General features: G+C 50.7%; 1 protein-coding gene across 2 annotated transcripts; it reads left to right on the top strand.

Moving 5' to 3' along the window:
- The first annotated feature begins 5,180 nt into the window (after positions 1-5,180).
- On the top strand, positions 5,181-43,843 carry SS18 (SS18 subunit of BAF chromatin remodeling complex). Of its 2 annotated transcripts, XM_080683684.1 has the most exons (11): positions 5,181-5,351; positions 8,502-8,578; positions 11,748-11,832; positions 26,752-26,905; positions 30,568-30,789; positions 33,422-33,589; positions 34,544-34,648; positions 37,547-37,639; positions 38,311-38,433; positions 41,118-41,251; positions 43,160-43,843. In XM_080683684.1, the coding sequence occupies exons 1-11, from the start codon at positions 5,283-5,285 to the stop codon at positions 43,184-43,186; spliced, it is 1,257 nt and encodes a 418-aa protein (XP_080539810.1). In that variant the 5' UTR covers positions 5,181-5,282; the 3' UTR covers positions 43,187-43,843. The 2 variants fall into 2 exon arrangements, with proteins under 2 accessions (XP_080539810.1, XP_080539811.1); XM_080683685.1 differs by lacking the exon at positions 37,547-37,639.
- The last annotated feature ends 21,749 nt before the right edge of the window (positions 43,844-65,592 follow it).

Below are 65,592 nucleotides of genomic sequence, written 5' to 3'. Positions count from 1 at the left end.
AAGAAGAGACAGAGAGGCCCTAAAGAGGCTTTGCTATCGTCCACTTTGAGTGACATCTTCTGGAGTATTGGAAATAAAGCATTTTATGGAGAATCGGGAAAGGTGAGTTGTTCTTCCCTAGAATAATGACTATATACATAGATGTACGCTGTTCTCCTTATAGTCTTGACGTCTGTGGAAACCACAACTCAAAATGACTCAGCAAATGCCATGGAGACAGCAGAAATATTTTGAAAGATATTACCTGAGGGGTTTCGCTCTGAGACCAATTACGCCCCGACAGGCTTGGTCTGTGCCTCCCGATGTGTTCCAAGAATTTATGGCAATGCAGGGGCTTGAAATACCGGAAAAGGCAATGGTCTGTAGATTCCATTATTCTAAAGCGGTAAGGGTTAAATGCTTGTCGCTGCACATGCATCTTCCTGTGCGTGTGTCAGACAACGTTAATGCCGTCATCATGTAGTTTCAGTAAACATTGCGCAGAGTCCCGGAGCAGGCAGCAGTTCGGCGAAATGCATCTAAAGAATACAAACAAGTTCACGTAAAACAAGTTAAAAATGGAAACATTTGAAAGTCAAACATGGAATTTCTGATTTCCTTTTTTGGGTTAAGTGCATCTGCATTCATTGATGTCAATAACCGGGATTGAATTGTTCGTGCGGGAATTTTACTTAGTCTGAGCCATTGTATGTTCTCTGCTAGGTTATTCTGGAAACCCTTTCACCTCTTCTGTGTGACCGCAACTCCTTCTTCAGGGGTCGCGTTCCAGAGCAGCCGAAATAATGGGGCTGCCTGATCTGATGGGGGGGATGGTTGCCTGGGAAGCTCATTTTTTTAATCCTCACCAGAGGATGGTTTCTCCACTGCTTTTCAGAGAGCCTGGAAGGGAGGGAGGGAAGGGGGAAAGAGAGAGAAACATCGATGCTAGAGAGACCCGTGGATTTGGTTGCTTCCTGCATGTGCCCTGACCTGGGGTGGGGAGGGAACCCCCAACCCAGGTGCGTGCCCACATCCTGAAATCAAACCTGGGAGCCGTCAGTGCCCGGGCTGGCGCTCTAACTGCTGAACTCGCTGCCCAGGGCCGGGTAGCTGATTTTTAAGTTCTGAGTAATTTCCCATCTTTGTTCGCCATTTTCTCTTTTACTGAATGCTGGGGTTTCCTTATTCCCTTCCCCTCCCAACTCTACTGCCACTCGGTCTGCACTTGAGATTCCTCTCTCTCCAAAACGAATGGTGAAGCGAGCGAGGCAGGTTGACCTGGAATCAGGTACCCCTGACTATTTTCCTTACCGCGGGGCTCTTACAGGTAACGGAGGCTCCAAATTCTAAGGACGTTCCTTCCTGTAGGTTGCAGTCTTCCCTCTTCGGATTTGCTGCTTTTCCAAGTTAAGCTGACTGTTCACCAAGGAAGCTTGAGAGTAGGACAGGGTCCCTTTAAAGGGTCTTCTCTTAGGGAGATGGTTTGTGTTTGCGGCTGGACCTTTACTCCAATGCTTCCCGCCATATTTCATGTGATGGGCCCATCCTATCTAATAAAGAGGGAATATGCTAATTGACCATCACTCTGTCACAAAGATGGCCGCACCCACAGCTGAGGCCAAGTTCCCATAAGGAGCCTTAACGAGCAATCAGCAGGAACCTGAGGCTACACCCTCCCCCGCCCCTGTGGGGCTTGACAGGGGACCTCAGGCTGCTCCCCCCACCCCGGCACTAGGCCGGGGGACCTCAGACCGCACCCCCGGCCCCAGCACCATGCCAGGGGACCTGAGGCTGCACACCCCTTCCTGGCTGGGCTTGACAGGGGACCTCAGGCCATGCCCCCCACCCAGCGGGACTTGACAGGGGACCTCAAGGTGCACCCCCAGTGCTGGGTCAGGGGAACTCAGGCCGTGCCCCTGCCCAGCAGGGCTTGACGGGGGACCTGAGGTTGTGCTCCTCTCCTGGTGCTGGGCCGGGGCACCAGAGGCTGTGCCCGCCTGCCATGGCGGGGCTTGATGGGGTACCTCAGGCCATGCCCCCCACCTGGCAGGGCTTGACAGAGGACCTCAAGGCACGCCTCCCGCCCGGGTCTGGGCTGGGGGACCTCAGGCCACACCCCCCATCCTGGCACCTGGCCAGGGTACCTGAGGCTACGCCCCTTGCCCGGCAGGGCTTCACAAGGGTGGGACTGGCTGGGTCTGTATCGATCCCAATGGGGGGGAGGGGCGGCCGGGTCTGGGTCTCACGCAATTTTGAGGTGCATGTGGGTGGGCAGGGACTTGACTCTGGGTCCCGTGGTGAGCCCCAAACTCTGACAGGAGGAAGGTTTTCATATACATTTTACTAATTTTCTTATATCTCTGACACTTCTATTATAGAGAAAGGGCAAATAGTAATACTAAATTATTTCCTCTAATTAATCCCCTTTTAATGTGCACGAATTTCATGCACCGGGCCACTAGTAGGAAATAATGATGGTAATTTTATGGCACACTGTTAAAGAGTGGGAATTTTTGAGCACTCCAGAGAGGCCGTGGACCATGCCCCAGATAGAGTTGTCAGTGCTGACACCAGGCCAGGCCTTGAGATATGGTCTCATGGCCCCTTCCCAGCTGCACCTCACAAAATAGCCTCGCAAGAGAGAACACTGTCAGCTTTCTGAAGAACAGGATGACCCTGTGAATAACATGGTCGTCAATGGCATGACCTGACATTACTTGGGAAAAACTGTTTTGTCCTTGGGTTGCTTGCTCTGCAAAAACAGGATGTGGTAAATGTGCTTAAAAGTGGTCCCGCACAAAGGGTCGGGCTGCTCTCTGGACTCCCTGCGCGGAGAAAGGCAGAGCAGTCGCTGGCTGGCTATTAAAGGCTCCCCACATTTTAATTTGGTCTGGACTCCGGTGGTCGTTCACTCGCATTCGCTCCACAACACCACCTGGTGTCACAGGCCTCTGGGCTGCCAGTGCCGAGGCCCTGCCCTGCTGCTCGGACCCTTCACGCCAGGGGCTGGCTGGTGCTGCCTGCTTTCAGGTGCTGTCCCTTCCTGTTGTGGGGGGCAGTCATTTAAACCGAGAAGGTGCCTCCTGGGAAAACACATCCCTTTGGCACTTCTTAAAAACGGGGATATAGACATTCAGACTATTCTTACTAGGTCACGTCGCTCTTTAAGATTTCGTTGCTGTCTGCTCGGCTGTCGTTTTCTCCACTGAAGTACTGTCCTAACTACTTAGGCACTTAGATGATAAATAGGATGATCTATAATAATAAAAGCGTAATATGCTAATTAGACCGGACCCCCTTCCAGACGACCTTCCGGACGAAGCGGGGCTGCGAGGGAAGCCCGGGTCCCGGGTGCCAGAGGGAAGCCGGTGCCCGCAGCCGGGGGAAGGAAGGCCTGCTCTTGCACGAATTTCGTGCACTGGGCCTCTGGTAAGATGATAACAAGCCAGGGGTTGGACACATGTTAGTGGTGGACAAGACTGTTTCGGTTCTGAGTTCAATACAAGTTCTTCCAAGGTGATCTCATCACGTTAAATCCAGATATACCAGAGTGTTCTTCTTCAAGGGTAGGACAGTGAAAGACAACAGTTAAATTCCTAAGAATAACGATTAGTTGGAGTATAAATTGCCTTCCCTTTCTTCCTAAGGATGGCTTGAGTGTTTTCATCCTTTAGGTTTTGGTTTAAATAGAACGAAGCCTTCCCATCCTGACTCATGGGCCCGTCCCTCTCTGTCCCGTTGCCTAGCCTGTCTTTGCTCTTTAGCTTGTACTTCCTGTTTCTGCCCTGTGGTCCTGGGATGTCAGCTCCCTGAGCAGGCGCGTCCAGCTGGCTCCGCGGTGCCCTCTGTGCTGCCAGAGAACACACCCAGACTTGCTGAACGAATGAAACGCATGACTGTTTTGGGGCGAAGATTTATTTTAAAAAAATCATATCATTTTATTATTTTTTAAAATATATTTTTATTGATTTCAGATAGGATAGGAGAGGGAGAGCCAGAAACACAGATGAGAAAGAATCATTGATTGGCTGCCTCCTGCACACCCCCCGCCCCCCATTGGGGGATCGCGCCCACAACCCTGGCATGTGCCCTTGACCGGAATCGAACCCAGGACCCTTCAGTCCGCAGGCTGACGCTCTACCCACTGAACCGTACCAGTTAGGGCATGAAGACTTATTTGAAACAAAAAACTTTACACATTCTTCCCCTCCCCCCCATTTATTTTGTATATAAACTGAGACATTGATTTTGAGCCTCATTAATGTTGGGTGACATTTTCTATAAACGTTTCGTGTTCTATAGAAATTAAAATTTTAGAATTAAAAACCAAACCCCACCCCAACACATTGATTTTACCACGTTCCTTCTGTAAGTTGAGAATTTGGGTTTTCGCCTCATTTTGACTTGCAGCCTGACAGCTTGGCCTAATGACAAGGCAGGGAAGAGGTCACTTAAACGGGGAAAGCGTGGGGGCGCCCTGGTTCAAAACTCAAGTCCCCGGCGCCCAGTGGCTGCCCTGGACCTCGGTCCCCATTGGGGTCACGCTCGGTGGCCATGTGCCCGGCGCGACGGTGCGCGGGAGGCGCCGACCAGGTGCGCGTTCGGGGCGGGGCCGAGCCGTTTGAACCGGCGAATCCGCGCTCGCCCGGCGCCTCCCCCGGCTCCCGGGCAGGTGCCCCCGGTGGGCACGGATGCCCGGTGCCACCTCCTCCCTCCGGCTCCCGGGACGGACAGGCCCGGCGGCCCCCCCCCGCGGGAGGCGAGGCTGAAGTTGGGGAACTGCGCCAGACCCGAGCCGGCGCCGCGCGGAGGGAGGGCGCCCCGCGGGGGGCAGCGGGCAGCACGCGCGTGGAGGGAGGAGGCCGCCGGGCGTGGAGGGCGGGGCGCCCGCGAGGAGGGAGGAGGCCGCGCCGCGCCGAGGGCGGGCCGGGCCGCTCGCATTTCCTGCGCCGCGCGCCCTGCCTCCTCCCGCGGCGGCGGGACCATTTCCTGGACTGGAGGGGGGGCGGGGAGGGCGGCGCGGCCGCACCACGCGCGCCACGGGGCGGGGGGGGGCGCGGGAGAGCCATGGCCCAGGGACGGCCGGCGGGCCCGGGCAGGGACGCGCCGCGGGGTTCAGGGCGACCGGACACCTGCCCAGGAGGCCGTCTGCGGGCTGAGCCTCCGGGGCTGAGCCGGGCCGGCGCCCGTGGACTCGCCCCCCGCGCCAGCGCCCCCCGCGCCCCGCGGTGGTTCGGCCCGGAGGCCGCGCCTCCCCGCCTGCCGCTGCCCTGAGCTCGGCCGGGCCGGGAGCGGCGGGCAGCATGTCGGTGGCGTTCGCGGCTCCGCGGCAGCGCGGCAAGGGCGAGATCACGCCCGCCGCCATCCAGAAGGTGACCGCCGGCCAGGCCGGGCCTCCGCCGCGGAGACGGGCCGGGGCAGAGGGGGTCTGGGGCGGCGGGCGGGCGGGAGGCGGGACGGGTCCTCCGAGACCTAGCGTCGGGCTCCTCCTTGGGGGCCAGAGCCCATGACCGGCCCCTCGGGGCCGGGGCGGCGGGGCGCGGGGAGGCTGGCCCGGAGGCCGGGGCTGGCGGGGCGCGGGGAGGCTGGACTGTCGCCCCGAGTTACTTTGGAGTCGCCCCGCCCATCGCGCCGCGGCCGCTCCGCGCAGACCCGACCGATGTCGCGGGAGGTCGAGGGGAGGCCGCGCTGCACTCTCTGGCGGAGTTGGGGAGTTCCCAGGAGAACTTGGGGAGTTCCTTAAGGGGCTTGGGGAACGCTGCAGGAGAACTTGGGGAGTTTCTAGATAATTGGGGAACGCTGCAGGAGAACTTGGGGAGTTTTCTAGATAATTGGGGGACACTGCACGAGAACTTGGGGAGTTCCCTGGAGAACTTGGGGGACACTGCAGGAAAACTTGGGGAGTCCTTAGGGGGTTTGGGGGACGCTGCAGGAGAACTTGGGGAGTTCCCAGGAGAACTTAGGGACGCTGCAGGAGAACTTGGGGAGCTCCCTGGAGAACTTGGGGGACACTGCAGGAAAACTTGGGGAGTCCTTAGGGGGCTTGGGGGACGCTGCAGGAGAACTTGGGGACGCTGCAGGAGAACTTGGGGAGCTCCCTGGAGACTTTGGGGGGCACTGCAGAACTTGGGGAGCACCTTGGAGAACTTGGGGAGCTCCCAGGAGGACGTGAGGACGCGGCAGGAGTCCTAGTAAAGTGAGAGGGGCGGTGAGGAAGAGCCTCAGGGACTTCGGGGGTTCCCGAGTCCCCTTCTCCATTCCGGATTCACCCCTTACCCAGTGCATCTGCAGCAGATCTGCATGGAGCGCCCCGTCCAGGCTCTGGGCACAGGGGGGGCCTGGGCCCTGCCTCATGGAGCTGACAGCTGGGGTGGGGGCCTGATGGATGCTGGGGTGGGGGGCTGATGGATGCTGGTGTCCGTTGGAGTCACACCCACACTGGGAGCTGCGTCCCTTGGGGCAGCGCTGCCTCTGTCGCCGCCGCTCCCGCAGCGAGGGACGCGGAGGTCCTGTACGGCCTGCCCTTGGCCTGTGCGCAGGGCAGGGTCTGCCTTTTCCTGGCCGCCCTTGGCAAAGCCCCTGGCTGAACCTCTCCCGTCACCTTAAATATTTCGGTTTTGTTTTATGCACCGGAGCAAGGATGGAAATGGAAGAAAAGTCCGCTTTCAGTACTAGGGGCGCCATCCTCCGCTAAATAGATTTACGAAATTTTTTTATTGAATTTATTGGGTGACATTGGTTAATAAAATTATAGAGATTTCAGGGGTACAGTTCTATAACGCATCGTCTGTATTTGGATTGAGTGCTCACCACCCAAAGTCAAGTCTCCTGGGGTCACCCTTTGTCCCGCACCCCCTCTCCCTCTACTGTTGTCTGTATGAGTTTGTTCGTAGTTTTTGCTTAATCCCTTCACCTTTTTCTCCAAGTCCCACACCTCCCTCTCCTCTGACAGTTGGCGGCCTCTGTTTACTGCCAGGTTCTTTGTAGGGGGGCCCCTGATATTTTCCTAACTGTTGCTTTATTTTACGGACCCACGGGCCTGGCGATGTCTATACAGGCAGTGTTGTCAGAGAGTGAATTGGGCTAAGTTTGCAGCCTGGCCAACCGCTCTAAGAACCACGCGCACACTACATATTTGGGGGCGGGGTGGAAATTTTTATTTTTGGACTGTACCAAAGTCCTGCGTAAGACAGGACTCGCTTTTTCCTACAGTTACGCTTACACACTAGTACGTCTGAAGGTATTTCTCTTGGGTGATTAATGCAGGAGATGCTGGTCAATGAGTTTTCATTCTCAGATGAGAAGGAGAAATGGATTCCAGATTAAGTGCCCCAATTCTGTAGTGTAAGAGATTGATTTTAAATAGGAGACAGATATTCCAACGAATAGGTTGAGGAATCTGCTGAGAAGATACGTTGTGAAATTGTTAGGTTGGACTAATGCATTTTAAGGGTATGTTTTTTGGCACTCAGTGGTTCTATTTAAGAAATAACCACTTTTTAGAGAGGAATGTTAAAAAAAATATATATATATATATATAAATAAATAAATATATTTTCCAGCAAGTGCAGATTATGATTCACATTCAGAAAGAAAAGTCACAGTTAATGTTAAATGGATCTTCGTTTTTTTCACGAAAAGGGTTGTACTAACTAAATTATGGCATTTTCTACTTCGAGCTTTCGTGGAAGGCGGGGGCAGCTACCGGAGAATCAGTTACTGCTGCCTCTCCATCTTACAGATAAATCTGAAGCCCTGACATCTCCAGTGGTTTGCACAGGACAGCAAGGGGACTTGCCTTGGGTGGGGACACACAGTACAGTGTCCGCACGATGAATGACAGAACTGTGTGCGCTGAACGGAACTGGCCTCTTGCTGCATCCGACCCTTTCCTCAGGCCAGTTTGCTGGGCTGAATTACTTAACCCTTAAAGCCAGAGTTGCCTTAAGCTGTGATAAGATGATAGAATGATATAAATCCACATGCTTTTGGTCTTAAACTTCTGGGACAACTTCATAGTAATAAGGTAAGCTCACAAAGTCAGCAATGCATGTTGCGCAGACGCAGGAATTGTGTTTGAGTCCATATTTGGAGAATCACAAAGCCATGATGTGTGAGCTGAGAAGCCGGCCAGCTCCTCGGGCCTCTGCAGTTTTCCTGAATTTGCCTCTTTCTGGATAAGGGGGAGTTTTTTCTTCACTAAAAAGCGTTTGAATGATACAGAGCCAGCTTGGACTCAACTTGTAGTCTCACCAGGCTAAAGCTTCCATGACATTTAGCAGAGGCAGTTAAGTATTCCCTTCTCAGCTGCAGGTAATAACTCAGAGGGAGAATAATTGGAATAGAGTTACTAAAGATTGTTGGTGAAACATGACATTAGGCCCGAGGTGTGAAATAAGGTTTAAAAGACCTGAGTGGATTCAGCTCCTGTGTAGATAAACATTTCTAGAAATCTGAAGGATTTTAAAATTTTTTACTTGATACACGAGATTTACAATAAACTTTCTCTAATTTTATTTCAGATGTTGGATGAAAATAACCATCTCATTCAGTGTATAATGGACTATCAGAATAAAGGAAAGACCTCGGAGTGTTCTCAGTAAGATTGATTTGAAATTTAAAAAAATTTTATTTTTCTGCGTTGGTTTACTTTTCTTTTTAATAACAGCTTTATTGAGGTCTAATTCACATGCCATACAATACACCCATTTTAAAGTGTGTAATCCATGGTTTTTAGAATACTCATGGAGCTGTACTATCACTTTAATCAATTTCAGAACATTTTCATTATCCCCCAAAGAACCCTTTACCCATTGGCAGTCACTCCCGGTTTCCAGCCCCAGTTTCTGACCCCCTGACAACCGCTAACCTTTCTGTCTGTGTAGATCTTCCCAGCGTGGCCATTTCATTTAAATGGATTCACATAATGGGGGGTATTTTTGACTGACGTCTTTCACTTAGCACGTTTTCCAGATCCATCCATGTTGAAGCATGAATCAGTACTTCCTCTTCATTGCTAACGATCTCCCGTTGTCCAAAGCTGGGCCACATTTATCCGTCAGTGGGATAGACATTTGGGTTGTTTTCTTGGCTGTTATGGGTAATGCTGCTACGAACATTAGTGTACCCAGTTTTGTGTGACCCTCCTTGATTTTTCCATAAGGAAAATTTGTTCTCGGGAATGGAGTGGGTGTTAATTTTTCTCACGCTTCTTATCCTGCATCATAAGATAAGGACTTCGCATTTGTGTCTGGTCTGATTTGTGGAAAAGTTAGGCCTTCATGCATAGGACCTTTAGTTCTCTCCATGTATGTGACGGAGGAAGCACAGGTCAGATCTGATACATAGAGAACTAGTCATCACTCCTAAGAACCCCGTTTGAAGCGTTAGGTCAGAAGTAAACAGCATCCCTTAAGAGACTGCTGGAGTGGAACAAGTGGAGTATTATATCAAACGTCCAGCACAGCGGTCGGCAAACTCCTTTGTCAGCAGAGCCGAATATCAACAGCACGACGATTGAAATTTCTTTGGAGAGCCACATTTTTTAAACTTAAACTTCTTCTAACGCCACTTCTTCAAAATAGACGCCCAGGCCGTGGTATTTTGTGGAAGAGCCACACTCAAGGGGCCAAAGAGCCACATGTGGCTTGCGAGCCGCAGTTTGCCGACCACGGGTCTAGAACACCATCCGATAGAAATGCATTGTGAGCCACATGTGTACTTTGACCTTTGCTAGTAGACACGTTAACCAAGAAGAAACAGGAGAAATTAATTTAAATAATATATTTAACTCCTTATTTTAAAAATGTCATTTCAATATATAATCAATATGAAAACATTAATGAGATAGTTTACATTGTTTGTTTTTTAAAATATATATATTTTTTTTTCAGAGAGAAAGGGAGAGGGAGAGAGATAGAAACATCAATGATGAGAACCAATGATCGGCTGCCTCTTGCATGCCCTATACTGGGGATCGAACCCGCAACCTGGGCATGTGCCCTTGACCAGAATCAAACCCGGGACTGTTCAGTCCACAGGCCGATGCTCCATTCACTGAGCCAAACTGGCTAGGGCTAGTTTACATTCTTTTGCTTCATATTAAGTCTTTGAAATACATTGTGCATTTATCCTAATAACTAGAGGCCCGGTGCACGAAATTCATGCACTGGGGGGGGGGGAGGGTGTCCCTCAGCCCAGCCTGCACCCTCTTCAATCTGCAACCCCTTGGGGTATGTCTGACTGTCGGACATCCCTCTCTCAATCCAGGACTGCTGGCTCCCAACCGCTCGCCTGCCTGCCTGATTGCCCCTAACTGCTTCCTGTCTGCCAGCCCGATCACCCCCTCACCACTCCCCTGCCAGCCTGATCTATACCTAACCTCTCCCCTGCCAGCCCGATTGCCCCCAATTGCCCTCCCCTGCCAGCCCGGTCGCCTCCTAACTGCCCTCCCCTGCCGGCCCGATCACCCCCAACTGCCCTCTCCTGCCGGCCTGGTCGCCTCCCAACTGCCCTCCCCTGCTGGCCTGGTCACCCCTAACTGCCCTCCTCTGCAGGTCCGGTCACCCCCAACTGCCCCCCCTTGCCAGCCCGGTCGCCCCCAACTGCCCTCCCCTGCAGGCCTGGCCCTCCCCCAACTGCCCTCCCCTGCCGGCCTGGTCCCCCCCAACTGCCCTCCCCTGCCGGCCTGGTCACTCCCAACTGCCCTCCCCTGCTGGCCTGGTCACTCCCAACTGCCCTCCCCTGCCGGCCTGGTCACTCCCAACTGCCCTCCCCTGCTGGCCTGGTCGCCCCTAACTGCCCTCTCCTGCTGACCATCTTGTGGCGGCCATCTTTGGCCACATGGGGGTGGCCATCTTGTGTGAGGGTGTGAGGGTCAACTTGCATAATACCTCTTTATTATATAGGACAGTGGTCGGCAACCTGTGGCTCGCGAGCCACATGTGGCTCTTTGGCCCCTTGAGTGTGGCTCTTCCACAAAATACCACGGCCTGGGCGAGTCTATTTTGAAGAAGTGGTATTAGAAGAAGTTTAAAAAATTTGGCTCTCAAAAGAAATTTCGATCGTTGTGCTGTTGGTATTTGGCTCTGTTGACGAAGGAGTTTGCCGACCACTGGGCTAGGATAGCAGTATTTTGGATTGGTCATGTTTCAGTGTGTACCTGGAAACACCTGTTCGTGGTCGGAGAGGTGGGTAGTGACTGCAGCTGGCGAATACTGTCAGTCACTGCCCCCGAGGGAGAGGGAAGAGTGGTTCCACCTCCTCGCTGCACGTTAGCAGAGCATGTTGGCTGTTCGTGGGGTTGCGGTTTGGACACGAAAACGGCAGAGGGGCGGGAATAAGCACCCAGTTCAGTGACCGCTGCAGTCTACACCTCTCAGGAAAGCGTGTGCACTGCTCGGGAGGGGCACGTACTCGGCTACTTCCTTGCCTCAGCTGTGCAGGCTCCTCCCCGCACCTGTGTCCTCCTCTGTGCGATGGCGAAGAGAAGAACTTCGCTCGTGTTGTTGGTTTGAGGATTAAATGAGATACGGAAGTACGTAAAACTAACGGTACCAACATTGAGCACAAGGGGGTCTCTGCATGTCTCATCCTCCTCTTCAAAGGTAGCGAGTGGAAACATTTTGCAGAGGAACGAGGAAACAATGAACTGTATTGATGTCCAGGTAGTAAATCTCTCATTAGCCTCGGGAAAGGACGATGATGCTGTTTGTGTTTAAGCACGTGGGAAGAGTTATTTCCTGCTGATGCTTGTTTTATTTCAATAGGTACCAACAGATGCTGCACACGAACTTGGTCTACCTGGCTACGATAGCGGACTCGAACCAGAACATGCAGTCTCTGCTGCCAGCAGTGAGTACCTCCAGGCCGGGCACGGGGTCCGTACAGGCCCACGTGGGCCGTCACGGTTTTGTTTAGTGACTTTTGAGGTTTGTTGAAATCCGGTCCCCGCCCCCCAGAACAGGAAACTGTTTCCCAAAGGTTGAATGTTTTGCCTTCGTATTTGATTTAATCACCTAGAATGGATCCCTCCCTGAGGAAGTCCTTTCTATTCATCCACCCATTCACCCATACACCTGCCCATCTGCCTCTTTTGTTATTTATTTTAATATGTAACCGCACAACTAATTTATGAATAAATCTGTAGTATTTCAGAGCAAATCCCAGATAGCTTACAAGTTTACTTGTAAATACTTCAGTATGCCTCTTTATCAGATAAGACTATTATCCCACCCAACAAAAGTAACCAACATTTCTTAATATCTTGTAATACGACCAGCCGTGGGCAAACTACAGCCCGCGGGCCGAATCCGGCCCGTTCGGCTGTTCTATCCGGCCTGCGGAGCCGAAAGAGCGAAGGGTTCTCTTGCTCTCCCCTCCGCTCCTTTACTTTGAATGTATATTAGTTCACACAAACACTCCATCCATGCTTTTGTTCCGGCCCTCCGGTCCAGTTTAAGAACCCATTGTGGCCCTCGAGTCAAAAAGTTTGCCCACCCCTGAGTCCTAGACCGTCTGATGTTCACCAGTTATGTAAAAAATCCACTGATGTCTTCATAATTGTTCGCCGCAGACTCCAAACAGTCCACATGCTGCATCGATTGCTGTGTCTTAAGTCTCCCTCCGCCGGCTCAGGTGTCTTCTGTTCTCCACTTACTTGTCGAACAAACTGGGCCATAGGTTTGTGGAATTGCTCACGTTCGGGACTCGGCTGATTCTGCCTTCGTGGTCCTGTAACACGTTGTGTCTGTCGCCTCTCTTCTTGCCTAGAAACTGGCGGTTAGAGCTTCATGAGAGGTAGGCTCAGTTCTGTGGTTCATTGGCCGTGCTGTGGATCGCCCACCTCCGGAGGAACGGGCTTGGCTGTTCCCTTCTTGGTAACGGGAAGTCTGAACTTACAGAGTTTTGTGTTTTAATGTGTTTCCATCCATGGCAGGCCTTCTGATCCTCAGGGGACGGCGTCTGTGGTGGGTGGGAGCCCCTCGGTGGCTCCTGTGTCCTCTGCGCTGATTGCAGTGTCTTGTGGTGACTCTGCGCTTGGAGGATTTGAGGATTGGAGAGAGATCAGATCGATTGTGTGTTTGTCCCAGAACTGTCCTGCCCACGCTGTTTCCGAGCAGTCCTTTTTCAGTGGGAATCGATATTTAGAGACCACAGTTTGTATGTTTGGGGCATTCATCATTACTGCGTTTTCATTGTTTTTAGGTGTTTTCAGTGGACAGAACTAGGAAACACATTTCTTTAGGAAAAGAAATAAAATATTGGATTAATGGTATTTCCCCTTCAGGGAAGGTTTTTTTACTTAGTATCTCTTCTGTCTTACTCTAAAAATCTCGGTACCTATGACATTATTGTAGATGTTTATTTGCTATATACCACTATCAGTAAAACGTGATTTTAATAGAACACTACCAAGTTTTCCACTAGCAATAAGATGCTTCTCCTTGAGATGTATCCTACGGAGGCTATATAATTAGTAAATTTTGTTTTGAATCTGAAATAATTCTTTGGTGATGATTGCCATGAATTTGGTTACCAGCTGAGTAGAATTTATTTCTGTTACTAATCGTGTGAGGAATAGGTTCCGTTTTGTTTGTTTCCGCGTGGATAGTTCTCTGTCCCGGCTTTCTCTACTGGACGCACCAGAGTACCTTGCCTTTTGTCATGCCATCTAGATCATGAAGAGCTGGCGTCCACAGACGTCCGTCTGACCTCTCTCTCCTGTTCCATTGGTCTGTTTTTATAAACTCCAGTCTTGCCACACTTGGCATAGTCCAGTAAGTCTGAAGGTATTAGAGAAGTGCTTGACTCATTCCTTATTTTTTTCAGAATAACTTGACTATTAGTGCTTTGCGCTTCCCTGTACACTTAAATTTCAGCGTGTCCAACATCATCCTCAACATGACCTTGACGTTCCCTTGCCTCTCAATCAGGTGGGGGAGAATTGATATTTTTACAATAGCGAGTCTTTCAGATCATGATCATTGTCTATATTTCCATTTATTTAGTCCTATAATATCCACCAATGAAGTTTTATGATTTTCCTACAGAGGATTTGTGCATCTCTCTTAGGTACTTCATGGTTTTTTTTGAGACAATTAAATAGAGTCTTTGCGTTTTAAGTTTTATTTCCTCTGATGGCTGTTTACATGGAAATGCAGTTGATTTTGAATTTTACAGTCCTGTTCCATCCTTCTTCCTAATAATGGTTCTGTAGATACTCCCGTTTTCTGTGCTCACGACCATATTAGTTATGAGTAATTGGTTTGCTTCCTTCTTCTAATCCTTACACCCCTCCTCTCTCTCGCCTTACCTCTGGCTAGGACCCCCGTACATCGGAGTAACGTGGTGAGAGAGGACATCCTTGTCCGGTGGCTGAGCAAAAGGGAAGCGTCCCTGTTTGGCAGGAAGTGCGGTGCTTGCTGTAGTGTTCCCAGATAATGTTTCCTCAGGTGGAGGAAGTTCCCTTTTGTTCCTGTTGGGTTAAGAGTTAATATCTTGAATGAATGTTAAATTTTGTTTAAATACTTTCCATTGCATCTAAGGAGATGATCGTAAGTTTTTCTTTAATCTGTTAATGTGGTGAACTACATTGATTTACTTTTTAATGGTCAATCAATCTTGATTTCTTGTAATATACTTTTTCTCTGGTCTTGGTCTTAAAAATTGCAGTATTCAGTTAGTTAACATTTTGATCACGATTTTTATGACTTTGTTCATGAGTGCAATTGACCCTTAATTTTTTTTCTTAAAGAGCCTTTGTCTGGTTTTATTGTGAGGCTGTGCTGGCTTCGTAAACTGAGTGGATGACCCCCTTCATTTTCTCAGTCTGGAGTAATTTGCACAATGGAGCTGGGTTCTTCAGTGACCCTGTAGGTCTTCAGTGACCCGGTAGGTCTTCAGTGACCCGGTAGGTTCTTCAGTGACCCTCTAGGTCTTCAGTGATCCTGTAGGTCTTCAGTGACCCGGTAGGTCTTCAGTGACCCTGTAGGTTCTTCAGTGACCCTGTAGGTCTTCAGTGACCCTGTAGGTCTTCAGTGACCCGGTAGGTTCTTCAGTGACCCGGTAGGTTCTTCAGTGACCCGGTAGGTTCTTCAGTGACCCGGTAGGTTCTTCAGTGACCTGGTAGGTCTTCAGTGACCCGGTAGGTCTTCAGTGACCCGGTAGGTCTTCAGTGACCCTGTAGGTCTTCAGCGACCCTGTAGGTCTTCAGTGACCTGGTAGGTCTTCAGTGACCCTGTAGGTTCTTCAGTGACCCTGTAGGTCTTCAGTGACCCTGTAGGTCTTCAGCGACCCTGTAGGTCTTCAGTGACCCGGTAGGTCTTCAGTGACCCTGTAGGTCTTCAGTGACCCTGTAGATTCTTCAGTGACCCTGTAGGTCTTCAGTGACCCTGTAGGTCTTCAGCGAAGCCTCCTGGGCCTGGCTTCCCTGGTGACAGGGCTTTCCCTCGTTCCCTTCGTGGTTGCGGGATAATTGATACGCGCCTGTGTTTTATGAGTTGCCTGTTTTTATGAATTGTGCTTTTGAACATTTTATCTAACTTTTCAAATTTGTTGGCATAAAGTTTATGAAATAATGTTATTATTTAATATCCTCAGAATATGTAGCGATATTTTCTTTTTTTTTTGTTTTAACAGTTTATTTGTACGTTCTCTTTTAAAATATGTTTATCCCTCTTGCCTGGTGTTTATCACATTTTTTTCAAGTCTTTTTAGAGAACCTTTCTGGTTTTGATATTTCTCTGTTGCAGCATTTCTCAGAACTTTTTGTTTTCAGAACCCCTTTACATTTAAAAATTATTGAGGGTAACAGAGCTTTATGTAGACTAGATACATTGAGATGTTTGTTGAAAAGGTATTCACTTAAAATGAACAATAAAAAAATGAACAGTAAACTTATTGCGTGTTAATATAAAGGAAAAATTAACTATATCTTGAGAACAAATTTAGTGACATATGAATGACATTATTTATAGTAAGCTTGCAAATTTCCTTTAAATGTTTGGCTTAATAGGAAACAGCTGTCCTGTCTACTTCTGGGTTTAATGTAGGTTAATATGTTTCAGTTGCAGTAGAGTGAGATCTGGTCTGACACGGAGGTAGGAAAGGGAAGAATGTTTTTGTTGTTTTTTTTAAATATATTTTATTGACTTTTTACAGAGAGGAAGGGAGAGGGATAGAGAGCTAGAAACATTGATGAGAGAGAAACATCGATCAGCTGCCTCCTGCACACCTCCTACTGGGGATATGCCCGCAACCAAGGTACATGCCCTTGACCGGAATCGAACCCGGGACCCTTCAGTCCGCAGGCCGACGCTCTATCCACCGAGCCAAACCGGTTTCGGCGGGAAGAATGTTTTAATAGCCTTTCAGATTGTTGTGAATGATCTGATAGTATAGCACAGTGGTCGGCAAACTCATTAGTTAGCAGATCCAAATATCAACAGTACAACGATTGACATTTCTTTTGAGAGCCAAATTTTTTAAACTTAAACTTCTAACGCCACTTCTTCAAAATAGACTCGCCCAGGCCGTGCTATTTTGTGGAAGAGCCACACTCAAGGGGCCAAAGAGCCGCATGTGGCTCGCGAGCTGCGGTTTGCCGACCACTGATAAAGCAGATCCCAACAGATGTGTTTTTTAAGGTTAATTGAAGTATGAAATCTAAAATCATATTCTTACTGATACTTTAAAGTTCATTGGTCTGTATTGCATTTTGGATGGGTCTTTTACTCATGCGTGATTTTGTAACATCATGCTTTGGTCATTCAGAAAATGTAAGTTCACTGAGTATGCACTTCTAAACATTGACATATTTCATTATATGATACTCAAAACCACATTTGGTAAATCACCAACTTACCACCGTCTCATCAGAAAAATCTCTAGTGTTAGGATACTTCAAACTCAAGACGGTAGCTAATAAGTTTGCCAAATTCCCAGCTCCGGCTTGAAAAGTCAAGTCTGATCATTGGCTGCAGATGCTGTGAAGGTGCTGATCCGTGAAAGCGACCGAGGTCAGCAGGCAGCGGCTCAGCGTGCTCTTAACACACGTGATGGTTACTGTCTCATTCGTCACACGGAATGTTTAATTGACATGGAGCACTTAACAAATGAGGAATTTTACTGCTTCGTCAAGTATGTTCTTAAGTAGAAATGACCTTTTCTTTTTTAACTGCTGTCTGTGGCCGTCAGTAATAGTGATTTCCAGTCACTGAATACATACGGAGGATCAGTTTTGAAACTTGGCTGATATGGTGCCATTCGCTGAGATTGAGTGTATAAACATGTCTCTTAATTGTGAAACAGGCTCAAAGCTGATTGGAATTGCTGATCTGGCTTTCACTTAATTCACTACGAGTCTAAGTTTTAAAAAATCCCTAATTTAACCAGATATACGTACTTATTAAAATTTAAATTTATTTAACATAGTTTTGTTCAGTAGATGTTCTGTACAACAAATTAAAGCCTGTACTATTAATAAAAGTTGGTTTACAGTAAGCTTTATATTTTATATGTTCTTATTTTCTGAATTGCATTTTTTTGCGATGCTGCCTACGCTTGACGTTCTTTTTTTAAATTTTATGTTACTGTTTAAAGTATTACACATCGTAGTACATATATCTCCTTTTTTCCCGCCATTGACCTTCCCCCAGCCTCCCCTACCCCCTGTCCATGCCCTCATCCCCCAGTGTCTCGTGTCCATTGGTGTGCTTATGAGCATGCACACACGTCCTTCGGTGGACCTCACTTGACGTTCTGAGCACCCGTGGGCAGCCCCTGGCTGCTTCCTGTTGCACAGGCTTCCGTGGAAATGGTACCGGTCAGTCTTCAGGCCGGTGACCGAGCTGTGGAGCGCGGAAGGTGCTTGGGTGGCTGAGGTTTGGTGCGTGGAGTTCACCGCTCACAGGTGTGATCCAGGGCAGGAGGGGACGGGCGCTTCCTGCGGCACCTTGAAGATGAGCAGGATGGATGGCCTTCACCATTTTTTTTTTCATTTATAAATTTTAACCTTTAGCACACGTAATATTTTGATTCGGTTAGAACTTCAAAAGCTACGAAAAGGTCTTACAGAATCCCACCGTCATCTGCCTTCTACCTGCTTTTGATGCGTATAAAAGCCAGTGTAAACAGCAGTGGGCAAAGGGAGGTTGCAGTCATGAATGCATGGAGCAGTGCGTTCCCATACCATCACTTACAGTTACGGTGTCATTTGTCCAGAAACACTTCTAAGCCTCCTGCTGCCCCACCCTGCAGTACAGATTACCACATCAGTTATCTGGAGGGAAGGAAGGCGTCGTTGAGAAAAAGGAGAAAACTAAAGAAGATACTGATTGGATTCTTTCAAAAATGTAAAATAAAATCTAACATGCCTGTAAGATTTATAAATGGCATTAAAGACAACTCAGCACATGGTGTCGTACATGGTGTTTTAGAGTACTGTATATGTGAGAACATTTGCAACGCAGGAAGCGGTCAGTTTGGGTTGTTGGGGACATTTTCCAGGGCAGGTAAGCTGTGTTGTAGAGAATTGATTTGTGGGGCACACTTCTCTGATTCGTATGTCACAGGCAGCATTTGGCCAGCTTTGTAGCCTGTCCTGTCTTCTCACAGTTCTATGAAAAGTCATGTTAACTGTCGGCGGGGCAGTGCATATGAAATTCAGAAGACTGTCTAAGCGAGTCCGGAGATGTAAGGCGATCGGGTACCTCTCGCCATGAGGAATGTAGCTGTTAGTGTGTCTGTTGGCATGCCTGTGTATGTGTGTGATTGCGACCTTGTTCTTGCAGGTCTGTGCTAGGTAAGTGAGAGCCGCCTGCGTCCCAGGAACTGGCAGGTTGCCCTGTCATTTCTTGAAAACAACGAATGTAGCTCCGCTCCACAGGAGCAGCGTTGTTGCCGTGTGGCAGGAAAAAGGACCCGCTGTTGGGAATGAAGGATTCCCTCCGATTTGCATAGAAGAAGCACAGAAAAGGACTTGGACAGGCTGTTAATTCCAACGTTGTTCAGATTAGGGAAAACAGACGAGGACCACGTTTTGAGGGTGGATTAAAACTGTTACAGCCTACACGGTTGAATTCTACACTGTGAATGAAGTTGAATCACGTACAGATAAAGAACAATGCCCACGGTAGGAGAAAAGAAATCACAGGCGTGTGACCCTACTGTCAGAAACTACACACACACACGGACACACACACGGACACACACACGGACATACACACGGACACACACCCGGACACACACACGGACACACACCCGGACACACACACGGACACACACACACACGGACACACACACGGACACACACACACGGACACACACACGGACACACACACGGACTGTCCACACTTTCTGGAGGTATGCACATGAAGCTTTTAGCAGTGGCTCCCATTTTCATTTTTTTCTGTTTTTTAGTGACTACACATTACTTTTGTAATTTAGCCAGACTGGCATAAATGTAAAAATAATACAAAAAAACATTCCAGATGAAGCCATGATGTCTTCCTGTTTCTGATGGATGGTGGTGCTGTACTATCTTCAGGAAGACTCAGTGTCTGTCCCCCCCCATGCGTCAGGCGGGGGTTAGTTGTCTTGTTTTTATTTTTTATATTCTGGAAGTATAGTCCAGAGAATTCTCCTGGTCTGGGAAGAAGGCACTTACTTTTTGTTCTGTAAGATTATATGGATCTGGAGCGACTGTGGGGTGATTAACATCATCAGAGTATTTCAGAGCCCGGGAAGTGTTTTTGAATCTATCACCTGAGGATATGTTTTTATTGATTTTCAGAGCGAGAGAGGAAGGGGGTGGGTGTGAGACAGACAGACAGACAGACAGACATCTGTGTGAGAGAAACATGGCTTGGTAGCCTCCCATAGGCTCCCGGACTGGCGGTCAGAGCTGCAGCTAGTGACACGCCTGCCTTGGGATCGAACCTGCCACCTTCATTGGTTTGCGGGACGATGCTCCAGCCAGCTGAGCCCCCAGCCAGGGCCAGAGCTGAGGTAGTTCAGGGTTCACTTGTGTTTGTGGGAGTGTTTGCTGTCTCCTAAAAGAAAGATCGGATTATTGGGGAACCTGGGGGCGTATTGTTAGCAGGTGAATCGTTTTGGATCCCGGTTTCTTAGGAAATTTGGGAAATCGTGCTGTGGAAACAAGTGGGACAAATTATCAGTCAGGGAAGTTCAGCTTGTCAGGTTCTTGGCAGGACTGGCGTCCGTCTCGCTCTTTGGGACGAGGGGCAAAAAGCCGGCCAGCTGCTGAGGATCACACTGGGGAAGGGAGTTGGTAAGGTTGGAAGCCGGGGTAAATTCAGGGCTGCCAGGGTGCATCCTACATTTCGGTGGGGATGAGTGAGAGACCCTGGAGCTCTTCCTCAGTGCCTCACGTCTGCATAGAACCCACTTTTGGGAGACTGACCTTGGACTGGCAGGTCAGGCAGAGAAGCTAGTACTGCCGATGGGCGCCTGCAGCTGTTCTTGGCTCACTTCAAGGCTCCCATTTGTGACTGTAAAAGGCCCCTCTCCTGTTCTGATGCTCTTTCAGTTTCCTATCTAAGTGTCATTTGGTGCCTCCTTGTGGGGAACTGTATTAATGACACCTGTGTTAACGGTGGTTCTACAGATAATGATTCTTGAACTAGAAGTGGCATTTTGCAGTGTGGTATTTTACATTTTACAGAAACATTTAAGGTAATTTCCTGGTGAGAAGGGTTTTTAGTTTTGTGGCAGATCCTTTAAATGGAGAGTTTTCCGTTACTGGCTCGGCAGTCAGTGTCTGCCGTGTGACAGGAGGTGGTGGCCAGGTGCTTTCTGAAACAAGCCCCCTCGGCCGTGTCCCCAACAAGCCGGGCAGCGCAGGAGGCAGTCGTGTACCTTGTTAGGTGCTAAGGCTGCGGAGAGGGAAAGGCGAGCGGGGAGGGGAGGTCTGCAGGGGGGGTGGCATGCCGCGGCAAGTACGGGGCAGGCGGGCCTCCCGCGAAGGGGCATGGGGCAGAGACCAGCGGGCGGGGGGGGGGGGGGTGTCTGAGCAGGAGCCGGGCCTGGGGCGGTCCTGAGGCCCAGGGCCTGCGGTTAGAGAAGTGGAGGGTCCAGTGACTGAACGGGTGGCGGTAAGGAAGTTGTGTGCCCAGGCCCCACCTTTTGTTTAATCCCACCCGAGGGTGTGTCTTTACCGGTTTTAGGGAGAGGGCCGAGAGAGAGATGGACGAGAGAGGGGACCATCGCCTGGTTGCCTCCTGCGTGTGCCCGACCAGGAATCCAACCCGAGACCCGTGGGAGCACGGGACGCTGTGCCAGCCTCTGACGCCCGGGCCAGGCCGCAGCTTCTGTGTCGTGGCCTTTTCCCTCCAGTCTTGTGAGGACTTTGGTTTTTACCCTGAAATTGGAAACTCTTGAGGAATTTGAGCAGAAGAGTGAATTGAAAGGTTTTAAAAAATATATATTTTATTGATATTTTACAGAGAGGAAGGGAGAGGGATAGAGAGCTAGAAACATCGATGAGAGAGAAACATCGATCAGCTGCCTCCTGCACACCTCCCACTGGGGATGTGCCCGCCACCAAGGTACATGCCCTTGACCGGAATCGAACCCGGGACCCTTCAGTCCGCAGGCCGACGCTCTATCCGCTGAGCCAAGCGGGCAGGGCTGAATTGGTAGGTTTTCACATGCTTTCCCTGATTGCCGCGTGGAGCATTTGCCGGAGGAGCGTGGAGGGGCGGGGTCCAGTCGGGAGGCGGTTGCAGTGGTCAGCGACATGCTGGCTAGCTGTGCCGTGTGGTGGCCGAGGTGGTGGCCAGCGTGGGCAGATTTAACACCTTGAAAAATACGGAAAACCTGTAGTAGTTTAACTTCATTTATCCTGTTTCTTTGATGGTTGGTTTTATGGCTGTCACCCCAAAATAATGTGTTTCATTTCCCCTGGCTGCTTTTAAGGTTTTCTCGTCAACTTTGGTTTTTTGGGGGCTTTGACTGATGTTTCCAGATACTTCCTTTTTATCATGCTGAAGCTTTAGAGCAGGCGTCCTCAAACTATGGCCCGCGGGCCACAGGCGGCCCGCCGAGGACATGGATCCGGCCCGCCGGGGGTCGCTGCCTGTCCTGCTTAGCAGCCGACACGTCCGGGGCCCGCAGTGCGCATAGGAATTTGTTCATGGTTTTTTTCTTAAACTATAGTCCGGCCCTCCCACGGTCTGAGGGACAGGGAACTGGCCCCCTGTGTAAAAAGTCTGAGGACCCCTGCAAAGTATGTAATGCAGTTGTTTTTGGGATCGTCACCGTTCTGTGCAACCGTCACCCCTGCCCGGAATTCCAGAACATTTCCGTCATCCCCGACTGGAGAGGCTGCCCTCGGCTGCCCGTGCCCCGCAGCAGACCGGCAGCCATGTTGTCCGTGGCGCTTTCCGTCCGGGCGTTTCACTCCCTGGGGCTGTACGGATCCGGCTCTTCCCCTCGGCGGCGTGTTTCCGGGTTGTGCTGTGGTGTGTCAGCTCCTCGTTCCGTTTGGTGGCCGAGTACGTTCCATGGTGTGGATACGGGCAGCACATCGTGTTGTCCATCATCAGGTGATGGACATGGATCTTCCCCCCACTCTTTCGGCTGTTGTGAGTCACGCTGCCGTGACATTGTGTCCGAGGTGTATGTGAATCTGTCTCTTCAGTTCTCTGGATCTACACCTGGATCATGTGGAAGCTCTGTGATTTCTGAGGGATTGCCCAGTGGTTCTCCACGTGGTCCGGGCACAGCTGTGACTCTCTGAGGGAGTGCCCAGTGGTTCTCCACGCGGTCCGGGCACAGCTGTGACTCTCTGAGGGATTGCCCAGTGGATCTCCACGCGGTCCGGGCACAGCTGTGACTTTCTGAGGGATTGCCCAGTGGTTCTCCACGCGGTCCGGGCACAGCTGTGACTCTCTGAGGGATTGCCCAGTGGATCTCCACGCGGTCCGGGCACAGCTGTGACTTTCTGAGGGATCGCCCAGTGGTTCTCCACGGGGTCCGGGCACAGCTGTGACTCTCTGAGGGATTGCCCAGTGGATCTCCACGCGGTCCGGGCACAGCTGTGACTTTCTGAGGGATCGCCCAGTGGATCTCCACGCGGTCCGGGCACAGCTGTGACTTTCTGAGGGATTGCCCAGTGGTTCTCCACGGGGTCCGGGCACAGCTGTGACTCTCTGAGGGATTGCCCAGTGGTTCTCCACGCGGTCCGGGCACAGCTGACTCTCTGAGGGATCGCCCAGTGGGTCTCCCACGCGGTCCGGGCACAGCTGTGACTCTCTGAGGGATTGCCCAGTGGTTCTCCACGCGGTCCGGGCACAGCTGTGACTCTCTGAGGGAGTGCCCAGTGGTTCTCCACGCGGTCCGGGCACAGCTGTGACTTTCTCAGGGATTGCCCAGTGGTTCTCCCCCGCGCGGTCCCGGGCACAGCTGTGACTCTCTGAGGGAGTGCCCAGTGGTTCTCCACGCGGTCTGGGCACAGCTGTGACTTTCTGAGGGAGTGCCCAGTGGTTCTCCACGCGGTCCGGGCACAGCTGTGACTCTCTGAGGGATCGCCCAGTGGGTCTCCCACGCGGTCCGGGCACAGCTGTGACTCTCTGAGGGAGTGCCCAGTGGTTCTCCACGCGGTCCGGGCACAGCTGTGACTCTCTGAGGGAGTGCCCAGTGGTTCTCCACGCGGTCCGGGCACAGCTGTGACTCTCTGAGGGAGTGCCCAGTGGTTCTCCACGCGGTCTGGGCACAGCTGTGACTCTGAGGGAGTGCCCAGTGGTTCTCCCCGCGCGGTCCGGGCACAGCTGTGACTCTCTGAGGGAGTGCCCAGTGGTTCTCCACGCGGTCCGGGCACAGCTGTGACTCTGAGGGAGTGCCCAGTGGTTCTCCCCCGCGCGGTCCGGGTACAATCCCAATGGCGCTGACGAGAGTTTGGCTCCCTCACAGCTGCCCATGCTGTTTCTTCCTGTCGTTTTTAACGATTGTGACCAGCACCCTATTGGCTGAGCTCTGGTTCTTGTTGATAGTTCGCCTTTAGTTTAACTGAGTGCCGGGCATTAGGGATGAGCAGTTGTAGGGATTCTATTTGCTCTTTTCCTCTGAGAGTTAAGTTTTACCTTGGTAGGCGAAGCACTAGGGGATCCCTGGCGCCTTTTGAGGGGTCACTGTAAAACGTTTTAGGGTTGATCTCTTTCAGCTTTGACCTCAGTCTGTGGAGAAGGCTTTGGACGTCTCAGGAGAGAGCGCGGGCTGTTCATGGAGGCCCTTGTACCTGGTGGGCCGAAACCGCGGTCTCTGCCCCCTCGTCCTGGGCAGAAGCGAAACCTCTGCTCAGCTCGCGCCTCCCAGTGCTGTTTTCTTGAGCCCCCGCGCCCCCATCTTCCACTCGGTGCATTGGGGCTGCCACCTGCCATGGGTGCTCCATACTCTCCCATTACACAGCCGGGCCGGGGCCGGAGAGCCGGACAGGGAGAGCGGGGCGGGCGGGGAGAGCGGGGCGGGGAGAGCCCGGCAGTGGGAGCGGGGTGGGGAGAGCGGGGCCGGAGAGCCGGGGACGGGAGAGCGGGGTGCGGAGAGCCGGGGCTGGGAGAGCCGGGGCGGGGAGAGTGGGGCCGGAGAGCCGGGGCTGGGAGAGCGGGGCTGGGACAGCCGGGGCGGGGAGAGCGGGGCCGGAGAGCCGGGGATCCGAGGCCGAGCGGGCTCCCCTCTGTCCAGGCCCTCACGGTCCTGTCTCCGCGGGCACCGTGCTCACGTCGGTCTCATCACCTTTGTTCGCAGGAGGGTCAGGTAGAGGCTCTTGTTATGATGGGAACTGCAATACTTAGGTTTTATGCATTGAATCATAGGAAAGTGAAAAACTGATACCTATTGAGAGTGAGAATATGAATTTTCAGTAGGAAATTTGGGTATGACAATAGGAGGAAGGATTTTTATTTTCAAGCGAGGTCCAGGCCAGCCATATTTGAAGGATGATGAAGGACACTTTAAAATGAAGAGCATGTGACACTGAGTTGATACTTGGTAATTTTTTTGAAAATTGAGCAGGGTCAGTAGGTGTTGAAAGAACTTAAGGTGAGAATTAGGAGAAGACACTGAGTGGCGCGCACCTCTGTGGATTTCGTGGTGAGGAAGCCGAGGTGGGGGGGTGAGTGCTGTTCGGGCAGCGCTGTCATGGCGGCTCGACGGTGACTCGCTGACGTCGGAGAGCTGCGTGTCCCGGGTGGTGGCCGAGCAGCAGCGTTCTGGGGGATTGCGCCAGTGTCCGGGTGGGCAGACCAGGTCCTCCCCGGCTGTGGGAACTGGAAGCAGTGGGTGCCTGGTTATAGGCACAGACGCTGTGCTCAGAGCACGGAGAAGTGGAGAAGCAAGGCTGCCATCGACCTGAAAGAATACCGCCCTGTCCTCCTGCTTCAAAGGGGGGCTGGGACAGAGACTGACCATTTGCTCTCCCCGTCACAGTGTCCCCAAGAAGGGAGGCGGGTGATCTCTGTTTGCTTCGCCCTTCGCGAACTCTCAAGGTTAGGCAGTGATTCCTTCACACTGCCATTAGGACGGTTGCCAGAGGCGTCCTTCGAGGCAGCTGTCTCTCCCCTCGGAGGCCAGCAGTAATGCTCCGATCTGGGGGGCCGTGGGCACAGGTCTCTCCCCTCGGGGGCCAGCAGTAATGCTCCGATCTGGGGGGCAGTCAGTAATGCTCCGATCTGGGGGGCAGTGGGCACAGGTCTCTCCCCTCGGGGGCCAGCAGTAATGCTCCGATCTGGGGGGCAGTGGGCACAGGTCTCTCCCCTCGGAGGCCAGCAGTAATGCTCCGATCTGGGGGGCCATCAGTAATGCTCCGATCTGGGGGGCCGTGGGCACAGGTCTCTCCCCTCGGAGGCCAGCAGTAATGCTCCGATCTGGGGGGCAGTGGGCACAGGTCTCTCCCCTCGGGGGCAGTCAGTAATGCTCCGATCTGGGGGGCCGTGGGCACAGGTCTCTCCCCTCGGAGGCCAGCAGTAATGCTCCGATCTGGGGGGCCATCAGTAATGCTCCGATCTGGGGGGCCGTGGGCACAGGTCTCTCCCCTCGGAGGCCATCAGTAATGCTCCGATCTGGGGGGCAGTGGGCACAGGTCTCTCCCCTCGGGGGCCATCGGTAATGCTCCGATCTGGGGGGCAGTGGGCACAGGTCTTTCCCCTCGGGGGCCAGCAGTAATGCTCCGATCTGGGGGGCAGTCGGCTCAGCGTGCTGGGCTGAATGCTGAACGAGTCTGGGCGTTTAAAGCGGTTCCCCGCCCAAACCACTCCCCCTCCAGCACTAGGAAGTATATGACATTTTGCGTCGTCTAGTTCTTTCATAATTTTTTGTTACTGTTTTTCCTTTCCAGGTAAAATTCATCATTAATAGTAAACACATCTAAATGCATTTATAATGAAAGGAGACTTAATCTTTAAAACAATTTAACAACAATGGACACATTAGAGATCCTTACACATAATAAATGGAAATGGTTTTTGTATAGAACGTTAGAATTTTTATTTTCATCACTGGGATTTTGTAAACTAAAATATACTTTGACTGTGTTCCTGTGGTCTGCGGTGGACAGGTGACATATTCGTGCTGACGATGTTGTGAAGTTTGGGGAGTATATTAAACATGGTAATAAGCCCGTGACTGGAGTGCATTAAAATAAAGGGAAATGCACTTGTTTTTGCTCCAGTTAGTAATACAGGCAACTGCGATCCCCTGTGCACCTTTCCCGTGTCAAGTCTAACAGCTTCTCCTGTTTCCTAAACTGTCTTCTCACAGCCGCCCACCCAGAATATGCCTCTGGGCCCGGGAGGGATGAACCCGAGCGGCGCCCCGCCCCCTCCGCGCGCTCACAACATGCCTTCAGATGGGATGGTCGGTGGGGGGCCCTCTGCGCCCCACATGCAGAACCAGATGAACGGCCAGATGCCGGGTAAGGTTTTCTCCTCTAAGACATTAACACCAGAGTTGCTTAGCAACGGAAACGACATGGGGGCTCCAGGGACCCGAGATTGTTGATGACAAAACTGCTCCGAATGCCCCCGAGCCGAGGCTCTTGGAGTTGGTGAGCTGCCGAGCTACGTGACCTGTATTCAGTGTTCACCAGGCCGCCGCCCGGGGCTCCGCGCTGGCACCGGCGCCTCTGATGCACAGAGCTGCTAAATTTAGTCCCGGGCCGGGCGGGAGGGCTGGCTGTGGGAGCCTTCTGGAAGAAGAAGGCATTGTGCGTGGCTGAAGCACCGCGGTCTGTTTGTGAAAAGGCCTCCCGTTTGCCCGAGTTGGGTATTGAAAACGCGTTGGTCAGAACCAGTGGTCCCGGGAGCGCACGGGGAAGAAACAAAGCCGGGGGCCGGCGGGGGCAGCGGCCAGGGCGCCCTCCCGGGCTGGGAAGCGGCACAGGTGTGTGTGTTACAACGTAACGCACACACGGACGTTGATGTTAAAGCCAAGTGAAGAGCTGAGAGAGAATGTCAGTTTTCTGACATCGTGAGCCGTTTCCTTTCCTGTTTACTCATTTTAAGTTCAGAGGCACTTAGGATGTATTTCCGGCCATTGGTGCTCGTTTAGTTCCCTGTTGCTGGTTTGAATTTTTCATCTGAGAGGTCTCTTTAAACTATTCTGTTTTATAGCAGCCATAGCCCAGGACCATCATTTTTGGTGGGGTGTTTTCTACAGTTCATAGGAGAATATTTTTACTTTCTAGGGACAAAGGTTATTTTCATTAACAAAGGAAAGGATCATGCAAATATCAGTAATGAAAGTAAATTAAAACGACAGAACACTTCATTTTTAAGATCAGTGACTAGCATCCTTAGGAGAGCGTCCTCTTAGCTGGTGGTGGTGGTTGGCAGCGTTGGTGACCGGGGCGAGGGGCAGGCAAGGAATTAAAAGGGCAGCGAGCAGAAGACAGCAGCCTCGTCCATGGAGGGCCGGTGGGGCTGAGGGCAGGTGGCCACGGCTGCTGCTGGTTCCTGCCACCGCCAGAGCCCGCACGCCACAGTGACGGGGAGGCAGGAAGAAGGACACGGCTGCTTCCCAGGGTGTGGTCAGGAGGGGTATCTTCGCTGAATCCACATTTAGGTCGTCAGGACCCAGTGTGTTTAAAACGGACAGGTAGCAAGTTGGAAGTGTTGTGATTTATGTTATTTTTAATTTTGGATACCTTTAATTAGGGTTTCGACTTAACCCTTCCGTATACCATTCAAGCCCTAAAGCTGAAGGAGCAGCTGAGCGGCAGTGTAATTATTGTCAGCGTGATGTTCTGGTTTGTGTGTGAGGCCACTGGAGCAGTGACAGTCTTTGTGAGCCAGAGGTGTTCAGCTGGTTCCGACCTGGGCTGGCCAGAATCCTGCGGATCTTCCAGAACAGTGTGTTGGTGGAGAGCCGTGGTTAGGTTAGGAGGAGTTACAAGTCTGATCACTTGTATTTCCTTTATTTAATAAGCTCTTCAGAGCATTTATCCAACCCTTCTGTTCACACAGATTTACATCTAGGCTTTTACTGTTTTTGTTTCGTTTTCAGTATTTTATCTACGTTGCAGAACTATTTATATGCTGCTTGTTCTTGGTCAGATAACCTCTCAGTCTCGGGTTTCTTTGTTAAAAGTTAACTGATTTTAAGAGAAGAATAGATGGTACAGGCCTCTGGGACCCAGGTCAGAAGGATGAGAAGGCAGTCCCTGCGTCACCAGACACTCTGTGCCGGGTTATTGGCGTCTGCTTGACCTTCAGCACGTGCTCTCTGTGTAAAGCCTCTTATTCTTACTTCAGACACAGGAGCAGACGTTAGGTGGTTTGACATGTCATTTCCTCCTTCGAGATGACGAGAACATAAAGACCTCTTTTAGAGACCACTCAGTACGTAGAGTGCCTCATTCTTCTTGGTGAGGCACTGCATTCTTTTTTATGGATGCCTCTACTTTACGTGAGCCGTTCCCTTCTGGCAGAAATATAGGTTATTCTTTCAATATTAAAAATTGTGCTGCTGCGAATATGTCTGTAAAATATAAGAAAATAAGTAAACATGCAATTTTGTGTGTGTACACACATGCACACAAAAGAGCTTGTGTATTTATAAGATAAACTAGAGGCCCAGTGCACGAAATTCGTGCACGGGTAGGGTCCCTAGTCGCTGCCAGCTGCCGGCGGGGGCCTCCCTTCCCTGGCTGCCAGCTGCTGGCCTGGGCCTTCCTTCGTTCCGCGCCGCCCCCTGGTGGTCAGCGCACGTCATAGTGAGCAATCAAACTCCGGGTTGGTTGAACTCCCAAGGGGACACTTTGCATATTAGGCTTTTATATATATAGAGTCCTAGAACTGAAATTGCTAACATTACATGCATTTTCATATGTATATTCCCTGAACAATGTATGAAGGAACTTTTTCATAATAGTTGGGTCAAAACTTTTACCTTTGCCAGTCTGAAAGATGGGAAATGGGTCTCCTAGTTTTAACTTGCCTTTTTATATTATAAGCAAAGCAAACAGTCTGCTATGTTTATGGCCTCCTGTCGTTTTTGGGTGAGATGGTCATTCATGTCCTTTGCCCTTCCATTTACTGCTGGTGGTGTTTTACTAGTTTGGTCTGTGATATGACTTACTAGAACATTTCCCCAGTTTATATTTTTATTATTTAATTTTGGTTTTGGTTTGTTTTGGTCTTGTTCAAATTTTTTATTTTCATGTAGTCTAACTTACAAATCTGTATGACTGGATTTCCTGGCAAACTTAAGAAGGCCTTTCCATTTCATTATTTAAGAAATTTTCCTTCCTAAAATTTTCTTTTATGGTTTCTTTTCTTTTCCTTTCTTCTTTTTTAGTGTTGAATTTTTTAGTCATCTGGAATTAGTCTTCATGGAAGTATTGTTTTTTTCCAGGTGGCTACTCAATTGTCACAACATCACTTATTGAACTATCTTTCTTTTGTCCACCGATACTTAGTGTCACCATTATAATTACTTACTGAATTAGCATTTGGGTCTCTTTTTAGACTCTGCTCTGGGTTTTTTGATCTTTTAGTTTATTTATGTGCTAATGCTACAAGTATTTTTTTAAAAATGAAATTTAACTTTTATCTTTTTAAAAATAGTTTTGTTGGTTTCAGAGAGGAAGGGAGAGGGAGAGGGAGAGAATCATGGATCGGCTGCCTCCTGCACGCCCCCTGCTGGGGATCGAGCCCACAACCCGGGCATGTGCCCTGACCGGAATCAAACCTGGGACCCTTCAGTCCACAGGCTGACGTTTTATCCATTCAGCCAAACGAGCGAGGGCGAATGCTACACACTTTTAATTCCACCAGCTTTATTTTTTTGTTCTCTTATAAAATTAGTCCCCTCTCTCTTTTTTCAGGATGTTTTTGGCTTTTCAGAAGAATTAGTTTTTTAATCTGTAGAATGGGAATAACAACATTCACCTCACAGTGTCTGCTATCACTCATGTAAAGCATTTCCTAGTTTACTGTTGATTAAATACAGAAGTCATTGTTTGGTATTATTACTATGGTAATGCAACAACAAAAAGCACCCCCAAAATGTTAAGGTCCCTTTACGCAGACCCTCTGTTTAACCTCCGCATTTTGGTGTTGACCCCTTTCTCCAAAGGGCCCAACCATATGCCTATGCAGGGGCCTGGGCCCAGCCAGCTCACCCTGACCAGCAGCTCCATGAGCATGCCCTCCAGCAGCCACGGGTCCATGGGCGGCTACAGCCACGCGGCGCCGTCCTCCCAGAGCGTGCCCGTGCAGAGCCAGATGACCATGAGCCAGGGCCAGCCCATGGGGAACTACGGCCCCCGACCAAACATGAGCATGCAGCCCAGCCAAGGTAAGGAGCCGCGTGCGCCGCGGCGGCCGCGGAAGGGAAGCAGCTTTCCAGGCTGCTGCTGATGTGGGAATGGAGGTTGGATGTGAGTAGCAGTTAAAAGGAAGCTGAGTTTGACATTAGCTTAAAATACTTCTATTTTTTACATCTAGAAATTTAATTGCGTAACTTAACTTTTTATGTAAGCTTATTTATTTTTATGTCTTTGATAGTTTATTTGAGATTCTGTGTTTTTGGATTTTTTTGTAAAAAAAGTTAATCAATGAATAATTTGAACGCTTAATCAATGAAAGCTTTAGAGCTAAAAAATTGAGAAAATTGAATTTTATTGTTTTAAGTACAACCCGTCACAGTTCCCCTACTCTGGTTCATGTTACCTGTTAAGGATATATTAATTTGTATGGATTGTCCTTGATTTACACAGATGTTTTCTGATGCCGAGTTTCAGCATTGAAGATAATTGTCACATAATTTGTTAGCACAGCGTTTAGTGGAGGTGCCGCTCTGTTCCTGTGTCAGAGTGGTGTGAAGTCTATTAGCGTTTATTAGTCTCAGAGAATGGAATTGTTACCATGTTTCTCTTTTAAGTATTCTTGTGAATAATAGCTAGAAACCGGTAAGTGGCGCTCTGTTCTGCTAATTGCCTGTTACACATTCGGCATGTTGCCAGCCCAAAGCTTTCTCAATTATGAAATGTGGTGAGGTTACGAGTATAAGACAGATTTAATGTATTTGCAATAAAATTTTCTAGATTTTGATTACGATAAATCACCAAAGTGAATTCAGATAAAGGAAGTCATTGTTAATCTGTTGATAATTCTTTGTGATGAAATAATATATTGTAGATTTTAAGTATTAACACGAGATGTTTCCTGTAACTTCGGTGAAGTACACTGAAAACAAAGGGGGACAGTAGATAAATTGTCCGTGAAAGTAGCTGCACAAAACTGGGGCCGCTGCATTTTTCCCCCCCAGTGCAGTGCCAGGGTGGGGTACTGCTTCCTTCTCAGGTCAGTCAGGTCAGATGGAGTTCAGACGTCGCTCCACACAGCTGGCAGCCGGAGACAGACAGCATGAAGTCGATAGTGATTCTGACAGCAGCCACGGTAAGGTGGACACACTTCCCAGGAACTGGAGCTAGGAAAAGTTAGCGTGCGCACACAAAATGGAGGTGGTTGCGGTACAGGTTGCTATGATATAAGATTCGAAGAAGAAGAAAATGCTAGCAGCAACAGGGGTGTAGGAGAATAGTTACTGTTTTTGGAGAAAGGAGTTGTATCCATAGGATTTGCTCATTTCAAACTTAAGGACCGACTATTCTGTTTTTAAAATGTCATCTTTTGTACTAATGTGTAGTTTTTTCTTTTACTATAATTGTTACATTATTTTTTGCTTTGTTCCCATAATGTATGAATTTTGTAATAGAAAGAAGACTTCAGAAAATGACTATCTAGGGATCTGATTTAAAGAAATATATGTTACTTTTCAAAAGAGAGATTAGGATGGAAATAAGTGAAGAAATTTTCAATGTATTAAAAATCTCTTCAGGAAAAATAAAATACTTTCAGTTAAGTTTTGATACTTTAGAATCAAAGGAAATTATCCTATATAATAGAGGTAATATGCAAATTAACCCTCACGCCTTCACAAGATGGCTGCCTACAACCAGGCCAGCAGGGGGGTTAGTGAGGGACGACCAAACAACTGAACAAGCAGTCTGTATGGGGCGACTGGGCCTGCAGGGGGGTTAGTGAGGGACGACCAAATGATTGAACAGCAGGCTGCGTGGGGGGCCATGAGGGGCAACCAGGCTGGCAGGGGGGGTTGTTGGGGGTGACCAGGCCAGCAGGGGGGGTAGTTGGGGGCAGTTAGGGGCGACCATGCCAGCAGAGGGGGGCATTTGGGGGCAACCAGGCCGGCAGGGTGGGGGGGCAGTTGGGGGTCATTAGGCTGGCAGGGGGGCCAGTGAGGGGCGACTAGGCCAGTGGGGTTGGGGGCAGTGAGGGGTGACCAGGCTGGTGGTGGGGGCAGGCAGTTAGGAGCAACCAGGTTGGCAGGGGAGGCAGTAAGGGGTGACCAGGCCAGCAGGCAGATGAGCAATTAGGAACTAGCGGTCCAGGATTATGAGAGGGATGTCCGACTGCCAGTTTAGGCCCGATCTCTGGGATCGGGCCTAAACTGGCAGTCGGACATCCCCCAAGGGGTCCCGGATTGGAGAGGGTGCAGGCTGGGCTGAGGGGACCCCCCCAACCCCTGTGCATGAATTTCGTGCATTGGGCCTCTAGTCCTGTATAATAAAAGCCTAATATGCTAAGTGTTGGACCATTTGTTTGACTGTTCGACCAGTCGCTATGACACGCACTGACCACCAGGGGGAAGACGCTCTGACCGGTAGGTTAGCTTGCTGCTGCGGTCAGGCCAGTCAGGACTGGGTGAGAGGGCCGGACATGCCCTGGAGTCAACCTCCCGTGGTCCCTCCCCGGCCTCTAAAAGATTTCTTCTAATTAATTTCCTTTCAGTGTGCACAAATCCGTGCACTGGGCCTTCAGTATGATAATAGAAGGTTTTTGTATTTCTCTTAAGATGTTAATATTATATGCAAACAAGACCATGTGCATGTTTTGTGTTTTTCCAGGTCCAATGATGCACCAGCAGCCTCCTGCCCAGCAGTACAACATGCCCCAGGGCGGCGGGCAGCACTACCAGGGCCAGCAGCCGCCCATGGGGATGATGGGCCAGGTCAGCCAAGGCAATCACATGATGGGCCAGAGGCAGATCCCGCCCTACAGACCGCCCCAGCAGGGTAAGAGCCCCGCTGGCCGTGTCCTGCTCTGCAGACATGACAGTGGTGGGAGGCTTTCCATTTCAACGGGCTTTCATCCAGGCCAAGTTAGGGCTTTGTTCCGGACTGGAGCCCGGTGCACGCATTCGTGCACGGGTGGGGTTCCTCGGCCTGGCCGGCGATCGGGGCGGTCTCGCCCAGTCCCACTCGGGGCAGATCAGGGCCAGCCAGCCTGGGGGAGGGACTGCGCGAGGTTGGCTGTGGGAGTGCATGACTACCAGGGGCAGCTCCTGCACTGAGTGTCTGCCCCCTGGTGGTCAGCGCACATTATCGTGGCTGGTTGACTGGTCGTTCGGTCGACCAGTCATAACGGCCGCTTAGGCTTTGTGTGTGTGTGTGTGTGTGTGTGTGTGTGTGTGTGTGTGTGTGCGTGTATTTCTTAAAAAAAACACCCACTATATATTTTTTTCCTGAAAGGTAGTGGATATAGTAGGTACAAAGGGTTACAAATTGGGTAGGAACTTCCTGGTATTTAGCTTTCCTTTAATCTTTTCTGGAAAAAGTTTACATCATAAAATTTTATATCAAAAGCTCATTTGCAGCAGAAAATACCATTTATTTTTGAGATTGTACTCAATATATGGTCAGAAACAAACCCTCATTTATTTTAAACTGCTCTAATATAAAAATAAAAAGGAAATTAATTTTCTAGTAGTTTGACACTCTTTAAGAAGCTAGTGTTTGTGTTTTTGAGTTGATATTGCATGTATGGTCTTAGCAATAGTTCCTGTGACATGTGGTGGTGTTGGCTGTGTGTTCATGTACGTGTGTGCATGAGAATAGTGAGAAGTGTACGAAGGCCGAAGCAGGGAGGGGACTCGACAGCGGAGAAACGCGCTCCCGTGACGTCCGCCAGGAAGCAGCCTTTGAGCCCGAGCACCCGTTGCTGACGCCTTGCCCGGCCGTGTTTTTCAGGCCCGCCCCAGCAGTACTCGGGCCAGGAGGACTATTACGGGGACCAGTACAGTCACGGCGGACAGGGTCCCCCGGAAGGCATGAACCAGCAGTATTACCCTGATGGTAATCCCCCACGCTCGCTCCCCATGTCTGTCCCGCCCTCTGTTCATGTAGGAAGCCGCCCGGCATCTCGTGGGGCTGAAGAAACTCACGATACGCGGCCTCTCCGTCCGAACACCAGCCGTCTAAGCACCAGGGCCGCGCCGGTGCTCCTCGGCGTCGCTCTGTCTCGCTGAGACACTCCACGGCGGTGCCAGCGGGGATCCCGTTCTGTCACTGCGTCCTTTCGTTTGTGAACGAGGATCCTTTTACGTTGAAGTCGTTCCTTTGAACCAAAACCGATGTTACCGATTTACGTTGTTAAGTAACAGCTTTATTGAGAGAGTTCATCTATCACGAAGTGTGTCTAGTGGTTTACTTTTCTGCATTGTATAAATGCATAGACTTTCTCAAGTTTTTTTGTTCCATCGTTTTAGTTGATGTTGCACACTTCTTAAAGAACTATGATTTGTATACATAGCATTTGCACTTGAGGGAAAATTTGGAGGCTAAATTACACCCAGAATATAGTTGTATGTGGAGTTAGTGGAAGAGGAAAGGTATTTAGAAAACAGATTTCGTTTTAGGTGTTCGGTTTAATGGTGTATTTTAGGAGGAGGCAGCTTTGAGGGTGGCTAGTAAAAATGGCCTGACGTGGTGGCCGGCCAGCCTCCGGGGCCTGTCGCTGCCCGCTCAGCTTGCCCAGGTGCCTGCGTGTGGCCAGCCGCAGGGCAGTGGTGAAGAGGACGGACTCTCACTCAGCGGGCCCCTCGGAGTGGTTCCCGCGTGGCAGAATGATGGCCTCGTTATGCAGGGATTTGCCGAAGTCTTCACTTACATAGTCAGCTCCCGGGGTGTATTCGAGGTAGACCACCTCAAAAGAGAAACGAGGGAAGCTAAGAATTTACAGCTGAGGTGTTGGACCGTTTACTGGAAGCCGATGCAAACTAGCAAGAAGATACAATTTGATGTATTTAAGAAGTCATTTTGCCGCTATTTTTTATCTGTGTGAATCCTCAAGGGACGTCATGGCAGGACACGGGTTCACCACGGAGGCTGTGCCATGCAGGCCCAGCCTGCAGAGCTGCACATAGAACCTGTTGGTGGGAATAGGTGTGGGTGATTCTGGTTAGAAAATGACTTTTTTTTCTTTACCTCAGGGTTTCTTGCCCCGAATTATTCAGTGTTGTTTTTAGTTTTACAGGTAGGCACTGTATTAAGTAATTTCTTAGACTATAGATATTGTAAAAAGGTGAAATCTAGGTTTTTAAATTTTATTAGAAAGTTTGCTGAATATAAATGATGGGTTTGTTTAACTTTTAAAATATGTTTTAAGTAATTGAGTTGAATTTGGGACTGTTAGTTTGGTTGGTCCTGAGTATGTCCTGAAATATGAAATTTGTATTGTTATAAATAGGGCCTTTCTATACAAAATAGGTGTTATTTCTGTAGATATCAGAACTCTAAAGTTCTGTTAGTAACACCTCCTATTTCATTGGGATTTAGAATGTTATCCGGTATCATTCTGCATAAGTGTGTGTTAATGTGTTTGTCTGACATTTATGTGGGTTCTTTGTTCCACTTACAGCACATGACTAACTCTCTTAGACATCATTGGGTATTTTCTTTACTCTGTTTATTTTTTATTTTTTAAAAATATTTTTATTGATTTCAGAGAGGAAGGGAGAAGAAGAGATAGGAACATCAGTGATGAGAGAGAATCATTGATGGGCTGCCTCCTGCACGCCTCCTACCTGGGCATCGAGCCCGCAGCCCAGGCCTGTGCCCTGACGGGATGGAACGGTGACCTCCTGGTTCCTAGGTCGATGCCCGTCCCCGGAGTCCCGCAGCCGGCTCCTCCTCTGTTTAGATACTGAGGCAGTGAACTTGGAGATGGGGGCTGGCAGGCGTTTTCTGTAAAGAGCCGGAGAGGAGAAAACCGTTTCGTCTTTGTGGGCCACGGGCTGTCGATCTCAACCACTGGACTTGTGTCGCAGCCTGAAAACAGCTGTAACTATAAGCAGGCAGGCGGGTTTAGACTGCAGGCCCGGCTCGCTGACCCTCAATTCAGATAGTGATGAGATGGTGTAGGAACATTGGATACTAGGGCCCTGAGAATAGCACTTACTCATAACTGTGTTCCTCCTTCCGTAGTTAGGGAGTCACTGAATTGTAGCTCAGACCTTCGCCAGCTGAAAGGTTAGTCCCTGCATTTCTTTTGTGCAATTTAATTCAAAGGACTAGAGGATCGATTTTCGCTAAACTCCAGTCATCTTGCAGGCAGAATTTATCGTGTCTTTAAAGTAAAGGTATACTCTACTTGATACAGTATTAACTTCATAAAGGTGTATGTTTATGTTACCCTAGAAATATTTTCTGTGGGCTTCTAGAATGGCAGCATTAAGCATTATATTTTTGCATCTAGAAATATTTTGAGATACTGTATATAATTCAAGTAAATAGAGTGTGAAAAATTTGTTTCAGTTTTTTTCAGGGGGAAAAAATTTATGGAGCTCTTTGGTATTTTACAATATTTAGCGTATGCTGTGGCACTGGCACCCAGAACTGGTGTTTGACAAAATATGATAATTGTTTCCTTTGTTTATTGAAATTTAATTCAAGTTATTTACAAAAAAAATGGAAGATCAAGTTTTTTCTCTCCTCAGTGAGGATGATCAGAGTTAAGACTAAGGGTAATGTTTTAAAAACTACTGTTTTCTGCTTTTAAGAAAATTTGCAAGTTATCTTGATATGGAAACAATCACACGGGTAAATATTTGGCTAATGCAACTGAAATTATTTTTTATGTATTTCCATTTCTTTCTCTCTCTTTGCCAGTTTTATCTGAAAGTGTAAATATATTTAGGGTTTTCACTCAGTGGCCATTAACGTTTCTCCCTGTCTCTTGTCGAATTGATGTAGGTCATAATGATCACGGTTATCAGCAACCGTCGTATCCTGAGCAAGGCTACGATAGGCCTTACGAGGATTCCTCACAACATTACTACGAAGGAGGTATCGCTATACCTTCACACGTGCGCACACATGCCCTCCCGCAGGAGCCCAGCCTTGCTAGGCCTGCCCCGTGCACAGCTCTCGCAGAGCCGTAGTTGCTGGCTGTCCTGCAAATGACAGGGAGCCCAGGACAGCCAGAACCACTTCCTTACAGATACTCACAACGTGTGACCGTGACCTGCCATTTCTGACAACCGTAAAAAGGCGAAAACATTTACAGATAATTGCTTCCTCCGCGGAGCTTTTCTATCCGAACACAAACCCAGCTCTCCAGTCGTGTGTGTCCCACGTGTATGGTCTCACCTACCAGTGTAGTGCCTTCGGCAGCAGCGTGCTGACCTTGTGTAGCTAGCGTGTGCTCTCGTAGTGTCTTTAATTTTGTCTTTTTATTTCGTTTAGCTTAGTCATGATCTGTGACTGATGTTCCAGTCAATGTAGTGCTCGTATGGCAGAGGCGCTGGAAATGCTGCAGTTGAACCTTGCAAATTGGCTTTCACTGCAGTGTGTTTGGCCGAAACCCTTCTGTTTGGTTTGAGTTTTTCTTTGTTTGGTTAACGTTAAAAAACCAGTACGGCATTTTATTTTGTTCTTGTGTCGTTGGCTCTGCATCTTAGAGGGAAGAGTTCCCCGAGCACACGCCTCAGTCTGCCCTCTTCTCCCGCCCCCTGCAGGAAGCGCCCAGTACGGCCAGCAGCAGGAGGCCTACCAGGGCCCGCCGCCCCCGCAGGGCTACGCGCCGCAGCAGCAGCAGTACCCGGGCCAGCAGGGCTACGCCGGCCAGCAGCAGGCCTACGGTGAGCGCCCTGCCATTGGCAGCCCCAGACACGGATGTTGGCCATTTCGGAAAGTCACAATTCCGCCTCAGTCTGTCAGTGTCTAGAGTCCAGGGGTGGGCAAACTTTTTGACTCGAGGGCCACCATGGGTTCTTAAACTGGACCGGAGGGCCGGAACAAAAGCGTGGATGGAGTGTTTGTGTGAACTAATATAAATTCAAAGTAAAGGAGCGGAGGGGAGAGCAAGAGAACCCTCCGCTCTTTCGGCTCCACGGGCCGGATAGAACAGCCGAACGGCCCGCGGGCCGTAGTTTGCCCACGGCTGGTAGACAAAGTGTTCTTAGATACACTACTAATGTATTTAGAAAGAAACGGAAACTAGGGATGGCTCCTTTAGCACAGGGGTGCCCTGGAGTCATGCACAGGGCAAGACAGAGGAACCCGGACCTGCTGTGCTCACGGCCACGCCAGCTCCGCCTGTGCCTGGCCCCCAGGGGGCGCTTGTTCATTGCCCTTGTCTGCGTGGTCCAGTGAGCGTCTGCGTGGTCCACTGAGCAGGTTGGTTTCTAGCCCTGGCGACTGTGTGAGCTGGAGTTAATTTTTTGAGGAGCTGCCAGCCTGCTTTCCGCAGCGCTGTTCGGTCTGGTTCCCAGGCCGGGAGCGGGCCCCTTTCTCCACCACCTCTCCAGCGCTGGCTGCCACTGGCCTTGTTGAGAACAGCTCCTCTAGCGGGCCCGAGGCGGGGTCTCACTGTCGTTTTGATCTGCGTTTTCCTGATGGCTAGTGGATCATGTGTCGCAGAAATGTACACTTGAAACCTATATGATCCTACTGACTAATGTCTCCCCGATAAATGGAATAAAAAAACCCACGGACTGTTACTGTGGAGGGTAATACTGATTTTTAAAGCACAAATGTGGTCTGCTCAGAATGCATCCAGAAAGTGCTCTCTCTGAAAGTGTAAATATATTTAGGGTTTTCACTACCGAGTGGCACCCACGTGCACAGGGTGTAGTGACTGCAGCTGGGTGTCCGCAGGGGCAGCTGGCCGGCTGCCTTTCAGTAGGTGGGTAGGTGCGAGGGGCAGTGACAAGGAGCTGACACGCAGCCCTCATCTCAGGCGACTGTGACGTTTGGAAACGGAACTGCGGCTTCAGGGGGAGAGCAGGAGCTGGTTATCAACGTGGCAGCATCTCCAGCTCACGTGGTCTCCTTCTCCCATCAGCGATGTCTGCTCTTTCGTTCACTGATGGGAGCGCTGCCGTCACCCCGCGCCTCCACAGTGACAGCAGGCCTAGGAGCCAGGGCCCGCCGGCAGCCCTCATGCTGCCTTCACGTGGCGCTGAGACTCAGGCCGGTGCCCCAACAATGCCAAGTTCCGGTTTCTCCGGTTCACACGTGGCTTGAGAATATCCCATGGATTTCCTGGTTTTACAAACAAACTTTCCGACTCTTCTCAATGGAAACATGTAATGGCCATTGAGTATTTGTACTTCGCATAAATAGAGTGTCCTGTTTTATTATATTTGCATGAAACAAATATGTGGCTAAATCAGGTAAACGTATTGATTTAAGAGAAATAATTGTTTTCAGTGGGAAGAGGGTAAAGAAAGTTACATGTTTTTGGTTTAAGTAGCTAACCACGGTTTTGCTAGATGTCAGGAATCCTAAGGAAGTTCCCATTTTGCTTATCCAGAGACTTCAGTTATCAGACTTTCTTCTAATAGAAAATTTAGCGTTTTCATAAGGGAATGTGTAGCTAAATAAGTAACATAACACACTGATGTCATTTATTTAAGCCTGAAAGTTATTGTTCTCTTTGACACTCTCCTCTGCAATCAGTGTTCTCCTGGCAGGTTTTGAAAGCCCGTGGTAGAACACATGTATGAGTACCAGAGCGTTAGCTTCTGCTTCCGGAAGCATGCTTTGTAACAGACAGTGGCAGAGTTTATGAAGTAGACATATTGGTTGGGTCAACCTAATTAGTCCCTGGTCATCTTTGACATTGGAAATCATCCATTTTTGTGAGTTAGGTATTACAGGTGATGGGCACAGAGTATAATCCCACCTGCAGCCTGAGGCTGACCCAGCCTTCTTTGTTTTGTTGGGAACACAGTGATAGCCTGTCAGTGCAGAGCATAGCGTCCTTGCGGCGATTGCAAAGATAAACCCAGATTTTACATGTGAGGTCATTCCTTTTGGTTCTGCTGGTTACGGCACGCACACCTCAGAGCTCCACAGCGGCAGACGTCATTGGTTCCCAGACGGCTCAGGAACGGTTCCAGGATTTTAGTTTGAACCTGCTCCTCGCCTTTTACCTCTTGCTTATCCTGGTAACTTTCTCATAAAATAGGTGCTTTCCTGAGCACTTTGAACACATCCAGATGAATATTCTCAGCATGGAATGAACCTGCCTTCCACCTCCTGAATCTCTTGACTCATTTGACATACACATTTGTAACGGCTAATGCAGAACACAATAGTAACTCTGAATCAAAGCACCTGGTACAGAGTGGTATCCTTGAGTAACTTTCACTCCCATTATAACCTTTGGAATTTATTTCAAAAAGCATTTGCGAAAAATCAAGATTCCAAACTACCCTCTTTAGCTTAGATATAAAATACAGCACCTCGTTCTAGACGCTTCTGGAGTTCTGGGGAGGAATGATTACCTGGGCTCTTGTTTATGCTGATTATTTTGCAGGTCCTTCCCAGGGTGGGCCCGGCCCTCAGTATCCGAACTACCCCCAGGGTCAAGGGCAGCAGTACGGGGGGTACAGACCGACGCAGCCCGGACCACCGCAGCCCCCGCAGCAGAGGCCTTACGGATACGACCAGGTGGGTTGCCGGCCGCCGTGTGGCCGCCGCATTGCTTGCGCGTCCTTGGTTGGGTTAGGTATTTTCACTGGAAGCTCATGCTTCCTTCTCCTAGTCATAACACGTGAGTGGACCAACAAAACCCCACTCTCTTAGCTCTGTTTCGTAGACTGCCAGGCAGTGATCGGAATTCCGCTGACACGGAAGGGTCTTCTCTAGGCGCCAGCACTCATTCATTTCCTCATTCCCCTTCCCATTCTCATCGCGGTCTCCCCACCACACTGCCTCAGCCTCCGTGCTCTCCCTTCTGTGTGCCTGCGTGTCACCGCCTCTGCCTCCGTCCTGCGCGTGTCCACGGTCTCAGGGCTCCGTGACCTTCCTTCCCCGTTGCCGTTCCCTCTTCCGCCAAGTTGGAGGAGGCGTGGCTCTCACCCTGGCAGCGGCTCCCCGGAGCCAGTGTCTGTCTGTCTGTGTGGGGTCCCTCTGCCCAGCAGGGAGCTCTCGGCTCCGTCTGTGCCGTCTTCGTTGTGCACCTTCTCGGACAGACTGCGTTACAGCGGGAGGGCTCACTCGCTGGCCGCTTCCTCGGTGCGTCTCAGGCTTGCTGATGGCTGGTGAGGGTCCTCGGGCCTGTCCCGGAAGCTGCCTGGAGCAGGTTATGTTTTCTGAGTCGGGGTGGAGGAGCAGCTCGTGCGGCGCTCGTGAGCAATGGAGGCGTGCCCCTTGCTCTCGCTGACGCTGCTCAGGCCTCCAGCCCTCGGGCCGACACCCGCACCAAAGTCAGAGGGAGAACAGGCCCGAGAGGCTGACACCGAGGAGGGGACACTACGTTCACTCTTCGCCTCACCAGCGTGTCACGATGAGCATTGGCTCCCTGGGGCTGAGCATACCTGTAAAGGACATTAGTGACTTTAAGACTTTAATTCTGTTCGTAGCGCAATAATCCATTAGCCAGCTCGTGGCATCGAACAGCTTTTCAAGTAAATCCGCTTCTGTGCCATGTAAACTTGAGGTACTAGGTCCTGTGGGGCGCAGGCATTTCAACTGCAGACCACTTTGCTGATTTAAGTAGTTACTGGGACTTGGAGGGGATTGAAGCCGGGGAAGCAATCGCTGATTATGCTCTTTCCAGTGAGTTCTGTTTTTGGAAAACAGGTGCTTTTATGAGCCCTTTAAACACATCTTAAGACGTTTCTGTTGAAATACTGGTACCTACTTCCTAGTATGTTTCTCTTCTCTTTCACCTTTTTTCTCCTGTTTTACTTTCTCTTTAAAATCTAAACTTAGCAGTTGTGTCCTGGACTCATCTGCCCGCACGGTGGGGTTTGGCTGCCTCACCTCCTGCTGAATGTCTGCGCGCTTTCTCGCCTCTCAGCCAGCTGGCTTCCAGGCGCCCTTTGCCACACGCCACAAAGCCAGTCAGACTTCCCTGGATTTTATGTACCAGCTGCCTCTGAAGCGCCTGGCCTCGGGGGAAGGCCGCGTCTTTACAAGGCTCTTTTTCCTTTCCCTCCACATCTCTCTTCATCCTTGCACTTGTCCCAGACATCTCCGATGTTAATCATAGCAGTAATGATGATAAGCTAAATGGTCACAAAGTTGTTCCACTGGCATCACCTTTATATACTCAAATACATCACACCAGGACTTATAGCCAGAACTTCTCCCTCGTTGTCCAAATCAGTCCAACAGAATTCACCAAACATTGCAACTTCCACTGTGTGATAGGTACTGTTCTGTGCTCAAAGGTTCTGAAACTCGTTTGCAAGTGAATGTAATATCAGAAGAAATTACAGAGATACCATGTACCTAAATACTGGCAATTTTTGTTATGAATGCAATAGCTTTTATAGTATGGCAATGCTAAGATTTATTTGTGATTTTCTTGCCAAACGGTTATCTAATTGTATTTTAAAATGTATCTTTCAGGGACAGTATGGAAATTACCAGCAGTGAAGGTTCTCACATTCCAGTGGCCAGCACCTGCCGGCGCCACCCCCACGCAGCCCTGTGGACCCTCCCGGGAAGAGACCCTTCCTTCCGCCCCGTTTTTGGAGAAGCCTTGGGCTCGGGCTGCCTCCCCAGTCAGCAGCCGTGTGGCCTAGTTGTGTCAGAGGCTCCCGTAGCTCAGAAATACTCTTTCATTTCCCATTTCTACTCTAGATGGCAACATTGGACAGAAAATACGCCGCGACCAATTTCCAGTGGTTTCGGGACTGTCTCCCATGGACTGTTAGAGGCGGGAAGGTGCGGACAGCTTTGTATGTTTTGCAGGTTAAGGGAATTTAATACTTTTCCACAGATTCTTTTGTAAGGGGAAGAGGGAATGTACACTTTTTACAGTTAGCAATATTTTGTATATTATGTTTATTTCATGTGGTGACTATGCCGGATGGTACACTACGCGCGGGGCAGAACCAGCAGTCCCGTTGGCGAGGGCTGGGCCGAGTGGGCGCGGCGTTGTGTTGGTCCCCGTGGTGAGGCTGCAGGTCCCGGTGGGAGGGTCGCCTGCCCGCCTGCCACCGTGGGTGCCCCAGAGGAAGTCACGTCCCTTACTGCTAGCTAATCAAGGGCACTGGGGTGCAGTTCTGAGTAAAAAGACTTTTTTTTAAAGCTTTCCAGTTTCGTGGATTAAAACCTTTTTATAAAGATCACTTATAATACAGTTTTAAAATGTGAGGTAATAAGAGTTACTTCACGTTGGATCTGAAGAATCTTGGTAATAGTTTCAAGTAAATGAAGTGGTAACCCTCTCCTAAAACAGCAGTACGTGGAAATGGAAGTGTTAATGTACCTTGTTCATCAGGGGAGTTAGTAAGAGCAAAGCATTTTATAAACGCTGTCAAAGAAGGGTCAACGTGGATGCGGTCATTGTAACCTCAGGTTAGTTGGTTTATAGACTAGAACAGTTCAGGAGACTTACAAACCTTTATCTCCGCGTTCTTAACTGGAAACACACATTTATAAAGGCACACTTGGGCTTTCCCTTTCTCATGTTGGTGAACGTAACACACAAAGATGTTTAGGAAAAAGCTTGTCGATGAGGCTGGTTAGGGTCTGTATTGGAAGGGTGGCGGTGCGTCCAGATCACTTTGCTCACCAGCATGGCGTGGTCACCATATGGAGACTCTGCCTGTGCCTGGTCATTCAGCTCGGTGCGTTAGGCAGGAGTCCTGCACCGAGAGGGTTATAACCACAGCTACGTCAGCAGATCTGAACGCATCTAGCCCAAAGGTGAGTTGCTGTTTCCATCACGGTTGCCCAGGCCCAGGGAACAAGATGTATTCTTTATCACTGAATTGGTTTTCCCCACTTCCAACTGGAAACGAAACACAGGGAGTGCCCTTCATTGGAATGAAGCAGAACCTGCTGTTCCAGCGTTCTGTCATCAGAGAAGGGGCTTCTTCGTCCCCGTGTACGCGAGCGTGCGTGTGGGGGACGGTCAGAGCAGGGCTTACTCTCAGCGTGGTCAGTAGGGAGTGGACATCGAGCCGGAGCGATACAGCTCGGCTGGCCTGACGGGCTGCAACGCTCGCCGTTCTGTGCCAACTTCCACCACTGTGTGCTTTGTTGCTGTTTAAAACTGTACCAGCTCTAACGGAGGAATAAATTATTTGTGATTTTAATTTTCTCATTTGTTTCTTTAAATTAGATCTCTCTGACTGTTGTTTTGTCTGGAGACTCTGCTGTGGGTATTTTATAGAAGTGCGTCCAGTATAGCCGCCTAGATTTGTATTCTAGGACTTGATCAAAATTCTCTTGCCATGCCCAAGTTAATTAGAATTAACTGTTCAGTAATCAGCATGTTGTGTGGGCTGTTTGTTACAGAATTCCTTCTCTGGAAATGAAGTCCATGAGGCTATAATCAGGATGACTGAATGAGATAAATGAGTGAGGAGGCAAAATTGTACTAACCCAACCTGGTGTAGATACGTTATCTCATTTGAAGGAAGCTCAACTGACATTAAGAAATAATTTGTCTTGCCAAGCCATCTTCTGTTGTCTTATTCTCCTTTTAATGGAAACTAAAATTGCAATTTTAATAAGCAGGATTTCCTCCAGGACGTTCTTCCTGGAGACTGGTGCATTTGCAAGCTTTAATTGTTTTATAACAGTCTTATTTCGTAGAAGTTTTTAATTGGCGGTGACAAGAATTACCTTACTCCTTGGGTACCTGGGAGGAAGAGCCGTACCAGTAGCTTTCTACCGCGTTTGACGTTCCCGTATAGACAATGCATTCTAAAACTGAAATTTGTATTTGATCAAAATGTGCATTATTATAATGAAGAGATTATCAAAACAGCCCATAAAATTCCAGAAGCAAAATATCACTAAGAAATGCAGGGTGGTTATTGATCAACATTTAAAAATACTTCACTGTGTTCGTGTAGTTGTTTGAGAATACGTTAGTATTATTTTGTGGAACTGTGGTGACACTGTTTGTGGTTTTGTTTTTAATTTTTAATGGGAGTTGCAAAGAAAAAGCTAAGCGGAGGGAACGGTCTAATGAGCCCATGTACCAGTGACCCGACTTACCACTTAGCAACTCCTGGCCAGTCTTGCATTGCCTCTACACCGGCCCACCCGTTGAAGGACACGCCCTGTCCTGTAGTCATTTCCGTAAGTGTCTTTAGAGACAAGGACTCTGAAAAAACACCTTGGTACTTAAGGACTCTTCCTGTTTCCGAAATTTTGTATTTTCAATGTTAACATAGAATTGGAAAGCATCTCAGGAATGGTATGAATCACTGTCTTTTCTTTCAATTTAAAGTCATTCATGTTAAATAGGACATTAGCAAAATAGATTATACAGAAAGTGAACATTCTCCCATCATTTCATATCTCAAAGGTAACAATTATTAAAGGCTTGATATATTTCTTCCAACTGCATTTTACACATAGAAGTCAACATATATTATTGTCTTTTAAAATAAAAATAGAATTATACTATCCATACTACTTTGCAACTTCCTTTTTTTTTTAAAGTTAGAAATATCTCAAATGTTCTTTATTCCTATATTATTGTTCCTAATTTTTTTACTGCTGCAAAACCAACGCTTTCCTAAGCTACCTGGCTAGGGTTTATTTTATTTATTTATCTATCTATCTATCTATTTATTTATTTATTTTGGTATGCTTGTGGCAGTATTGCTATACGATACATTTCTGTTACGTTAGGAGAAGCGCTGTATACATTTTAAGTGTCCCTCTAAAAGATACATCCTTGCCAACACCATATTATTAGTCCTGTTATTTTTTCCATTCTTGTAGGCTTTAAAAAACGCCATTTCAGAATTTCATTTGAATTACATTTGGTTTATTTGTAAGTTTGAGCATCTTTTCAAATGCTTAATGACACTTCATTATTTTTTGCCCTGAAATACATTCTGTTTTTCTGTGGGAATGTTTATTGTCTAAGCGAGAGGGGAGACGATACAAGTACACATACACATAGAGTCGTATGTGGTTTTCTCTACATACACATCAATTCCTTATCTCTTCTGGGTATTGCACATGTCTTCAGTCTGTTCGTTATTTTTAACTTTGGCTGCGATGTTTATCACTGTGTTAAAGTTTTAAGATTTTATGTAGTCAATTTCTTGCTGCAGCCTCCCTGGTTCCAAATGTGTAAAAATATTTCCATATTTGCTTACGTTTTTAAGAAATTCTTTGTACATGGTATGGTTTAGAGCACTAACTGTTTTCCTAAACGGATAGAGTTGTTTCATAGCATTTATTGAATAAGCCAATGATGAGGGATGCCACCTTATTTATTTAAAACATCAACTACGGTTAAGGCACGTCTGATTTATGCCATTTTAAAGACTAGCTGGATTCATGTACGTATAACTTCATTTAATTGGCACAAAGGTGTGAGTTTTCCCCCCAACAAGGTGTTTTTTTATTAGATAAGAGCTAATTGCAAAAAGCATAAACAATGACCGGCTTCCTAGCAGAGGAGGATTGAACTGTAATTTTATGTAGAATGCCTAGAACATCTGGAGCTTTTTGTTGGTTGAAATGTCAACCGCCTCCCCGCCTCCGGCTCGGCTTGGACTCGAGAGAACCAGCCTGTGGGCTCGGGTGTGACGGCAACAAAGCCTGCGCTCAGCGGCCCCGCCACCGCCCGGGACACGCTCTACATGGGGTTCCCCGCCCGGGACACCCTCTACATGGGGTTCCCCGCCCGGGACACCCTCTGCATGGGGTTCCCCCGCCCGGGACACGCTCTGCATGGGGTTCCCCGCCCGGGACACCCTCTGCATGGGGTTCCCCCGCCCGGGACACGCTCTACATGGGGTTCCCCCGCCCGGGACACGCTCTACATGGGGTTCCCCCGCCCGGGACACGCTCTACATGGGGTTCCCCGCCCGGGACACCCTCTGCATGGGGTTCCCCCGCCCGGGACACCCTCTGTATGGGGCTCCACCGCCCGGGACATCCTCTGCATGGGGTTCCCCGCCCGGGACACGCTCTGCATGGGGTTCCCCGCCCGGGACACCCTCTGCATGGGGTTCCCCCGCCCGGGACACGCTCTACATGGGGTTCCCCGCCCGGGACACGCTCTACATGGGGTTCCCCCGCCCGGGACACGCTCTACATGGGGTTCCCCGCCCGGGACACCCTCTGCATGGGGTTCCCCCGCCCGGGACACGCTCTACATGGGGTTCCCCCGCCCGGGACACGCCCTACATGGGGTTTCCCGCCCGGGACACGCTCTGCATGGGGTTCCCCGCCCGGGACACGCTCTGCATGGGGTTCCCCCGCCCGGGACATGCTCTGCATGGGGTTCCCCGCCCTGGACACCCTCTGCATGGGGTTCCCCGCCCGGGACACGCTCTACATGGGGTTCCCCCGCCCGGGACACCCTCTGCATGGGGTTCCCCGCCCGGGACACGCTCTACATGGGGTTCCCCCGCCCGGGACACGCTCTACATGGGGTTCCCCGCCCGGGACACGCTCTGCATGGGGTTCCCCGCCCGGGACACCCTCTGCATGGGGTTCCCCCGCCCGGGACACGCTCTACATGGGGTTCCCCCGCCCGGGACACGCTCTACATGGGGTTCCCCGCCCGGGACACGCTCTGCATGGGGTTCCCCCGCCCGGGACACGCTCTGCATGGGGTTCCCTCCCTGGACACCCTCTGCATGGGGTTCCCCGCCCGGGACACGCTCTACATGGGGTTCCCCGCCCGGGACAGGCCTGCAGGGGCCGCTCTCAGGAGGGACGTGTGTCGTGTGCGTGGACGGCCGTGCCCTCGGCCCTCACCCTGACTCGGCGGCGGGAGAGGGAACCCGCAGGAGCACGTCCGGCCCCCGTGGCTGCGGGAAGCGGACCTGTTCGGAGCGAGGAGGAGGGAAGCTCGTTGGGACACTGGGAAACGGGCTTCATGATTGTCCGGGGGTCCGTGTCGTGGCCATGTGACACACGGCGCGGCTCCGGGTGCCGGTGGACCCCTGTGGGCAGCACGTGGGCAGGTCGTGGCTTTAAGGCTCAGAATGGGGACAGCTCCCAGGGCCTCAGCGACCGCACGGGACTTGGTGCGGGAATCGCTGTTGGCCTGAGGGAATGCAGAGCACGGGGCCGGCTCCTGTCAACAATCACCCCGCTGTCCACGGAGCCCCACTGTCCACACTCACCCCGCTGTCCACGGAGCCCCACTGTCCACACTCACCCCGCTGTCCACACTCACCCCGTGTCCACGGAGCCCCACTGTCCACACTCACCCCGCTGTCCACACTCACCCCGCTGTCCACGGAGCCCCACTGTCCACACTCACCCCGCTGTCCACGGAGCCCCACTGTCCACACTCACCCTGCTGTCCACGGAGCCCCACTGTCCACACTCACCCCGCTGTCCACGGAGCCCCACTGTCCACACTCACCCCGCTGTCCACACCCCGCTGTCCACGGAGCCCCACTGTCCACACTCACCCCGCTGTCCACGGAGCCCCACTGTCCACACTCACCCTGCTGTCCACGGAGCCCCACTGTCCACACTCACCCCGCTGTCCACACTCACCCCGCTGTCCACGGAGCCCCACTGTCCACACTCACCCTGCTGTCCACGGAGCCCCACTGTCCACACTCACCCCGCTGTCCACGGAGCCCCACTGTCCACACTCACCCCGCTGTCCACACCCCGCTGTCCACGGAGCCCCACTGTCCACACTCACCCCGCTGTCCACGGAGCCCCACTGTCCACACTCACCCTGCTGTCCACGGAGCCCCACTGTCCACACCCTGCTGTCCACACTCACCCCGCTGTCCACGGAGCCCCACTGTCCACACTCACCCTGCTGTCCACACTCACCCCGCTGTCCATGGAGCCCCACTGTCCACACTCACCCCGCTGTCCACACTCACCCCGCTGTCCACACTCACCCCGCTGTCCACGGAGCCCCACTGTCCACACTCACCCCGCTGTCCACGGAGCCCCACTGTCCACACTCACCCTGCTGTCCACGGAGCCCCACTGTCCACACTCACCCCGCTGTCCACGGAGCCCCACTGTCCACACCCTGCTGTCCACACTCACCCCGCTGTCCACAGAGCCCCACTGTCCACACTCACCCTGCTGTCCACACTCACCTCGTGTCCATGGAGCCCCACTGTCCACACTCACCCCGCTGTCCACACTCACCCCGCTGTCCATGGAGCCCCACTGTCCACACTCACCCCGCTGTCCACACTCACCCCGCTGTCCACACTCACCCCGCTGTCCACGGAGCCCCACTGTCCACACTCACCCCGCTGTCCACGGAGCCCCACTGTCCACACTCACCCCGCTGTCCACGGAGCCCCACTGTCCACACTCACCCCGCTGTCCACACTCACCCCACTGTCCACACTCACCCCGCTGTCCACGGAGCCCCACTGTCCACACTCACCCCGCTGTCCACGGAGCCCCACTGTCCACACCCTGCTGTCCACACTCACCCCACTGTCCACGAAGCCCCACTGTCCACACTCACCCCGCTGTCCACGGAGCCCCACTGTCCACACCCTGCTGTCCACACCCCACTCTACACACCCCGCTGTCCACACTCACCCCGCTGTCCACGGAGCCCCACTGTCCACACTCACCCTGCTGTCCACGGAGCCCCACTGTCCACACTCACCCTGCTGTCCACGTAGCCCCACTGTCTACACTCACCCCGCTGTCCACGGAGCCCCACTGTCCACACTCACCCCGCTGTCCACACTCACCCCACTGTCCACACTCACCCCGCTGTCCACACCCCGCTGTCCACGGAGCCCCACTGTCCACACTCACCCTGCTGTCCACGGAGCCCCACTGTCCACACTCACCCTGCTGTCCACACTCACCCCACTCTACACACCCCGCTGTCCACACTCACCCCGCTGTCCACGGAGCCCCACTGTCCACACTCACCCTGCTGTCCACACTCACCCCGCTGTCCACGGAGGCCCACTGTCCACACTCACCCCGCTGTCCACACTCACCCCACTGTCCACACTCACCCCACTGTCCACACTCACCCTGCTGTCCACGGAGCCCCGTTGTCCACGGAAGTCCAGTGGCTTCCTGTCCCTTCCTCCCCAGAACCTCGCTTCCCGGCCAGCATGCGTCCTCCCAGCCCCACGTGGCCGCCGTCCTCCCTCCCGTGGACACGGCATTTTGGAAACACGCACGAATGTCCATTACCCCGGCACCCAAGGGGTGACCCTCTAAATAAACCAGCCAGGCTTCCCCTCACTCCGACTCCCCGGCCACTCTGGGCGCCCCCCAGAAGGCATTTTGAAGTGTCGTCGGTTGTAACTGGATTTCCACAAGAAGGAATCGAATTCCAAGCTGCAAATCAGTGTCACTTTGCTCTTGGTTCTTTGAAGTCAAGTCTACCTGTGATTAAATGGCTCTGCGCCCTAATCTGTCTGTGGGAAGAGGACAGTCTACGTTTAATCATTCGTATCACTGAAAGTGTATCTTTTGGACTTAAGATTTTCTTTGGAAATAGGAGATGGACAAGGAGGTGGGTCATGTAAAGCCAGAAAGAATGTGTGGTCTTGGTTTTCCTTTGTTCGTTTTGCTGTGTGCGTGCGTGTGTGAACATTCCATGTAGACTTCGGGCCCAGGAGGCATCTCGTGCTCTGATGTGCCTCTCCACACACATGCTGCTACTATCGCTAAAGCAGAAGCGGGCCGGACCACAGGTACCACCCCGAACACGGTGAGCATCTCTGTGGGACAAAAACGGAGCCGACACGTAAACGGGTGAGGGAGGCTGTAACCGGGCCGTCGGGGTTCTCAGCCCAGAAGCGGGTGATGGCATTTGAGGGATCGGCTTCTAGAAGGAACAGAACCAAAAGCATTCTGCAGGATGGGGTGCTGGAGGCAGGGGCATGCTTGGCGTTGGGGGCTAGACCGTGACTCCCCCCGCCACTGTTCCCACTCGTGGAAGGCGGCTAAGCTCGCTTCTGCTGCCCACTCCCTGGATGTTGTGAGGACGCCGAGGGTAACGACGTGGAAGATGCCTCGCCATCTGGAGCCGAACCAAGGTGCCTGCGGCTTGGTGGCGATCGGGTGCCGCATCGCTGAAATGCCACGCAGGGAGGAGGTCCTTCAAGACTTGGTTCTGGGCGTGATGTAAGGGCCCGGGGGCAGGAGGGAACGGAAGGATGGGAAGAGGAAAAAGGAAAAGACCAGGAAGACCTCCTAACTTTACGCTCACCAACTAAAATGTCAAAATACGTCAACAAAATTATATGATTGAACATGCATTTCTACCACATAAAATTCTACAGGACAGTGACATTTTAAACTGTGAATGTTTAGGATGCTCGGGGAAATAAGTTCATTCGTTTACATAGACCCTCACATAGATGTGCGATGAAAACATGAAGAAGTAAAAAGTACAGAAATGTTGGAGAAAGCTTAACTGGTGAAAAACAGTCATTGGAACATGCTTAATTGGCACAGAGTAGGCTGGGCACGGGAAGAAATGTGTGAATGAGATGGCAGGCTGGAAACTGAAATAGGAACATTTAAGAGAGAAGAAAAGCTCCAGACAGAAAAGCAACACCGGAGAGAGAGAGAGGAGAGAGAGAGAGAGAGAGGGAGAAGAGGAGAGGAGAGGAGAGAGAGAGAGAGAGAGGAGAAGAGAAGATAAAAGGAGAGAAGGGGAGGGGAGGGGAGGAGAAGAGAAGCTGACAGTTTTCTACAGTTGAATCTATGAATACTCAGATAGTAAATTCACCCTAAATCCAATCAGGGCAAAGAAAAATGAATCTGCATCAGATACATTGTGATGGTGTTTGAAAGAAGCAATCTGAAACCTGCCTGGGAGAAAAGGTACGTCACCTGTAAAGAAATACAGTGTAGGCAGGAGGGTTTTCTGCAACAAGGGCAAGACAGAGGATTGAAGTACTGAGGGAAAATGAGTCGCTCTAAATGTTACACGAGCTAAACCATTTCTGTAGTGAGGGCAAAATAAAACGTTTTCAGACATAGGGAGACCAACAGAGCCTTGCCCACAGATGTGTGTCAGAAAATAAAAACCCGAGAAGGAGTGCAGGGTGCATAAAAGAGGAGACATTACAGCCCAGCCGGCCTGGCTCAGCGGTTGAGCATCGATGTATGAACCAGGAGGTCACAGTTCGATTCCCGGTCAGGGCACATGTCCCCGTTGCAGGCTCCATCCCCAGTGTGGGGCGTGCAGGAGGCAGGTGATCAATGATTCTCTCTCATCATGGATGTTTCTGTCTCTCCCTCTCTCTTCCTCTCTGAAATCAATAAAAACATAGAAGAGAATACATAAGATCCTATATAATAAAAGCCTAATATGCTAAGTGTCCGGTCATCCGGTCATCCGTTCAACCAATCAAAGCGTAATATGCCTGTGATATGCTAAGGCGGCTCAACTGCTCACTATGGCGTGCACTGACCACCAGGGGGGCAGACACTCAGACCAGTAGGTGAGCTTGCTGCTGGGGTCCGAGCGAGACAGGCTGGACACGCCCTGGAGCCCCTCCGCAGTCCCTCTCCTGCTGGCCAACCTGTGGTCCCTCCCTGGCCTGGATCGTGCACCGGTGGGGTCCCTCGGCCTGGCCTGTGCCCTCTCGCAATCCGGGACCCCTCGGGGGATGTCGGAGAGCCGGTTTCGGCCCGATCCCACAGGCCAGGCTGAGGGACCCCCCGGTGCACGATTCCTGCTCTGGGCCTCTAGTCCGTCCATCACATTCATAGGAGCCTCCTTATTGGATGCATCAACAAGCTCAGGTCGACGTGATGGCTGATGCACTCATGACCTCACGTTACCCCTCTCTGCGCTCGGGCCTTTTGCCAGGTGAGTCTGCAGCTCCTCTCCCCGAAGAGGCAGTTACTTTTCCTGCCCTTGATTCTGACCTTGGCTGTGATTTGCGTTGGCCAGTGGCACGTCGCTGATGTGATCCAGACGGAACCTTGTAAGAGCGCAGGGGCAATTCCGCCTCCACTCAGCCTCTGCCACTGCCACTGCCACTGCCTCTGGTGGAGACCTGCCCGGCTGACCTGCTGAAGGAGCGGGAGACGCCGGAGGCTGAGCCAACGCAGTGCAATCGGCACCGGCCCACTTCCGTGGGGTGGGGAGAGGCACCGGCCCACCTCCGTGGGGGGGGGGGGAGAGGCACCGGCCCACCTCCGTGGGGGGGGGGGGAGAGGCACCGGCCCACCTCCGTGGGGGGGGGGGGGGAGAGGCACCGGCCCACCTCCGTGGGGGGGGGGGAGAGGCACCGGCCCACCTCCGTGGGGCGGGGGAGAGGCACCGGCCCACCTCCGTGGGGTGAGGAGAGGCACGGGCCCCCAGCCGCTGACACAGGTGCAGACGCGGGTCTGACCCAGGCGAGCTGGTCTCTGAAGCTGAATCCATGTTCATCGTCGGCCCCGGGTTTGGAGTCCTTGTTCGGCAGCATCAGGCAGACGGCGGTACAATAACAAGACGCAGGCGAGGAGACCTGGGGAACGGGTGACGTGCGCAAAGGGACGTGCATGGTCCGGAGACGGGGAAACTGAAAGACGGCAGACGTGTTTGGAAACTTTTAGCTCAAGTTCGATATCAAAGTGTTAGTATGACAATGGAAGAGGCACCGTGCTGGTCAGGGAATCGGCCAGCTCACAAGGATCACAGGTTCGATTCCCAGTCAAGGGCACGCACCTTGATTTGCGGTTCGTTTTCTGGCCCTCGTGAGTGTGTGTGCGTGTGTGTGTGTGTGTGTGTGTGAGAGTGTGTGTGTGAGTGTGTGTGCATGTGTGTGTGAGTGTGTGTGTGTGTATGTGTGTATGTGTGTGTGTGTGTGAGTGTGTGTGCATGTGTGTGTGTGTGAGTGTGTGTGTGTGTGTGTGTGTGTGTGTATATGTGTGTGAGTGTGTGTGTGTGTGTGTGTGTGTGTGTGTGTGGTGGTGGGGGTGTTCAGGAGGCAGCCAATGGAGGTGCCTGCCTCACATCGATGTTTCTCTCTCTCCCCTTCCTCACTGCCACTCCATCTAAAAGCAACGGAAAATATCCTCTGGTGGGTGGGTAACAACGCCACCACAAGGAAGAGTCAACGTTAAAGAACAAGACAAATACAGTTCAGGAATTTAGAGCCAGAAAAGAGGAAGGGAGACGGGAAAGGACGAAGAAACAGAAAATGCACTAATCCAGTGAACGGAAGGAACGAAGGAAGAAAAAATGTGGCAAAAATTACTGTCCTAGCCCTGGCTGGTGTGGCTCAGTGGATACTGCAGGGGTCCTCAAACTACGGCCCGCGGGCCACATGCGGCCCGCCGAGGACATGGATCCGGCCCGCCGGGTGCCGCTGCCTGTCCTGCTTAGCAGCCGACGCATCCCGGGCCCGCAGTGCGCATAGGAATTTGTTCATAGTTTTTTTTTAAACTATAGTCCGGCCCTCCCACGGTCTGAGGGACAGTGAACTGGCCCCCTGTTTAAAAAGTTTGAGGACCTTTGGAGAGCGTCAGCCTGTGGACTGAAGGGTCCTGGGTTTGATTCCAGTCAAGGGCACAGGTCTGGTTTGCAGGCTCGATCCCCAGTGGGGGGTGTGCAGGTGGCAGCCAATCAATGATTCTCTCATCATGGATGTTTCTACCTTTCTCTCCCTCTCCCTTCCTCTCTGAAATCAATAAAAAGATATTAAAAAAACGACTGTCCTATCTAATAGAAATATGATGATGGACTTATATATAAATATATCACTAGTTACAATAAATATAAACAGTAAACATAGTTATTAAAAGATATTAAATTGGGAGAATACTTAACTGTATTATTCCTTTTAGGAGATACTACTAAAACTATAACAAAGGTAGAAAATGCCAAGGTTTAAAGCAGTGGTCGGCAAACTCGTTAGTCAACAGAGCCAAATATCAACAGTACAATGATTGAAATTTCTTTTGAGAGCCAAATTTTTTAAACTTAAACTTCTTCTAACACCACTTCTTCAAAACAGACCCGCCCAGGCCGTGGTATTTTGTGGAAGAGCCACACTCAAGGGGCCAAAGAGCTGCATGTGGCTCGTGAGCCGTGGTTTGCCGACCACTGGTTTAAAGCAAGGAGAGAATCTCATAAGCTGCAAGAGAAAGGCAGTTAGTTACCTACAAGGGAGCACCCATACAACTGTCAGCTGATTTCTCAACAGAAACTTTGCAGGCCAGATGGGAGTGGCAAGAAATACTCAAAGTGATGAAAAGCAAGAACCTACAACCAAGATTACTCTACCCAGCAAAGCTATCATTCAGAATTGAGGGTCAGATAAAGAGCTTCACAGATAAGAAAAAGCTAAAGGAGTTCATCACCACCAAACCAGTATTCTATGAAATGCTGAAGGGTATTCTTCAGGAGGAGGAGAAGGAGGAGGAGGAGGAGGAGGAGGAGGAGGAGGAGGAGGAGGAGGAGGAGGAGAAGGAGGAGGAGGAGGAGAAGGAGGAGGAGGAGGAGGAGGAGGAGGAGGAGGAGGAGGAGGAGAAGGAGGAGGAGGAGGAGGAGGAGAAGGAGGAGGAGGAGGAGGGAGGAAGAAGAAAAAGATAAAAAGTATGAACAATAAAATGCCAACAAATGCATATCTATCAACAATTGAATCTAAAAATCAAAATAAACCAATAAGGAATCTAGTGAACAAAATAAACTGGTGAATAAAATAGAACCAGAGGCATGGAAGCATGGAGCAGACGGACGGATCTCAGAGGGAAGCGGGGAGGGCGGCGGGAAGAGATTAACCGAAGATCTTACTCATGGACACAGACGTCTAACAGGGTGGTGGAGGCCTGGGGTGAGGAGGGCAATGGGGCGGAGAAAGGGGGACATCTGTAATACTCCCAACAATAAACAATAAAGATTTAAAAAAAGAAAATAGATACATTATAGTAATATCAAAGTAGAATTTAAAGCACAAGTGATAATAGGCATACAGAAAAACCCTAAATAATAAATAAAAAAAACCATTTAAGATACAATAACTTTGGAACATCGGAACAAAAATTGAAAATTTACAAGCAAAAATGTTAAACTCCAAAACATAGTTTCAAGCTACTTCTAGCAGAACTCGGCTCAGACAACAGTAAGAGTATAGAACTGTTCTGTCTAATGGAAACAAGCCAGCCCCATATGTGATCTGAAATTTATTAGTAGGCACGTTAAAAACAGAAACGGGAACTATTTTAATAACATATTTTACTTAACCCACGTAAAATGCTATTTCGATATTTAGAAAACTCACGAGATAGTTTACACTTTTCTTCTAGGAAGCCTTAGAAATCGAGTTATTATTTCACAGCGTATATCACTAGTCCCAATTCACGTGCTCCGTACCCCATCTGGCCAGTGGCTACCACAGTGCATAGCTTTGGTGCAAAAAATCGAATAGGTAAAATGGAGTCCTGTACCTGACAGGGTGTGTTTTTTTTTTTTAAGTTCTTAGTGCTTCTATAATGATTCCACTGATTTTACATTTGCATACTTACCTCGACTAGGTTTTGTATTTGACGGTTATGTCTTTATTTTGTGCGGCGTTTTCTTAGTCACATCACAGTCCAAGAAGAAATCCACCCAACTTCGTCTCCGGGCACGCTGGTAAAAACAAAAACAAGCTCCGCTTTCTTTCCCTCACACCTCTACTCAACGTAAATAAACCTCCCCGTCCTTTTCCGGGCATCCTGGGGCATGACAAGGAGGGATGACTACTGAAGTTCTTAACATGTTTCTCTTTTTGCATTCCGTTTCCAACATTCTCTTTAAGTCACGCAGGACTGGAAGGTTAAAAATAACTGCGCCTCCGGAGATGGGAGATGAGTCTTGAGCTGTGTCCTTCCTCTGGGTCTTCCAGGCGCTGCCCGCCCACCCTGGGTCCTCACCCTGGGTCCTCACCCTCCCTAATTAAAAACCCTCCCGATCCAAAGCTCTACAAAAACCAGTGGGATCGCCCCCACCAGGAATCTGCAGCCGCCCGTTATAGTCTCCGGTCTGATTCTGCTTGAATTTGATGTTCTATACTCTATTGTGATAATTTATTAACTTGATAAAATCTGCTGACTCCTCATGGAAAATACCCTGTTTATATGTTATTTTCCTGTAGCTTTCTTTCTACGGCCTTTATTGTGGAGCATTTACATGAGAATAGGCCCTTTGTTTTTTGTAAAAGTTCATCTGTGCCCGCTGTTTATTGTCTCCCCTGAAGTCACAGCTCGGTTTTTGATCGGCATCGTGCTTTTCATATTGAAAGCCCTCCAACGAACACCGAGTAATTAATCTTCGCCTCGTGCCTGCGAGTTATCTGGGTGAGCTGAATGAGCCCCGTTTTTCTGGCAGGGCAGCCCCCGAGAGACAGGGCAGGCGACCCCCTGGGGATGTCTGAGTTCAAGGGGAACGCCCTTACATCGTTGGTCCAAGAACAAGCGCTGGTCCTTGGTGAGCTATTCCGCTGGGTGAGTGTCATGTATGTTACATCAGGCCTGCTTTTCTCTCGGCAGCGTTTCGGAAGGAAAGCTATGTCGCCGGGAAACGGGAGAGGAACGCTGGGTGGTGAAGCTTCCCAAGTAAGTACTCGCCCCATGTGTTCCTCCGTGGGGGGGTGCTGGGCCCTCTGTTGGTGGCACATGAACCAGTATACTTGCAGGGGGAGGCGCATTCTCCACACGCAGCGCATTTCTGACCCACAACCTTGGGGTCCGTTGGCAAATAACAGGGCGAATCATCAATAGAAGGTCCAGGATATTCTCGTTAGCCACTCAGCCAGCTTGACGTTCTCAGGTTCTTTTGATTGTTATGCCCGGATGACCTGAAGGATTTGCTTACTGATTAGGGATCAACAGCTGTGATGATTGAAACATAACATTTAAAACATCGGTGGCGCTGTTCTTACTGCTCCATTTGGTGTCTCGGAAAAGGGTGAGGCCCCGCAGTTCCTCTAGGTCAAAGTTCAGGGCCATGGCGTGGGGCGAGAGGTCCCGTGCTCCCTGCCCTCTGAGAGGTCCTCACGGCGTCCAGTCCTCTTCCTTCCATCGACACAGTCCCGTTCAAATCCTCCAAGAACCTTCTTGAATGCAGCCACCTCTACCCCTCCCCCAATGCTTTTCTCCGGAACCCATGTTCTATTTTGTGTGAAGCTCTCTCACCTCAGTTCTCATCGCCGACTGTCTTTCCTCTTTGTTAGATTACACATCTCTTGGGGCAAAGACTGTAATGAATGCATCTTCATATTCTCTGAAGGCCTAGGATTTCAGGGGTATTCTCCTATGCTTCCTGTTGGAATAGTGTTCCAGTCAATGCTAAAGTCACTCATGAAAAGAAATACTTTAACAAATACACCTACACATCCCCTTGCCCCAGTTGTTTTTTTTTTTTTTTTAATGTATTTTATTGATTTTTGACAGAGAGGAAGGGAGAGGGATAGAGAGTTAGAAACATCGATGAGAGAGAAACATCGATCAGCTGCCTCCTGCACACCCCCCACCGGGGATATGCCCGCAACCAAGGTACGTGCCCTTGACCGGAATCGAACCTGGGACCTTTCAGTCCGCAGGCTGATGCTCTATCCACTGAGCCACACCGGTTTCGGCCCCAGTTGGGTTTGACTCGGTGGAGAACTAGTCTCATAGTGGACCGCCCGAGGAAAAGCACACATTAACGCAGTTTCTTATCATCTGCTAGGAGCGTGTCCCGACACCACATCAGGATCATCGTTCTGATGAATTACAAAGTTTTCGTAGTTCAGGTTCTAGAAACTCCAACAACATGTTAGCATCAGTTTTCAAAAGAATCCGGCCGCCTTGGCGAGAAATCGGGAGCTGGGGGGGAGCTCTGCGGGCGTGCCAGTGTGAGAAGAACCGCGATGGATGTGCGGGGCCTGGCGCAGTGTCAGAAGTCAGTCCCCTGCTTCACCTGGGGCCTCGGGCCCAGGCCCGCCCGCTGTGTGGGAGCAGCTGTGACACGCACCGGCCTCGCTCAGCAGCAGAACCCGGCTGGTGGGCCGGGGAAAGAGCTTCAACAGTTAACCCCACGCGGGAACCGTGCCAAGGCCTCCCCTCACCGAGCAGTCAGCTCAGACCTGGTCCTGGTGTCCTGTGAGCTCATGCTTCTCTTCTTGCGCATCATGTTTACCTTCTTCCGGGAAACTCGGGTCACTTCCCCCATGCCCCGCTCTTCCTGGAGGGCTCCCTCTCCAAGCCCCACAGCCCTGCAGTTTTGCCCACCGCATCCGGGCCTTCTCGAGGGCTGGGTGTAAGAACAGCGCATCCCACCCGAGAGCTAGCACTCCCAGGGGAGGAGCCTCTGTCCCTGGCAGGACCGGCAGCTGGGGTGGCCCAGCAGGGATGGCCCAACAGGGGTGGGTGGCCCAGCAGGGGTGGGTGGCCCAGCAGGGGTGAGTGGCCCAATAGGGGTGGCCCAGCAGGGATGGCCCAGCAGGGGTGGGTGGCCCAGCAGGGGTGGGTGGCCCAGCAGGGGTGGGTGGCCCAGCAGGGGTGAGTGGCCCAATAGGGGTGGCCCAGCAGGGATGGCCCAGCAGGGGTGGGTGGCCCAATAGGGGTGGCCCAGCAGGGATGGCCCAGCAGGGGTGGGTGGCCCAGCAGGGGTGGGTGGCCCAGCAGGGGTGAGTGGCCCAATAGGGGTGGCCCAGCAGGGATGGCCCAGCAGGGGTGGGTGGCCCAGCAGGGGTGGGTGGCCCAATAGGGGTGGCCCAGCAGGGATGGCCCAGCAGGGGTGGGTGGCCCAGCAGGGGTTGGTGGCCCAGCAGGGGTGGCCCAGCAGGGGGGGGTGGCCCAGCAGGGGTGGGTGCCCAGTAGGGGTGGGTGGCCCAGCAGGGGTGGGTGCCCAGTAGGGGTGGGTGGCCCAGCAGGGATGGCCCAGCAGGGGTGGGTGCCCAGTAGGGGTGGGTGGCCCAGCAGGGTGGGTGGCCCAGCAGGGGTGGGTGCCCAGCAGGGTGGGTGGCCCAGAAGGGGTGCCCAGTAGGGGTGGCCCAGCAGGGTGGCCCAGAGGACACAGGTGTACCCAGCAGCCATGTGGCTGTAGGGTTGTGTGAGGAGAACTGCAGGGCTGTGGGGCTTGGAGAGGGAGCCTGTTGAGGAAATAAAGGCACCGACTAGTCGGAGGAGGGCTGGACTTGCTGACTTCCGGGAAAGTGTCAAGTTCAGGAAATGCATGTCCTCCCCCTTTAAACTCTTCTGCAAGATGAAGACAGGTTGTCAAGTCCAGGCTCAGTCTCTGAGGCAAAGTCCATGGGAAAGCGAATGCGGGAGGGCAGGCTTTCCACAGGCAGTGGGTGCGAGAGTGCTCACATGCGTGTTGTGTGCGGATTTGTATTCATTTGTTTGCTCACCAAATACTTGCTGAGTGTGTCTCTCCTGTGTCAGACCTGGCCTAGGAGCTGGGCCACAGGAGTGAACAGAAACGATGGAACTCCTTTGCCTCGAGGCATCTGCACCCTAGTGGTGTTCCTGTGTGTGGTGTGAGTGTGTGATGTGCATGTGTGTGGTGTGTGTGTGATGTGCATGTGTGTGGTGTGTGTGTGATGTGCATGTGTGTGGTGTGTGTGTGTGATGTGCACGTGTGTGGTGTGAGTGTGTGATGTGCACGTGTGTGGTGTGAGTGTGTGATGTGCACGTGTGTGGTGTGAGTGTGTGATGTGCACGCGTGTGGTGTGAGTGTGTGATGTGCACGTGTGTGGTGTGAGTGTGTGATGTGCACGTGTGTGGTGTGAGTGTGTGATGTGCATGTGTGTGGTGTGAGTGTGTGATGTGCACGCGTGTGGTGTGAGTGTGTGATGTGCATGTGTGTGGTGTGTGAGTGTGTGATGTGCATGTGTGTGGTGTGTGAGTGTGTGATGTGCATGTGTATGGTGTGTGAGTGTGTGATGTGCATGTGTGTGGTGTGAGTGTGTGATGTGCATGTGTGTTGTGTGTGAGTGTGTGTGTGGAGAGAAGGAAAGCAGAGCAGGATAAGGTTTGGGGTGGAGGGTAAGAGATCCTTCTTCTTTTTTTTTACTGCTGCATAGTATTCCAGTGTGTAGATGTACCACAGCTTTTTTATCCACTTGTCTCCTGATGGGCGCATGGACTGTTTCCAGATCTCAGCTATTGTAAATTGTGCTGTATGAACGTAGGGGTGCATACGTTCTTTCTGATTGGTGCTTCGGGTTGCTTAGGATATATTCCTAGCAGTGGGATTACTGGGTCAAATGGGAGCTCCATTTTCAGTTTTTTGAGGAAACTCCATACTGTTCTCCACAGTGGCTGCACCAGTCTGCATCCCCACCAGCAGTGCACGAGGGTTCCCTTTTCTCCGCATCCTCGCCAGCACTTGTCGTTTGTTGATTTGTTGATGATAGCCATTCTGACAGGTGTGAGATGGTACCTCATTGTTGTTTCAATTTGCATCTCTCGGATGATCAGTGACTTTGAGCATTTTCTCATATGTCTCTTGGCCTTCTGTATGTCCTCTTTGGAGAAGTGTCTCTTTAGGTCCTTTGCCCATTTTTAAATTGGACTGTTTGTCTTCCTTTTGTTAAGTTGTATGAGTTCTTTATATATTTTGGTTATTAACCCCTTATCAGATGTATCATTGGCAAATATGTTCTCCCAGACAGTGGCTCTCTTTTCGTTTTGTTGATGGTTTCTTTTGCTGGGCAGAAGCTTTTTATTTGGATGTAGTCCCACCTGTTTATTTTCTCCTTAGTTTTCTTTGCCTTAGGAGCCGTATTGGTAAAGATATTGCTAGGAGAGATGTCTGAGATTTTGCTGCCGATGGCTTCTTCTAGGATTTTTATGGTTTCATGACTTACATTTAAGTCTTTTATCCATTTTGAGTTTATTCTTGTGTATGGTGTAAGTTGGTGGTCTAGTTTCATTTTTTTGCAAGTATCTGTCCAATTTTCTCAACACCATTTATTGAAGAGACTGTCTTGACTCCATTGTATGCTCTTGCCTCCTTTGTCGAATATTAACTGGGCATAATGGCTTGGGTCAGTGCTGGGGTCTCTGTTCTGATCCATTGATCTATGTCTGTTCTTGTGCCAGTACCAGGCTGTTTTGATTACGGTGGCTTTGTAGTAGAACTTGATATCTGGTATTGTGATTCCTCCAACTTTGTTCTTCTTTCTCAAAATTGCTGCAGCTATTCAGGGTCTTTTTTGATTCCATATAAATTTTTGGAGTATTTGTTCTAGGTCTGTGAAATATGCCGTTGGTATTTTAATGGGGATTGCATTGAATCTCTAGATTGCCTTGGGTAGTATGGACATTTTAATGATGTTGATTCTACCGATCCATGAACACGGTATATTCTTCCACTTGTTTATGTCTTCCTCTACCTCTTTTTTCAATGTCCTGTAGTTTTCCGAGTACAGGTCTTTACCTCCTTAGTTAAGTTTATTCCTAAGTACTTTGATTTTTTGTTGTTGTTGCAGTGGTAAATGGGGTTGTTTATTTAATTTCTCTTTCTGAGAATTCATTATTGGTGCATATAAAAGCCATCAATTTTTGGTTGTTGGTTTTGTATCCTGTTACCTTACGGAATTCATTTATTAAATCCAGTAGTTTTGAATAGGCAGCCGGGAAAGTCCTTTGAGAAGGTGACAGCTGAGTGACCGGAAGAGGGGAGCAGGTGAGCCATCATGACTTCCGCTGGAAGTGGATTTGAAGGGCAGAGGAAGTGTAACTATGTGAACAGCTCTTATGTGTGACTTCACATCAGCTGGTCGAGCCCCTTCCTGTCCCCTGAGTCTCTGCAGATCCAGCACGAGGTGGTGAGTCTGAAGCCTCTGAGGGAAATAGTTCAATTGGGAGAAACTTGTCTTTGGGGCCACGTAGTCACTGCTGCCTCCAGTTACGGACACGGCCCTGTGGGGTTTCGTCACCCTGAAAAGGTTAGAGTAGGAACGGGAGAGACTGTTGAGAGTTAAAATATCAACTTCTCCGTCAACGTTTATGTGTAAATTTACAATTATGCTTCACTAAGTTTAAATGAGTTCATTTTGCCTTTGCGCAGAGCCAGTTTAGGTGGGAAACGTTACAAATCATCTTTTCGTATTTGCTAAATCTGGACCTAATTCCATTTTCAAGAAGTCCTGTTTGCAGAAACAAGGCTCATGGAAATGAACAAATAGTGAATAATAGAATGTAACAAAGCCCCGAAGTCCTAGAGAATTAAAACTTTGTCAGAATTATTTATAAAATGTGTGCCAGGATCCAGAAGTATTTACAGTCTGCTCCGTGGCTTATAAAATCTGGCGCAACCCAAACATACTTGGTCGTTTCAGGAGACCCAGAACATGTTTCTGAAATCCCGCGCCCAGCTCCACGCAGCCAGGACGCCCAGATGGCGGCCCGTCATCCTGACACGCGAAATCGCCCTTGTCCAGCGGCCGTTAGGGTTGTTACGAAGAGAAGGTGGGTTCCGGATGGAACCGGGCTCCTCTCTAGTTCAGTGTCTGAGGGCAGATGACCATCCGATTTCTTATTTCTGACTCAGCGAAGTGGGAACAGGGTGGGGAGTTAGGAATCCTGAACGTTGGGCTGGTGGGGGCGAAAGAGGCTGGATATGCCCCCTTCTTTGGGGGAAAAGTGAACGAGGATGGTAAGACCCGTTGAAGTACAAGGCACCTCTACGCTAGACCGCCAAGGGCTGTGTTAGGTTTGAGCGATGGAGAATCAGCTCCAGCTTCAGAGGGTCCCCGGAGGGACACCGCAGCGGGACCTCCGTGTGCCTCCTCCATCCCGCACCCTCGCTCCCACGGCCATTCAGATGGTGGGACACCACGCCATCCACCGGCACCTCTTTTTTTTTTTAACATTTTTTTTTTTTATTGATTTCAGAGAGGAAGGGAGAGAGAGAGAGAGAGAGAGAGAGAGAGAGAGAGAGAGGAACATCAATGATGCGAGAGAATCATTGATCAGCACGCCCCCTACTGGGGATGGAGCCCACAACCTGGGCATGTGCCCTTGACTGGAATCGAACCTGAGACCCTTCAGTCTGCAGGCCAACGCTCTATCCATTGAGCCAAACCGGCTAGGCCAGGGCCACCTGTACCTCTTGGAAACAGGAATCTCACATTCCAGCATCCTTTTAAATGTGGGCGATGGGATCCAACTCTTGCTGCCCGCCCGGTCTCCCCAGGCCTCCATCCCGTGCCGAGCTGCGGCTTCGCCCTGGCTGAACACCGATGAGAGCGCCGGGCCCTGGGGAATGGAGAGGGGAGGTGGCCCTGGCTTTGCTGTTCTGGGCGGCGGGGGGGGGGGGGGGTGGGGTGGGGTGGGGGGCTGCCAGAAAAACATTCCCGGGGCGCCGGTACTCTCCTCGCCAGCCCTGGGGGGCGACCCCGCGAATGGCAGGCTCGTTTGCAAAGTGTAAAGTGGGGGTGCAGCGAGGCTCCCTGTGGTTAGCAATAGGGTTTGTTTTCCTGGGCAGCGGCGGCTGGATCCCATTTGTTTTTCGCTTTGGCACCAGGCAGCAGTTGTCTGAACCTTTTCCGTTCGCCGTTTCCTCTTCCGGCATCTCCTGAAAGAGGTGGCGTGAGGCTCAGGGAAGCTTAGAAGGTTCTGGAAACAAAACAACTTGCCACCTACAAAAGAGAGGAATTTATCAGGAAACGTTTAAAAAAGTAGGATGGGGAGTGCTTCCAAGTTACAAACACATCTCAGTAGGAAAACAACCCGAACTGGAGCAGGCAGCTTAAGCCAGCAGGGCTTTCGTCAAATGAGACATTTGTTCCCTCGTCTTCCTCTCTCTGCGCCGCCAGCGACGGGCAAGCCCGGTGCTCAGGGCGGAGAGGTGCTCTCCGACGGGCAAGCCCGGTGCTCAGGGCGGAGAGGTGCTCAGGGCAGAGAGGTGCTGTCGGGCGTGCCCCTCTGTCCCTCTCCCTCGTCCTGTGCAGGTCCCC

Source organism: Plecotus auritus (assembly GCF_963455305.1).
Source record: "Plecotus auritus genome assembly, chromosome: 8".
Lineage (NCBI taxonomy): Eukaryota > Metazoa > Chordata > Mammalia > Chiroptera > Vespertilionidae > Plecotus > Plecotus auritus.
Note: the sequence above shows the minus strand (reverse complement) of the source record. Positions and strands in the feature narration are given on the sequence as shown.

What these genes read in the sequence shown, in the direction of transcription:
- SS18 (XM_080683684.1), top strand. Translation starts at nt 5,283, where the DNA reads ATGTCGGTGGCGTTCGCGGCTCCGCGGCAGCGCGGCAAGGGCGAGATC. An exon ending in TGCAGTCTCTGCTGCCAGCA is followed by an intron (nt 11,833 to 26,751) that starts GTGAGTACCTCC and finishes GTCTTCTCACAG; the next exon opens with CCGCCCACCCAGAATATGCC. An exon ending in CTACAGACCGCCCCAGCAGG is followed by an intron (nt 33,590 to 34,543) that starts GTAAGAGCCCCG and finishes CGTGTTTTTCAG; the next exon opens with GCCCGCCCCAGCAGTACTCG.